General features: G+C 39.1%; 1 protein-coding gene across 1 annotated transcript; it reads left to right on the top strand.

Annotated features, from left to right (window-relative positions):
- The first annotated feature begins 8,118 nt into the window (after positions 1-8,118).
- On the top strand, positions 8,119-44,268 carry TACR3 (tachykinin receptor 3). The gene is made up of 5 exons (XM_084517208.1): positions 8,119-9,031; positions 24,260-24,448; positions 25,804-25,954; positions 40,538-40,734; positions 42,891-44,268. Exons 1-5 carry the CDS (start codon positions 8,580-8,582, stop codon positions 43,198-43,200), a joined length of 1,299 nt encoding a protein of 432 aa, XP_084373334.1. The 5' UTR covers positions 8,119-8,579; the 3' UTR covers positions 43,201-44,268.
- The last annotated feature ends 20,317 nt before the right edge of the window (positions 44,269-64,585 follow it).

Raw genomic sequence — 64,585 nt, 5'->3', positions numbered from 1 at the left:
CCTCCTATATTTGCTATGGAATTTGCAGATACAGCTTTTCTACTTAGTTATCGTATGCTTCCTGCAAAAGCAATTACAAAACTCACTTGACTCTGAATCTTCTATAGCACTTAGAATTTAAAATATTTTGACAAAACTGATAAGAATGAAATATTATCACATGGAAGTTTATACTTTTGTAATTTTTTCCTTATACAACAAAGAAAAGAGTAAGAAACTATCCCTATGCTACCAGAATATGGTCTCATCCAAGCGTACCAATCAGACAGTCCTCTAAAATGATGATGATGATACTATTTTTTTTTAGAAATTCTCTGTAGATAATATTCCAAATCCACGAATTGCCTGTAATGCTGTGCGGAGAATGATTCATGAAAATTCTTTTCTAATGAAGGAAGCAAGTAACATTGAGTATTCTCTTGATACGACAGTGAAAGTAAGATAATAGGGAAACTGCTTGTCAGAGAAGTCTGAAATCTTTATTCGTTTTTTAAAATGAACACCAGTAACACATATTAAAGACTAATTGGTTTAGTAGACATGTTAACATCAGTATTATGTAAGTAGTTTAACTAAGTAGCTCTATCTATGTGTAATGATGTCTTTCTCGCTTTTTTTTCGAAATACTATTTCAAATTATCATGGATTTATGTATTCCCAAAACACAAGAATGAAAGGGCAGCTATAGATACACCTACATACACCACTGTCACAAGTAATCAGAGCCCCACAGCTAGACAACGGAAATCCAAATAACACCTGAAGCCAAGCACTTTGTAGGATCCAAAGATCAGTCTCTCAAATCTAAAGACACACTACTACTTCTTTCATCAACAAAGAGAAAGCTTTCCTTTAGAAAATAATTTGTGAACATATCTTTAACTCAGAATAGTCTCAATGCTGCTTATTGCTAGTTAATCTCCCAGAAATTACTCATCCTGATGCGTGCCGAGTATTACTTTTTTCTAAAAGTAGTTTCAGTGTAGTTGTGCCTCAGTATCATATCCTAGAAGAAAGCTTGTCATTAATCAGTTCTTTAGCTCTGACATCCTGGGCCTGGGCTCACGACCTGAGCAAGACATGACCATGTACGAGCATCGAGGTTTGTAGGGCACCTCCTCACTCATTCCTCCACTCGGGAATTGATGCAAACTGCAGCTGAGTGCAGGCGGTAGAAGAAAACAGCTGTGTGCTTCAGTGTGGCCTCTGATCTGGACAACAGGGGACCAAGAAGACCCTGTGACATGCCGTGATGTCAAGTCCAAATCTTGACAATAAGTAATGCCAGGATAAGCGCTTGGAAACGCACTTAGATCCCCTGCACTCTTGAGCATATTAGATTGTATCGCCCCAACCAACTGGTCATCTTTTCCTAGTGTAGCCGGTAAAAAGGCACAGGGTGTGGGTGGGAAAACAATCTGCACAAAATGAAAATTGAGTTCAAATCAGGAATTAAATGTATTGTTTTTCTTATAAAAATCTCTTGCAAAATTTCCCCAAAGGAAACTACTTGCAATAAAACAAAAAATAGACGAAGACTTAGAAACAAAGAAGTGTGACAAAGCAAGGTCATTGAGTAATTTTGCACATTATCTTTTCAGTTATGTAAATCTCAGAATAGACATGCCTAAGTGGAAGAAAAACTGTGACTAATATTTAGGATAGCACACAATGAAATTAAAAGCCTGATGTTTGAAATGATAAAAGACTTTTTCATACAATGCAAAACTAGACTATGGAGTTCATGAGTCCAAAAATACCACGCAGTGAGAAACTGCAACTGCACTGTTATATCCACAGATACACCAACGAGCAAAGCATTAAGAAAGGATATTAAAAACCATTCTTTAGAATTTCAGCTAGTTTTAAATATTGAACATCCAACTGAGATCTATGTTGTCCTACCCTTTCCTGCTGCAGATTTCTCTTCTTGAAGTGTCTGAAAACAAGGTACAGGCTATCTGAACCTCTGGTTCAACTACAGTGTGAACCCAAATGGCAGGCACAATAACTTTAGCAACAATATGAAAGGGTTCTTCTTGCTTTCCAGTGTTTTGTTTTTTTTAACGTATCTATCACACAGTGGACTTGTAAGGTGACCAAAAAGCATTACTATTTGAATCTAGAAGGAATCCTATACCCATTTAAAATACTACTTTTGTTTATATGTGCAAAGCCTAACGCAATGATCTGATAACACTTCCGCAGTGTTATGATGCTCTTGCTCAAAAGAGGACTGCATAATCCTCTAGGCTCCCATGCAGTTAATAAATGCAGAGCCATTACAGATAGTAAATCATTTATTTGCAAGGTATTTTAAAGAAAGTAGTTCTAACAAAGGCAATGAGGCAAACGCTTCCCAGGGAAATGGCACTGTGAAAAGTATTTCAATTCCTTATCCTTTATGTTGCTTCAAAAGGTATCTTCTGAAGTGAAGAACTCTTTGAAATAACCTAAGCGTCAAGAAATTTATTGGTTGCAGCTATGTGAGAAATGGGATAATGTATTAAGTATGGCATCACGTCTTACAACAGCCAAAAACAACAGAATGCCTCGGATCCACCCTGGGGTCTAATCAAGTCCTCACTTCAAGAACTAATCATGTTAAATTCTAATTATTCCACACTGAGAAAAGGCTGGAATAATTGCTAAAGGCTGACAGGCATTCAACCAAGCTGTTTGCGTTACTTCTACATAACTCTAAGTAATATCCTTTTTCTGAAGGCTCCATATTGGAATTTTCTCAATCTCTTTCAAGTACAAAAATATTGGACAATACTGGGAAAATATCTTTCTTCAATTATTTTGTTAGAATTTTTATGTTTTATGCTAAATTTCAGTCTTGTAAGTCTATGCCTATTCTCACTTAAACATTGTGTGTACCAGAAGCATGTCACACTTCAAAATACAATGCCATAAAAAGTGACTCTAGCAAGCGTGTAGAGTTACAGACAGGAAAGCACTTTTAGTCAATACCTCTTCAGATATGACCCTTCAAACAGAAAACAAAGGTGCTTTGAAAATGAAATTCTTTTGAACAGCTGCCTAGCAGGACAAAGGCCTCTGGAAGATGGTTTTCTACAGTCCTGCTACAGGGAAATGACGTCTGTGCACTGAAGAAGCCTAACAGTTCTCTTACATATGAGGTAAAAAGATAAATTAAAAGGAAAATAAAAGCACCTGGCACAAGCAGTAGCTTTAAAACTATATGCCAAACCTGAAAAAAAACACAGTGACAGCTGATGCAACCCTACTGTACCATACCAGTAATGCCTACCAAAATCTTTTATGAGTTTTGACACAGCTATTCTCTCAATACTTCTTCATACACAAAACATAATTCTAGAAAATGTGATGGTCATTATTTGTTCTAATTATCTTCTATTTGTGTTTAGTTTAAGAGATTGAAAGAGACTGGAAATAGCAGAAAAATCTTCATTACAAGTTGCAGCTGGCATAAATATATCAGAGTGGGGGAAAAAAAGGCAGAAAAAAGAAAACACAAAGAAAACTAAGAGAAGAAAAAGAGAGGAAGAAAAACAAAAAAGAAAGAAAAATCACAAAGCAATGGAAATATCTGGTAGTTTTAAATATGCATTTCAGAGCACCGACTAGACCCATGCACAACACATGTAAGGAATGTTGTAGATTCTCAACCAGGACTGCAAGAAACATAAATCAATAATAAAGTCTACTTTTTGTGACCAATCATTTTTTACAGCAAAAATCCATTTTATACCAAAAATGGTGATCAATAGGACAATTTCCACTGATTCCGATGTGGCCGGTGTGTTCAGGGAGTGGGAGGAGAGGTGTTCTCTTTTCAGCAAAATAACTCTATAAAACAAAGTTTAAGAGTTTCTTTCTAACCATATTAACACTAGAAACTCTCCTACTCTCCGCATTTTTTGGCTACAATTATTAACTGTATTTAACTACCAAGAGCTATCTTTGGGTGACCCAAAACTTCATTTTTTAATTAGTTTATTATTCATCTACCAAGACTATTCACCCAGTTGCAATCCTCAGTCTATGGGGAAAGTTCTCAGTTAGGGAAACCTATCTGCTTCTGTAGAAGTCCTTCACGTAAAAAGAAAAGGTAAAATATAATTCCAATCACTGTAAGAAAGCATGATTTTAATTACTGAGCTAGTAAGTCTGCATGATAATTGGTTGCTTCTTTAGTTCTTTAATATGGAGCAAATACTAGCACAGTCATAACAAATATGACATAGCAGTGAATATCCTTAAATTGCAAAAATTAACCATAACTGAAACTTTGCATGACTGACTGATGAACAGAAGATGTCAAAGGAGCTAAGTCACATCCCAATGAAGAAAAAGTCTTGGACCACCACAGCTTCTGATAAAGGATCATCCCTTCCAGCTGTGGGCTGGAGCAAGCAGTCATAAGGCTAAGTCTAAGAAAGCGAGCAAATTTTAAAACAAAAAACAACTTAGCAATAGCCTTGGTGCTAAATACAAAAGAAAGGAACCCCACAGAATGGGTCTTGTGAAATGAAACTGCTGTAATTTACAATGATGCAGGTTAGCATTCATGCTACATAAGTGTGCCATAAATCCCTGTTTGTGCGCTCCTGCTGATATTCTCTGGCTCTTCCTCATAGTGTACATGTGAATTTAGTAGAAGAGTGACTTCAGATGAAAACTCTGAGCACGCCGTAAGACCTGCAGAAAATGAGATCATAGTCCCATAAATACCAAAGAACAGAAACATTTCTAAATCTACCTTAGAGTCGAAATGCTAAGTCAAGAGCTTAACTTCCACTTTGAGCTCGGTAGAAGAACTTTGGCTGGAACTGTAAAAAAAATAGCATCAAGCTATGTAATGGAAAGGAAGAACCACAGTCACAGCTACTTCCCTGATCACAGTTTGGATGTTTCTTACACTTTGCTGAGTAATTCTGTGAAGCTGGGAATGGGAAGCTACTAACAGGCACGAGTTTAACCACAAGTGACTGTACAAACACAAAGCAGCTATCAGTGGGAGGGCAAAAGAGAGCAGCAAATAGCAGATGATCAGAGAGCAGGCACTCTCAAACTGATTGCAGTATTCCCTAGACAAAAATGAAACATTCCCACTGTGAATATGCATAAGCTGGAGCGGGCAAAACTTAACATAAGAAATCATATACTGAAAACAGTTTTAGAAGTAAATGATAGAATGATAAATGATAGATGATAGATGATAGATGATAAATGATAGAACCTTTACAACTTCTAGATTTTTCTACAGGAGAACAAGCAAAATAAACTCTGATCTTGGTCTTTTGTACTGCTCCTTTACATGAGTTTCACCAGTCAGGCAGGTTTTGCTACACAGAAGTTATTAATACAAATGTTTTCACCAACGCTGCTGTCCAACTTATTTGAGAAGGTGAATACTGATAAGCTTCAGCTGACCAAACCTCAATCGTTACAAATATCGACAAAAAGCACAGCTGACTTCACTGTCCAAGTGAACTTTTCCACCAGGCAAGAGCCAATTGCTGGCTTCCTAATCTATTTTCTTAATCAGTTAAGTTAAATGCTAGTAAGACAGGAGCTAAAGGACAGGTTAACCTACATCTACCTCGGTTGTAGTCTTCTGGATGTAGCAGGAGCTGGTTCTGCTCCAATTGATTGTACCAGGCTGCTCCTCTAGGAGAAGTGTTTAAAAAGTTCCCTACAGGAGGGGAATATTTGCTCAGGGTTCCTCTGAAGAGGAAAACTAAGAGGAATGACACTTTCATTTCTATGCTACAAAGCTGATACTTCTGTTTTCTTATGATTCACATACCACATCGGTGGTCTGGCTGACATTTCGGAAATAGAATACAAAAAGCTTCCAGATTATTATTTTTTTTTTCAACCAAATCTCAAGGAGTCAATTTACCTATAGCTTTTTTTGCTTGTGTAATGAGATGATGACTTGTACTGACTTCTCACACACTGTGAGTAGGAATATACCGAGGAGCAATTTCCCTGGGGCTACTGTAAAGGACGGGGGAAAGATACGTGGAAATGGTCTCTCCAGAATACCAGTATGCAATGGCTAACAATTTTCCAAGGCAGAGTGCTAGAACAATCTTCATTCCTGTGAGAAAAGAGGAACAAAAGATGAGATTGCTGCTCCCAAAGTCATAATATGGACCCTAATTTGCAGCATTAGTGCAGAACTACTGCATATCACACCTTTTTCAGGGGAATCCACCACTGAGACAGAATTTGCTAAGATGAGAGAAATGTAATTAACAGTGGAAGTGTTTGTAAAGGTTGCATTGCAGAACTGCTGAAAGAGAATGAGGGAACAGAGTTTAAGGTCTCACAATGGCCTTATTTTCCCCGTGAGGTACATTGTTCGACATGTGAATGGCTCACACATGACCAGAGTGTAACTCCCTGAACTTCACAGGGCAAATAGTTCAAACGCAGTTCTTTGTGTTTCCACCCAGGGGAAATTGTTTCTGCACGTGCTTTGGTGTGCTGCTCCTGTCTGTTTGCACTCTGCTGCATGCTTGGCAGTACCACGTGCAAGAAATCAGGTCCCCCTGGCCAGCACCCCACTGGTTTTGCTAAGAAAGTGCACCTGAGTTACTCAACTGCTTATTCTCCACTATCTTCCCAAAGACCCCTCTACACAAGTTTTAAGGGCAGAGAAATGTATCTCATAGTTCACTGTGGAGCCAACTTAAAGAGTAGTTCAACCCACTGCAGCGGTACTACAGCCTCTGCTGGCACAATGCTTCTCATCGCGGTATTTCACGAGAACATGGCACAAAGGCTGGTAGGGAAACAGCGTGCAAACTACTATTCCCTCCTTCATACTTACCTCCAGGGAGAGGACGAAGGTTGATGCAGATGGAAGATGTAGGGTGCAATACAGGGAACCGTGGGATTAACTCTAGTGACTTGCCTGTGACAAGGCCATGCTGCGGATGGATAGATCCTAGACGTGCTGTAGCAAAGGGTGGATTTCAGCAGAGCTTCTGAGCTTGGGGTGGGCTGCCACTTGATTGTGTCAGCTGGTGAGACCTCAGAACAATATAGAAGTGTCCATAATAGCAAACATTCAAATTAAAACTGCACTGAAGACATGAGAGTTAAAGTGCGGGCACTACTTCCACTGGGTAAATAAAACAGGGAAGAAGTGGCACGTGGGAATATCTGGATCTTTTATTAAAACAATGAACAAAAAAGGTAGAACGTGTCATTGCTAATAGGGGTACTCAACAGTTTCCACTGCTGTCATAGCTGAAGGCTCTGATGATGACAAGTAGTAGCTCTAAATTGTTGAAGTACGGAGCAGATCAGCACTAAAACACATTTTCTCCCCAAAAGACTGCAGCCTGTTGAGTAGCAAAGATTTGCTAGTTGAAGTCCTTTGCAGTCAACCCTTGCACAAAGTATGCAATCTCTGTGCCAGCTGTTAACATGAAAACTGACTTCTTCGAGGTGAAAATATCAGGTATTACATTTACTCATTTAACTTTTTCTACCAGTATAGAAATTGCTGGACCTAAAAATGCTGTTTGCTCAAAGTGATTACAGAATTACGTGTGAAGTAAGTGCAAGTAAGTAAAAAGAAGTCAAAATATACATTTTTTTTCAAATACACAAAGAAAACAAAACACTATTATTTTACCCATCTTTATGAACATCTATGTTTAGGGCTGCATAATATTTCAACAGTGTCTGATGAATATGCAAACGGGTCTACAGGCACCAACATTAATGTTGTAAGTAAAAGGTAGTCACATTTTAATTTTATAAATGTTTGTGATGGTAATTGCATATTACAGATTGCAAAGTGAAATTGGAGAGCGACAAGATGTATTTCTTTGTCTGAAAGAGGTCACTGTCACAAATCTGTAGTTAGCAGAATGATTACAAGGAAAGCATGCACGAAATGGAAAGACAGTAGCAGAAAAGCAGATCTGGAAAGAGTTTTAATAAAAAGCAGTCTTGATCTTTTGGATATTCAACTAAGCCAACTAATTAGCTTTGCACAGGCAGGGCAAAAAGGCTATTTAAGAAGGATGTGCAATAATGACTTCAAGAAAGGCAATATAAAACACATCTCAGCAGAAAAGAGACAAGAATTCATTTCTCCCCGTGGTGCTTCCCACAGCTCCTGAAAGTGACTGCTGCTGACAGTGAATGAAATAAAAGGGGAGGAGAGAGAACAGAGAGAAAGAGGTGTTAACTTACCAGCCGATGGAGCTTATCGCTCCGCTCCCTTCATGACGCTGGCAACTCCTAAGCCTATAAAACGTGCCTTAGCTCCCAGTCCCCTGCTCCTTCAGCAAAACCAAAAGCAAGAGGTGGCTGTACAGAGGAGGAATGGGACTCTGTTCTACCCAGAGGTAGCTCTCCTGCTTCAGCTAGAGCAGCATCTCTAACAGGCTGACCGGCACAGCCAAAGCTTTTTCTGACAGCTCTCTCCTCCCCAGCACTTGGCTGTGCTGCCTAACTTCTTGTTTCCTTCCTTTCCTCTTATCTTTGGGGGGGATTTCGGAGGGTCGGGGGAGCGGGAGGTGGGAGAGCCGTTCCCTGAAGACAGGAGAGGAACATCCGAGATGACTTCTGTCCCCACAGCCAACTGGAGCCTGAGCAGCAGGGGGAACAGCAGCCTGGGCGATCCCTGGGGACAGGCGCTGGGCGCCCCAGCTGGAAACGCTTCTGCCCCGGCGGCAGCCAACTTCTCCAACCAGTTTGTGCAGCCCTCCTGGCGCATCGCCCTGTGGTCCCTGGCGTACGGCGCCGTGGTGGCGGTGGCCATTTTTGGGAATCTCATCGTCATCTGGATCATCCTGGCTCACAAGCGCATGCGGACGGTGACCAACTACTTCCTGGTGAACCTGGCCTTCTCCGACGCCTCCATGGCTGCTTTCAACACCCTCATCAACTTCATCTACGCGCTGCACAGCGAGTGGTACTTTGGGGAGGCTTACTGTCGCTTCCACAACTTCTTCCCCATCACAGCTGTCTTCGCCAGCATCTACTCCATGACGGCGATTGCCGTGGACAGGTGAGAAAGGAGAGGGAAAGCACAGGGGTGAGAGATTGGGATCAGATCTGCTGCTGAAATAAAAATTCAAAGGTAACAACTAGTGAGTGACGAGAGGCAGAGTCCTCAATGGTTCATGGATTGTGCTCTTCTCCTTCTTCAGGATCTCTCCCTAAAACTGTTTTTCTCTCTGTCTTTGGTCTTTCTCCTTCAGCCTTTCATTTGTTCTACTCTCTTGCTTTCCTTTACAATAAATGCTGCCTCTCTTTGACTCCAGCTGCTCTCTGTGTTCCATCTTCATGTACTAATTCTGTGCCAACAGCCATTGCTCAGGGTTTTGCTTTCCCCACCTGCCAAAAGTCTCTCTCCCCTAGTTGACGCCATCTAATTCATAATGATGAGGAGCTGTAGAGATTGCATGTGAAGGGAGGGAATTTCAAATTTCCCTCCTCTTTGTATTTCTGCATCTGGCAGAGGCATTTGCCTCCTCCTCAGAAACCACTCCAGACTCTGTTTTTAATAGCTCTCCTCTCAGAAAGCTCTGAGCTGCCTGGTTCCTCCTGATTTTAACTAATGAGACCATTTAGGCTGCCATCTGTGCATACCCAGAGGTCTGGTAAGAACATGGATTCAAAGTGCTTGATTTTTTTTTTCTGATTACTTGCGGCAAAGCAGCCTTTGAGACTGTGAAAGAAAACAGGATGGGGAAAAAACTTTACCTTTGCGCTCTTGACAGTAATTGAGTAAGACAGCTGTGGTCTCCATACGGCAAAGGGGAGATAGAGTTGTCAGATTTCCAACAGAGATGCCTTAATGGACCATCTTTCTTACATGTTGTGATTCTCCGCTAGGAAATGGTCCTTTCTTTATGATCATTTTCACACGTGCTGTGCTGGAGGGATAACTTTACACATGCTTCAGAAAACCAATGAATTCCTGAATTCTCATTCTGAAAAACAGACTGTTTGTACTTTGCTTTTAGCAATGCAGTGAAATTACTCACGAATCTCCCTTCCACATACCAAAATCATGTTACGGGTCCTGCATGAAGTGACTTGGCACAGCTGCAGAACTTTCAGGTGACGGTAGTCAAGGTTTTGTGAGGTTCAAGCCATCTTCCAAAACTTCATAACCGTCTTGTTTCCAGGAGCAAAGACTGGGAAATATGTTGCACTTTTCTTGGTGCTGTGCACAGAGACATAATGATTTCCCGTTGGCTGTATTCGTTGCAGATTTTAGGTGGCATTCTCAGCCAGATGCTGAGAATTCCTCTTCTGTAAAGCTGGAAATGCTACTGGAAATGAGATTCGTAGCAGCTCTTCTACCTCTCTGCTCTTGGGATGGGTGAAAACAGGAGGAGATCAGTGCACTTTCCTCCTGCCAATGATGCTTTGTTCCCAAGTGTTACTTTCCACAAATAAAGGAGAAGGCAGTGTAAAGCCAGTGATACTATCTTTACCCAGGCAAAGGTTTCTTCCAATAATCGCCAATTCAGGTTTAACTTAAGATTCTCACCTAGTTTGGGTTTTTCAGAAAGATTACATTTTTTTAGTTGATGCTGAGGATTTAACTGTTACTGCTGGAGCTGTCAGTGTTTTGGCTGAGCCAGGTTACTAGGATATTCTGAGTAAGGGCTTTTCAGTTTTCTGACACAAATATCCATAGAGATGTAGCATGTACCATCCTGAGAGTTCCCAAATACGCTAGGAAACTGGAAATGAAGAAGTTGTTTTGTGTAATACAGTTCCTTGGGACACAGAAAGATGCTTTTCTGGAGTGAGTGAAGAATAGCTCTGCTCCACGCTGACTGTCAGAAGTGCAGTGATCAGATAGCAACACACTGGAACGTTTTCCTTGCTTTATCAGTGCCAAACACTTGATGCTCAGTCGTGACTTAGTTACTGCAGCTACTTCCTCTGATCCATCTTTCGTCTCAATAAATAAATAAAAGAATCACAACTTTCCCCCCCCCACCACAATTTCAAAGCTCACCTGCCCCCATACAGAGACAACTCCAAACATTCCCTCGGGGGAGCTCAGCGAACAATGCCAGGCTGCTTTTAGGCGAGCTCTCTGCAGTAGTAAGGAGCCTCATTTAAGACAAACTTAAAAGCACTCTGACACTCCTTCCCGATTCACACTGCCGTTCCTTTTCCTTTTATACCAAACCACATCTGATGTATTCAGCACCTTTAACCAGTTCCTGGCTAGCTCTCTGCAGAGTCAAGAGGAAAAATTGATGGTCGAAATGAAACTTGAAGAATCTCCTTGGATGTACATTCTGCCCTATTCCATGGCACAGATCTGCTGGGGGATATATTTTAAAACATTGATTCCTATTTGCCTTTTGTAAAAGTTCAGCCAATGCTTTGGACAGGAGACTGCTTTAGTTTTGGCCCAGTAAAGTCATCCTTACATGTTTATATTCATTTGAAAAAATAATACTACTACAAATCAGGGTTAAGCTAGCAAGGGAGCTGAAAGAATGGGATCACATCAGGTGATCTAGCAGTACAAACTGTTAACATCCCAAAATACTGAAAAGTTATGGTTTGCAGCTCATCAAAAAGATTTGCTTTTTTGATCATTTTAGACCATATTAACACTCACAGAGAATGAATGAGTCACTGTGACTTTAGACATTACTGAGCAGAGGTCACAGGCAGCACAATTTTCCTTTCATGCCTGATTCTGTGCATAAGGTTTCTGTAGACGATACTGTCTAAAATGTGTACACCGTGAAATTGCTGGGCTGGCACAGACTTCTGTGGAGCAGGCAGTTCCTACAGTAGGATGTGCCGGGTCTGGTGCTGAGGATGAAAACATCCAAGATTACTATCCTGCCCAATATAAGGCTGCCTGGCCACTGAACACAGACTCAAACGTGTGGGTTTATTCCCATTTCTGACCACCCCTTCTTCGTGGCCTTCTGCTTCTTTTCCAACAGGCTGTTTGCAGTGTACTGCAGAAGTGCCACAGGCAGTTTTAACCAAGGCAGCTCAAGTGTGAGAAGCAGCACAGATTTCACTCTGCACTGCTCCACAGGCAGTCATTTGTTTCTTCTGCTGTCATTCATGCCCAGAGCTGCACAGTGCCACAGTTACATCGCTTCCAGTGGTCACTATAGTTCCTTTAGCTACCTTTTGGGGACAAACTCTTAAAATACTCCTATAATGAACTGAACAGGGGATAAGCCACCTGGATCCATCCATTGAAGACCCGCTGTCCCATTCCTAGTAGCATTCAGCATGCAGAAAGTAGTGGTTCATGTATGCTGGTGTTTCATGTCCAGACCCAAGGCTGTCTCTTTCTAGGACCAGCTCTAAGTATACAGGTCTAGAAAACCTCTGCACATATCTGAGGGCTACAGTGGAGGTTTGGAGATGTAGCAACATAGCATGAAATAGCATACCTTCAGTAGAACAGGAGGTTTTTTCTATGCTTTTTCTTCCCTGTTGTTAGCACATCTACAAAACAACTTCCTCAGGTACTGTTTTCTCAGCAATTCCACTATGGTTTCTGTATTTCATTAAGTTTAACTCTTTGTAAAAGCAACTGCTGTGGAATTAAACAAGGTATTCCAACAGTGACAGTGAGTAGTTGCTGATCCTGTTCGCATCTTACTACTTCTTTTCTTCATAGTGTGTAAACAAACTTTTGAAGAACCATTACTTAGGCATTAGGTATCTTCATAAGCAAAAGTACTTGAAAATAATTATATATAAATATGCCAACAAATCATAAATAAAATATAAATAGTTATATAAATAAAATTACATTTACAATACATTGAAATCCTGCATTACTGCAAAACACCCTGCAAGGCTCACTGCTGCTTAACACAGGTGAACACAGTAGCATCAAAATGGTGTCCTGGTATCAAGGTTGTAAGTAATTATTCTTTACCAATTACTGGGAAAAGAAAAAAGAGAAAACCATGAATTTGGCCTAATCTTTTGAAAGATCAGAGTCTGCCAAATGTTACCCATCTATCCTAGCCCTATGCTCTGAAGAAGTCCTAGACCATTTTTCAGGTCTGCTACTTGGAGAGTCAATGCTCTTACAGTATAATAATGACAAAATAAAGTCCTATGTTAAAGAGAATTCAAGTTTTGTGGACTTTTTTTTTTAATCCCTGAACTTTCCTCACATGTTGTGTTCACATAAACTCCAGAGCTGCTGCAATGTGCTGCCTCAGAGAGCCATTAATAACGGCAGTCCCATAATTAACTTCAAATCAGAAGCTAATCGAAGTAAATCACCATTTTTTAAACTTAATGTACCAAAGTCCCATTAAAATTTCAATAATAATTTCATCTTCTTTGGTCCTTCTGATAGAGCAAAACACACTTTTTCTTGCCCCCCACAGAACTGTGCCTGCAACTATATTTTTAGGAGGAATGAGGCTATTAAAATTAGAACTGAGAGACAGGTACTTTGGCACTCTTATTCCTGGTACTCCAGACTGTTTAAGCAGGACTACACAGCACCATGTGGTTGGCCTGGATAACAGGTTGATATGAGGACATCAAAAAATTACATTTTTTTAAAGTTTGGCAGACTCAAACAAAGAATCAAATCAACAATCAAACAATTTGCAGCAGAAGGAAAATCAGAACCCAAGAGCCATGGGCCCTACTTTCTCTTTCCCAGCACCCCTACGCTCATTTTGCTGAACATGAATCAAAATCAAATCAACCTTTCCTAACAAAATATTGGATAATTGTAGAATCTCTGTGCTTCAGAACATGTTTGAGTCTTGTTATTAGAGTCTCTGCTTCCTTCTGGTTGGCCTTCTCATTTCTTTTTAATAAGCTTCCCTAAGTTCTCACTGTTCCCCCTTTCTACATCAAACACTACTATAGCAGATGGTCTGGGGCCTTTATTGATTCTTCCAAGATGTTAAAAGTGGGCACACTCTAACCACTATTTGAAAACTAATATTTAAGCCAGATTCTAGGCATTGTTTGAGATCATCTCAAGAGCCTCTTGTCTTCTTTGGGCTTCTCCTTGTAGATACTCCATAAAGCAGTCATTAACGTTGTCTAAGCATTTAGTTTACGTCTACACCAAAGTCACTATTATCTTCTACTATTATTGTATGACCTGCCCTCACAGCCTTTCTAATTTCCTTTGGCATTTCCCCATTATTACTGTAAATTATCTGAGTGTATAATCCTAAAGTTTATTTTTTCAGTCACATTTGGGGTTTCAAACTGTAAAATTTTATATTGTTTATAAATACTTCTGTTTTATCTGACTTGATTTTAAACTATATTTAAAATGATGTTTCATTCCTCTTATTGAATGCTCTAATCTCTTTTATGAACCTTTATATTACAGTGCTAGGTTCTTCCTACCAATTTCCTAGTGTATCTATTGAATCAATATCCTTATTCAAAACTTGTCATTCTTGTTTTCCACCTTATTTCTTAGACTTCTAATATATCTACAGAGGTACACATATAAACGGGTCGGTTTTCTGTTTTCCAGTAACATTGCTCAATTACTAATGGTTGTCAGTAATTCCTCTATATAGTCATAGAGTCATTAGGCTTCAGCGCAAGTAATGTGATACGAGCTTGTAATAGAAGACAATTGCAAGCTGTAAGCACATGATTCAGGTTATCAAACAGAACTAGAATTCATCATGTGTACATAGTATCACTCAAATACCACCTAGGCTCTCCAAGCTCTCTAAGTGTATGTTGCCAGAAGGGCTATTGTCACAAAACGGTACCGCAAGCCCCATAAATGAATCTGTTACTGAAATCCTGAAGTAGGCAGCTGGCAGATGGAAAAACGCACGTTCTTTCCAATAGAATACATTTTGGCATCTGGCTCTGAATGAGTTTCTATTCCTGGGATAAATTGTTCAAGGCCTTCACGTGCCTTAAACATTTCAAAACGGATAAACCTGTCAAACTGCACTTGTGCATCTTTGCTGTAGAATAACATCATCTCAATTGGTAGTTAATTGCCTGAATGTCACCTGTCCATGTGCTCAGAAACACCAAAGAATAGGGAAATGCATATGTGAAATAATGACATTAAACGTGTCCAATAGGCTGGATATGGAGTGAACGGGGCACGCCATCATGTTGTGGTCGGAGGGTAGCAGCATCTGCAAAAGACGCATGCCAAAAACATATATGCTAGTATTTGTATTGGTAACTGAGCTCGTACAGGGGCATGGTACCAAGCTTCTTGTGCTTGGCTCACCACTGCACAGAGGAGGCTGAAGAAATGGCAGGGAGAAAACCTGCACTGCCCAGCCAGCTGCCGTCGCCTGCACACAGCTCAGCCCAAACAAACCTGCAGACTGTGGCCTCTCATTCCCCTTCTCTCTGAAAGTCATTCAAAGGAAAGATGTCTCAGAGAATTGATTTCCATGTACAGGGAAGAGAAGAGAGAACTCGCACTGAAAACCAGCTAGAGATGAACATAGGGATGAGAAACAAAGCCCAGATGGGTTTCCTTCCAGGTTTCTTGTGCTTTACAAACTCTTCCCCAGGCAGAACCCCCTTATACCTGAGAACGTTTTCATCTGTAAAGATGGATGAAGGGAGTTTCTATAACCCCACAACGCTGTTTTTTCACATCTGATTGTTATTTAGCTTTACCTGCCTATAACTATATCCTATAACTGTATACAAAATACCATCTGCCTTTCCCCCAAACTAAAGCTTAATACAGCTTTTTGTCCAAACTAATGGATGACTTTATAGTATTGCATCAGCCTTGGTCGTTGAATATCATGAAGAGAAAAATGCAAATACGTGCATACATAAAATACATTTAAAATTATTACTAGTGTATTTCTATTTTTACTATTACTACTTTGCCAGTCAAACAATAGAATTCAAATGGGAAATACCTTCCCCATTCTTCATGTTCCCAGAATGTGTATTTTTAGATGAATCGTGATATTTCTGGATTCCAGTATTTAGGATGCCCTCTAAAAATATTAATTCTCAGAACTAGAGAGAAAAAGTTGAACAGGAGAGCTTTAAGGGGTCAAAAATCAAGAGGTGAAACACAAAGGATTCTGTTTTGAAATGTCATTTGTAAGTACACCACATGACTTGGCACCCTGAAATGATTTTCTTGGTTTGACAATTCTCTCTTTCTTTCTTTCTGAGAAAAGAGGTGAAATGGTTTCGGCAGAATATCCTGATCCAACTGCTACAGGATTCAGACTGTCAAAGACAGGAAAAATAAGCCATTTCTTGCTGTGGTATAAGTTCACGATGATCAAGCAAAAATACAGAACCTTTGGGTTTTTTGTCAAAATTATATGTCGGAGTTATATTTTTGGTAACATACTGAGACAGTTTGGGAATAAATATAGGCACAACAGCTTTCTTCTTGTTTTGCATTGAATAAATATTCTATTTAACAAGCTGCTTTCATATAGTGCAGTGAAAAGATGGAGGTTGATAAGCCAATCTCTGCAGAGATTGCAGCATAATCATATAGAATGGTTTGGGTTGGAAGGAGCCTTAAAAATCATCTAATTCCAGCCCCCAAGCAACATTTACAACAGCAACTAACCCCAAGTCTTCCCGTTCAAGGCAGGAAACATCATCTGACAAGTTCAAACCAGATGTTCAAATGAGAAGTTCATTTTAGACAGTCTCTTAGGCTTAAATACATTTTTAAGCGTCCTTATCCATAGCTTAATGATCTATTGTGGAATATAACCTGAAGCACTTTTCCAAAGATAGTTGAGGGCTTGGTTTTGCTTGGTTTTGTTTTTGTTTGTTTATTTTTCTTTAATATTATTGTCTACATACATGTATTCCTGATTGTTTAGCAAAGAAGAGACAAATTTGTATCATTCACAATATTTGGCCTGGCCAAAATCAAGTTATTTCAAAACAAATGCAGCCTAGCACCCCATAGCAGGACAAGAACCTAAGTATAACTCACAGCTGGATAAACGAGGTTGGTTGTTTTGTATCGCACTCATCTTTACAGTTTTAACATGGATTAAGTCAAAGTTTTAAAATGAACTATCACTGGCCTCTAAATCAATTTTAGGGATGAGAACAGAAATTTCCTAGGGATACATTTTGCTGACTACATAAATAGACCCTGATTTTGATGGGATTTCTCCTTTGGTCTTACCTGCAGAAGTCATCCTAATGTAAAGCAGAAAGTTTCTCATCACAAAAGGTGTTCACACATAGGCAGATAAATGACTGCTGTAACAGGGCTGTGTGTTTTACTGTTGTGAAGTAAGGGTTCTTTTTCATACCTTGCACTGAAATAATTCAATCTTGATTCATAATAAACGACTCATTACCAATCGCTATAGTCAGTTAATGAACCAAGGTGTCAACGATCTTATAATCTGACAGTGTCTGAGCTAACCACAGAGAATGGAATAACCGATCTGTCTCCATATCTGTCCTGGTTATTCATCCTGGCAAGGAGAAAGAAGAAAGCCATTCAGATGGCAGTGTCAGAAATGTAGGCAATAACAGAGCAGGCTGTGGTCTGTGCAGATGGAGCTGTTTTTTCAGACTTTGCATAGAAATTGGTTCTTCGTAGCCCAGGTAGATTGAACTCAAAGAAAAGGAGAAACAGAAGCCCTCCTGTCAGGAGAAGTCCCTTAGTCCATTTTATGAGACAGGCCACAGAAAACTGTTATCCCTTTTCAATGAATATGCACAGCTACAGCATACCTCCCATAAAATCAGTTACACACACAAAAATCACACACAAATGTCAATAACTGAAATGTTCCTCAAGTAGGAAGCACTTTTTAGGAGGGCTCAGCCATACTGAGGAATATCACAGAATCACAGATTGGCTTGGGTTGGAAGGGACCCTAGAGGCACCTCGTTCCAGCCCCCCTGCCACAGGCAGGGATGCCACCCGCTAGATGATGTTGCCCAGGGCCTTGTCCAACCTGGCCTTGAACACTGATCACTTCCACAAGAAAAGATTGAGGACTTGCACTGGTAGGCAGAAATCAATGTAGAAGTTGCAGATTTGTTTTTCGTCAATCAAAAAATGCCTCTAAATTCTCACCGTTCATTCAATCTCCTTTAATCTACTCTACCCACCTTACAGAGACATTTTATAGGACTTTCAAGGACCATGTTTTAAATAAGGGACATGGAATCACAGCAATTTATGTAACTAAGCTTCTTAATTACCAGTTGATTCCAAATGCAATGATAGGAGACAAAGTTTCAGATCAGCTATATTTAGGGAACAACAGCATCTGTGTGTTCATGAAGAGCACTCTGCTATCTGCCATCGACGAGCCACTTATATGCATGCATTATCATTTTCTCTCAGTCTCTTCCTCTGCCAAATCCCCTTTGACAAATTTCCTGTTGCAATCTGGGGCTGAACTCTCCATTGGAGTTTATAAAAACACTGTAAACAGGTGAATCAAATCACTTAAGATGACTAAAGGATTCCAGCTGCATCTCCAGATGGGAATTTGTAGGATCCAGTTTTGAATGCAGCATTTTTTTGTAAGCGTCCAATGTATTTTTGCAACAATTTTCTAAATAATGTGTTAAAAGGGGAAAATGTTCCTGTCTGTATTAACCAATGCATGCAGTTTTACAACAAGCTAAATTAGGATTATTTTTTACCTTCTACTGTCAGGAACATAATACACAAACTTAGGATGATTTTATAGTACTTAAGCAGCTGTCTCTCAGGTTGTTTGCAAACCGTAGCAAGCACACAGCTACGTGACTATACTGTCATTATGAACAGTAATTTAAAGGGTTTACCAATGTTATTCAAATGAGGATTGTTTTATGGTTTCAGAGAAAACAGATTTTTTTGTTTTTGACAAACCTAAGAAACAAGTACCAAATGGTAAGTTGTGGACTTCAGCCAAACTGAGCAGATCTGAAAGAAACTTGATCTTTCATAACCCTAGCAGATAAGAAAACTGTCTTGAAGGGAGGGAGCACTGCAGCAAGCACATCATCATGCGCCAGCCATTACACCTTGCAGCCTGACTGATTTCTTATCAGGTTCAATGGAAGGGCTCTTGGTGACTTCAGCAGTAATTAGCTAGGAACAAAGAGTAACACCAGTCGAAGCTGAAAGAAGAGTGATGTCAGTGAGATATATTGTGATCACAGAAAAATAATAATAATAATCAAGCAGGCTAGTGATGCTAGTGATTAAAGTGCTACCTAAAAATTCTTTAGAGAATGCACCACACAGCGCAGACGTTGAATAATGAGATTCTTGCAAGTGTTGGCTTGAATCTCCACCTGCACATATTTACATTATTAAATTTCTAAATGTGCATAGTCCATTTTATAATTACCTTGCAAGTGTTAGTGTTTATGTTGGATAGGGTAATAATGGTTTTTGCTTATAGTGACAAATGAGCATAATAAGATAATTCTTCTCAGTTGATACATACTTTAGATTCAACTCCCCCTCCCCCTTTACTGTGTGGAACAAACTCTCTGTGGCATTATTACCAGCTCCTTCTGGAGTAAGAAAGCATCAGAAGTCCAATCCTGAAACTGAAGATCTCAGTGAGAGACTGAACAATACAAGTCCAATGACTGCAAAGCAAATGGGCACAGCAACTCACTGCATAATATTTGTGTGGCTACAGAATTCTCCTCCTCTACTCAGAGCCTCCTGGAGTTCTTTGCTCAGCTCTGGGGGCCCAGCACAAGAAGGACATGGATGTCTTAGAGTGAGTCCAGAGTAGGGCCATGAAACAGATCAAAGGGCTGGAGCACCTCTCTGGTGAAAGCAGGCTGAGGGAGCTGGGGCTGTTCAGCCTGGAGAAGAGAAGGCTCCAGGGACACCTCCTAATGGCCTTCCAGTACCTAAAGGGGGCCTTCAGGAAAGCTGGGGAGGGACTCTTTGGCAGGGAGTGGAGTAACAGGACAAGGAGTAATGGCTTTAAACTAAAAAAGTGTAGATTTAGATTAGATATTAGGAAGAAATTCTTCTCTATGAGGGTGGTGAGGCACTGGCACAGGTTGCCCAGAGAAGCTGTGGATGCCCCATCCCTGGAGGTGCTCAAGGCCAGGCTGGATGGGGCTTTGGGCAGCCTGGTCTGGTGGGAGGTGTCCCTGCCCGTGGCAGGGGGTTGGAACAGGTCTTTAAGGTCCCTTCCAACCCAAACCTTTCTATGATTCTGTGAAACACCACAGCAAAAATGAACACAACCAAACTCATATGACAAAAGTTGAACACGTGTAACAATTGCAGCTATGAAGCAATATCTCACTATGTTAATTAAGCAGTTTTGTTTCTAAGAAAAGCCACTCGGGGAACATTAGATACTTAATTGTAATTGTTGGTCTACTAGTAAATTAGAATAAAACAGGTTTGTTGTCAAAGGTTCAGTAACAGAGAGTTGTCAATACTCTCTGGTCACCTAAGCCTGTGCTACACGAAGGCGTTATTGAAGGAATACTCAAGGCTCCTCCACCTCCTTCCCATTTCATTTTGTTTGCTAGAATGACTGACTGCTATGTTTTTGTAATCCATTTTCTGCAAAAGCTAGGCAGTTAGCTCATCACTCAAACTTCATCAACAAAGACAAGCAGAGTGCTTTTCTTCTGATCCCTGTCCTTTGGCTTATCTCGCCCAGATAGCCAACAGCTAAAATTTCTATTAGCACAGCCGCATGAGTCATTTCACACAAACGAGGCAGCACTTTAAAGGGCAGTCACCAGACACAGAGGTATAACAACACAATTTTATCTTAGCCAGAGAGAAGTATTGTTGGTACCGACTGGGAATAAGAATAATATATCTAGGAATAAGAATAATTTGAACGTAATAAACATCTGACAATAGTACATGAAATAGTGTCAGTCTGCAATCTGAAGAAAACTAGCAATTGAAAGGAATGACCCCAGGCTGGGAGGATCTGCCTTAAGAGTCCTACAGGCATATGAAAATGATGACTTGTTTATGGGTTACCACCTACTGCAGGCACAGATGATCAAGCACTTTGGACAGTATAAGGCAACCCACAACTCAAACTAGATCAGTTTGAGAGTCGGGATTCATAACTATGTTATCATTACCAGGCTGGGAGGGAGGAGGGTGGAACTAAGGGGTAGAGGGTAACAATCCAACTGATGCGTATTTTCATGAGATCTGCTACTATTTGAGCATTTAGATGTTTTAAGGTATCAGCATAGTAAATGCTATCGGGGACTGAATGCCACAATGATGGCAGATGTTGGATTTATCATGTGTCTGATGGTTAACCATAAACTGAGGGATATTTTTGCTAAACCACATATCTATCCTATAATTACCTATCTCTCAAGTATGAAATTTTCAAAAAGTAGGAATATCTTGACTAATCAACTAATCAAGTTTGTTTGCCATAGCAGGTAAATACAGGTGCAAAAGATTACTTGCATATTTTTTTATCCAGAGCATTTCTACTATAAATATTAGTGGCTTGTACCTATAGACTTGGGCAAGTCTAACATGTGTAATGTAACAATGAGGACAAATCACAATCACACCTTCCTTTGTTTTAAATGAGTAACTGTAGTAGATCAGAGCTATCATCCAGAAAAAGGATTGATTCAAATCAATGGAAGCTTCTCCACTGATTTCAATGGACTTAAATTCAAAGCCTTCCTAAAAATCTAGCAAACTGTATGAATTTGGTAGTACATAGACCCAAGCACTCACCTACTACTGTAAGAAAGGTTTTCATGATCTAAAGCTGAAGGCAAAGATGAGAACATAAAAAGTAAACGTCATGAATGACTTTGAAAATGTTATGATCTATGAATGGCCAAAGGACAAATATAGACAAGAAAAATAACTAATCACATATAAGTGTCACTTTGGAAGAGGATCTTCTAATTCAACCTTACCTACACTCATTACCTGTGAGCATAAATTGATGTTATAACTTCTAAGCCCCACAGCAACACCTGAAGTCTCAACAATAGAAAAAAATATACAAATACAGTGAGAAAAAGTGATGCTTTTTCACACTCTTCGATACCTTCAGGATACAGTATTGCCATACAATGCTTTTTAATGCGTACATAATTTCCCGTTAAAAAATAAATAAATCTCTGGATCTATCCCACTCCATCTTTATATGAGATAGAAATGTATAGAAAGAATAGATGAAGAATCACAGTACTACTTACTGCAGTTTCTTTAGAAGGTATAAATGACACGAGGAGAGAAGCAGTACTGAAAAGAGGTGAAAATATTTTATCTACACACGTAGGCAGGAACAGGTGTAGTTTGACTTTCTAATTGCCATTAAAACCTGAAACAGACAGGGACAATGACAGTAACCAGGCTTGAAGACTGGAGACCTCCAGTGAAAGCCAAGACAAAGTCACAAACAAGAGGGCCTTTGGGAAATCCCTGATATATTCCAATAATCTTGTCAAAGATGATCAGATAACTTGACACGTACTACGAAAGACAGTAGAAGTATATGGGCCATAATTATTCCCTGGCAGTGAGTTTGTTTCTTCCTGAATCACTATTAATCTCCGTGACTGATGACAAACTGTTGAAACTAATCCAGGCATTCTCCTAGAATTTCGTAAAACTGTCAGTAGTGAAAAATTCAAGCTGGTTTTCATATTCGTCACAATTCGCTGCCTGCCTCAGGTGTTTTCACACTATATGAAAACAAACAAACAAACACGAGGAAACACAGAAAAGAGTTATTTAAAATTTGTTTCCTTTTGACTTGTCCTAGTTTTTTCCTCAGGAGCTTCTTACAACATCACTATTCTAATTCTGATTTCAGAAGCACAGTGTACAATGTAAATGCTCTCAACGACTGCAGAAGGCAGATCTTCAGTCTCCCAAAGAAGCACTGAATACTTCCATGGAAATACGTTCATTTAAATTGCTGATCTGTTACCTCCTACATTCACTCACAAACAGCTCTGCATTCCAATATTGAATAGAAAGATTTTTCTAATATGCCTGGGGAACCCTCTGGCTCGGGAGCAAAGCATAAATGTAAAAACAATTTATTTGTGGTTTTTTTTTGGAAAGCATTAGTGTGTCAGATTAAAAACCACGTAGTTAGTTATTCTGTATGCTCCTTCAGTATACATATATTTATGTGTATGCAGACAGTATCTCCCTAGTTTTACAGAAGTATAAATGTGATTCTGGTTGATACTTGACAGTATTCTAACCAATACTGGAAATAAATTGGGAACTGTTTGTATTTAACTAAAACTATTAATAATTTGGCAGGTCATTATTTGGTCATTGATAAATGAAACGAAATAGAGTGATCAGGGAAGTTGGTTGAAAAGATGTCGATTTAGAGTTGAGTCTAAAAATCAAAGCAGTAGTCATGGAAAGAAAATGTAAAAAGCATGGAGTTTGTGGTACAAAGTATGTAAAATACAAAACCTCTGGGTCTCCTGTGTTCCTTGCACCTATACAGAGATCAAAGGACAGAAAGCAAGATGTGCTTTTCTCTTATTGTCTATCTTGATGTTTTCCTATGACTCTCTTTTAAGCTTTGAAATTGTAATTATTTAGAGTAATATTTTAATTATTTTACATGTGTTCTTCTAAAATTCTTGATATACATGGATTGTCAATACAATCATAGGGCAGCAAGAAGAATGCTATCCCTCCCTAGAACATGGGAACTGAGAAAGCAAATGAGATGTTCTTATGCTTTATGCATATATTTCTCTTGATGCTCTTATTCCTTCTCCACTACCTGAGGCAAAGCTCGTATGATTCCTTTTTACATCAGTGCATGAACCAGCTGCAGCCTGGGGTTCTTTGGCCAGCAACCTGAAGTCAGTCAATGTCTACTGAACAAAATGCATGAGAACTTACCAGGCTCCTGTAGCTACTCGACAGATGACTAATAATCCTGACAGCCTGGCTGTTAATTTTTAATTAGAGATAAATCCTGTATTATGTAGCAGAGTAAGAGAGGATCCAGATGCCTTGTTGCTTTTCAGTCAGGTAGTTCTGAATCCTGCAATAGCAGGATTACTAACTCCTTGAGATATTGTTGTTCTACTAGTATACTCACGGTTGGCCAGGTGTCCCGCAGCTTTCAGAAATTCAGTGAGCCTTTTGTTTCTTCTGGCATTGCCTGCAAGGTAGCTGAACCACCCAAACAGCACAATGCCATCAGAACTCATGGAAGATAAATATCTCTGCTTTTATCCTTCTCCCAGTTCTAAGTTTTAGGTGATTCTAGATGCATGCAAATCTCTGAGGGTTCCTTATTTTTGCTTTCTTTTACAGGTACATGGCCATTATCGATCCCTTGAAACCCAGGCTCTCTGCAACTGCTACCAAGGTGGTCATTGGGAGCATATGGATTTTGGCTTTCCTGTTAGCCTTTCCTCAGTGCCTCTACTCCATAACCAAGGTGATGCCTGGGAGAACTCTTTGCTATGTAGCATGGCCAGGTGGTCCAAAACAGCATTTTACGTAAGCTTTTGTTCCTTTACACTTGTGCATGGTGATATCTACACTTGCAGTGGATGCTACACAGAATAGCTAACAGCATCAGTCATTGAGAGCAGGCCTTCTGAGCTAGGAAGATGGTGCATTTAAGTGATAAGTGGAAAAAAAATATTTATTCTCTTCCACGAGCATTTTCCATTCCATGCTGCAATGTTTACCGTCATTGCCTCGCTTAAAATTACTACTTCCATACAGACAGAGTTGGTCAGAAATGGGGACAGAATTCCCAATTCAAAGCAAGCTCCCAGTTTATCCTAACAGGAAAACAAGCATTTCCAGCCTCTCCTTGTCACAGTCAGATTTTTTTCCTCTGGTTCTTTTTGTGAGAGGTTTGGATCTTCCCACCTTATTCTGTTACGTTATCACAATTACTTATCTCAAACATCAGTTTGAATAAGAAAATTGTAAATCTTGTAATTCACTCCAGTTTCTGAAAGTGTGGAATAACAGCCACTTAAATTGAATATATTCTCTATTTGTCCTTCTGGCAGAATTAGGAATAAGTGGTTATCTAGGCACAGAAACATCATTTGCCCTTTCATGTCCTCATTGGTATTTAAGATGAACTCTGTGTCCAAGGCTGAAAACCTGTGCAACCATACATCATTGAATTTGACCTTTCTTCTTCCTTTGGGCAGGTGAAAGAGGCCCTCATCATATATAATTTGTATCACTGTAGGAGCCATCCACAGGTATTTATCTTTAGGGCAGTAAGGCCACTCTCAGAGACAGCTGGGGATTCTTCACTGATCATTCACTGGAATTTTATGCGAAGATGGCATTTAACATGGACCTAACAGGAGTCAAAAGAAATTACCCTTTTTTACCAATGTTTAAGTCAGCAGAGATGCCGATACCGCACAACAGATACAGCATGTGAAGTACATGTACAGAGGACGCTTATCAGTGTCTTTGTCTAAAACTGGTATTTCAGTATTGGTTTTCTTCTTTCATTTATGGTCAAGCCTAGAGCTCAGAACCCTTAACTTGCCCTTAGGATACTTGACTGTGGAATAAATAAATCAATTCAGCAAGCCATGGACAAAGGTAACTTATTCTGCAGTCAGTAATCATGATTACTATAGAGTCATTCTTAATCTATGCTAGTAGAATCAGAGCTAGAGACCCCAGAAAGCACTTGCATTAAAATGTAACTAAATTTGCAGTGCAATTCAAGACTTTTTCAAAAAGACAGTGAAAGCACCAAGGACTAGCCAATCAATATCAAACATGCTTCGCGTTACAACACCACTTGACTTTTAGCAGCCCATTCCATCAGCTCTGAAAGCACTTATCAGCCTAATGCTTTTTCATTGCAGGTATCATGTCATTGTGATCGTGCTGGTCTACTGTTTCCCACTGCTTGTCATGGGCATCACTTATTCCATAGTGGGAATTACTCTCTGGGGAGGAGAAATACCAGGCGACACATCCGACAAATATCATGAGCAGCTCAAAGCTAAGAGAAAGGTACTGTTCCCTTAAACCTCACTACGTGAATCTTAATAACATCATCTGCAGTTGCGTTGCAAAGTATTCCAGTGTTTTCTTTCAGAAACAAAGTCATTTGAAATAACAGTCGTAAGAGATCTACTTCAATAAAAAAATTAAGTTTGACAAGTTGTCTTCTACGTTGGCTAGTTGTTCTTTTTCTAACTTCACTGTTCCTCATTAAATTAAAACATTGGAATTTTAACTTCATACTCCCTATCTAGTGACAGGTGAGTGTGTCTGATATTTGGAAACGAAGCCCAAATTCTTAGCCTTTATAGACTTAAAATACTGAGTTCTGAACAATGGATTCGCAAACCATTAGCTCAGATTCTCACCCCACTGAAAAAAACAGTGAATATTACTGTAATTTTCAATACATTAAGGACCATGCAGCTTTGAGATGAGTGCTGATCAGCCTGTTCATATTGAATGTTCTAGGTTTTACATAAATACCTATTGGTGAGAAATACACAAAACTTTTTTTCCAGTATTTTTTCTGATAACTTATTTGACTGTAAATATTGCCTAGTCTAACAGGACTGTGGATTGTGGATAATGTGGATAATGACCTGATTATTTCCAATTCACATTTCATGATGTTTCAGAGCTATGAAGGCTTCTTTCTTATATTTTTTTCTTAACTGCACAGGAAAAATATTTTAAAAGCAACAAAATGTAGAGCAAACAATAAGCAAGCCCTTCTGCTTTTTATTTCTAACAATTTTTCATACTACAACACATTTGAATTTTAGGATTTGTAAAAATGTTACCCAAACATGGACCCTAACTTACCAGTGGTGAGCATATTTTCAAATGCCCACTTTGACTCGTGATAACATGAATATATTTGAACCTGTTGTATATGCCACCACACTGCAGCATTAGCAGAATGCAACTTGTTAGGTCCTGGGACAAGAGGAAATTTTCTGTCAATACTGAGGAACACTGATGTTTCCATTTCTTTCAGGACACTGCCAGGAATATGAAAGTGTTTATTTCCAGATACTATATTTGTTGTTATGACAGAGCATATATCAAAGGAAAGATTAGGATTTTCTCATTCATACTTCTTCATACGCATGAGAGACATCCAAAAGGCTCTATACCAAGTTTCAGTTTTCACAATAATAGGCATGTCTAGACATCTTCACTGTATGACACCCAGTGCTTCCCATGACACCAGAAGTGTTATTTATTTTGGACTTCATGTAGCTCTTTTAAGAGGGAAGAGCGTTAGCCTCTCCATAGGAAGCGATTATATTATCGCTACTGTTGTGTTGTAATAGTTCAAATATATTTTGGTATGTGAACTGAGAGGAAATGATGAAAAGTCATCATGGGAAACTAACCAGTATGCTTTGAATATATGCCCCAAGGTTAAACTATTAGACTCATTTCCAGAAATACTGAAAGCATGTCACAAGACCATCATTTTAGTCCTTCACATTATCAATAAAAGTCCAACATTATCATTACAGTTTTTCCCATCCATGTTATCCCTTACCAAAAGTGTATTTTCAAAGTTACAGAATGTCCTTTTCTACAGGACATATGCAGAAATAGTTTTCACAGGTCAATTAACTGTTATTACCAACACTGCCCTTTCACCCATTGAAAAAAAAGGAAGAAAATACTCAGTGGAGGGTGCCTGGGGTCTGATTGTGAAGACCAGCTGAGGGATCATTTTGTATAAGAGATACAGTTTGCAAAAGCAAGTGTGGAAAGCAGTATTAAAAACAGTAACTACTAAAAGCAGTAACTTGGAGAAGCAGAAGATCCCAGAACAGGACTGCTTTTTATCATAAGATGTTTATTATACTTGGTTATTATGTCATATACACTAAAGGTCTCTGAAGACAAAATTTGGCTCTTAATATACGGTATGATATGTCCAATTAGATCACTTGAATAGTTTTAAAACAGCACTCCTTAAGAACTCTAAATATATGCAAGAGAAGAAATCCTTAATTTAAGCATTTTCAGCGTGAGAGTATTGGAATTCATGCCTTCAACCCATGCAACTATGAGATGAAATTATGTGCAGATATATTTTAACTGCATCTCTGACTTCACTGGCAGAGCTCCATGACAGCTCTTCAGTTCCACTGCTGTTCTCTTCAACAGGATTTATGAAATAACTCATATTTGGAAAGATGAATCACAATAGGTCATTCAGGGTGATAAACTAATAGACAAGAATCCAAATAAAGTTATCACTCAGCCAGCCTCTGATAACAAAGCTATGGCTTTTCTTTTATTCAAACACAGAAACCATCTATTTTTCCTCCTGTTTTGTATGCAGATATCTAAGCATATGAAAAGTCTGTACTGGCTGCACTTACTACAGAGAACTATAAAGTAGCAGACTGTATCCTCCATGTTACACAATGATACAGCGCAAACCATGTTTGATTAGGATTGTTTGAAAAGGTATTTGGTGTTAAGACGTTAGTGAACATTTCATGTAAGACCTATTAAAGAAACTGTGTTTGCCAAGAAAAGATTTGAAGGTTGAGGAAATTGTTAATATAGTCACATCACTTTGTCTATGTGACAGTGCAAGGCACCCTGAATTCTTCTGAAAGCAACCACAAAGGATAAAGGACTCAAAGAATTTCATTCTACACAATACAGGTTGGACAACAGAAAGTCATACTTAGGGGGTCAAACATTTCAAATTTTTAGAAATTAAGGATGTGGAATGATAAGATTACTTGAGGAAACATTTTGGGAGGAGCTATTTCACAACAGAAACTGATTATCTACCTTTCATACAATTTGTCAGTTCAGGGCTAGACTAAGTATTACACCAGTGGCTTCAGATCCCAGTCCATTATCAGTTACTTTCTGTCCTAATTCATGCTCCAACATTTGAACCACATTTTTCTTTTCCTCTTCCTCTTCTTTGAGGGATCGGATGTCTCATAGACTGACTCATTTAAGACTGCCTAATGTGAGTCTTTTGAACTTTTAAACATCCACCCACTACATGTGGGGACTTTGCAGACTTTAATCCTTCTTCTTAAAGCTACTGGCACAATATTGACTGATCTTCAGCTACTTTATTCTCCTGTAACTCCCATTTTCAAAAGATAGAGTTATAATTTCAATACTGTTATACATAAAGGAAGTTTATACATGGCTCTTAATGTTGCTATCAGCTTTACTAGGCCGGTGTTCCTCACATTCAAGGCAGACATAGACCTGCCCTCAGATATTGTCTCCCCACTGTTTTTTCTAGCTAACTTTTCATTCCAATCCCTCTCCAGAGTTTACTTAACCTATAAGAGGGAATAATTATGTAGTGTAAATCAAATTAATCACTTACTGTCTTTGTCACAAGATACAGTTCTGATAAAACTTTTCCTGAAAAAACATTTCCCAACAGAAGATACCATTGCTTTGACCCAACAGGAAGATTACAGAAGAACAGAAAACTCTTTTCATTTTAAACCTTACCTTTACATTTCTGCTTCCTTCTGTTAACTTTATGATAATACTTCACTGTGCATCTGTTTTGGCAGTGTTCATGATTCCTCCATACTCATGCCTCCTCTTGTATTCTTTGCTTCTCCTGCCACAGTCAGGCCGAGGCATCACCTCTGCTTCTTACTGCAATGAAGATTGAATAAAAGTCACATTTTCCCAACATCAAAGCTATTTTGTAAATATGCATGTAAATAAGAAAAAATACATTTATGAGTGACTCACACTATTATTACAGAAAGCATTAGAGAGATGGTCAAGTTTACCAGCCTAGCTTTATAAAAAAATTTGCAAAGCTTTATATATATATTTTGACATAAGTAGACATGCCATATCAATTTACGGTCAAATGTATCTATTTAACCAGTTAATATAGTATATTGAACACAGTGGAGGAGAAAATGAAGAAGTGGAAAACTTAAGACTGCCATCTGAAAAGGAAAATATGTTGAAATCAATGTGGAACTGTAGTAATAATGATGTCAGGGGAGTCACAACAGTCACATGTAAATTGAAAAATCACTGAAAATTATTATATGGGAACCTTTTAGCAGATAAACAGGAATAGCCAGGTGAAGTGTTGGAAGGACTACAAATACATGCTACAGAAAGACATCTCAACAATTTTAAAGAATTTTTGGAAACGAATACGTGGAATATTCCCTTTTTTCACAGACTACAGAAGTAAACAACAAACAGGATCTGGACAAATGGTCTCTGTAAGAACCAGTGTGTGGTGTGAGCACTTCACACATAGTCATTCACACAGGTCTCTGTTTTGGGCATGTTCCTCCCCCCTGTTGATCACCATATCCTGAAATGCAAGAACTGAAAGGTGCCCAATGGAACTAGTCAGACAGCAGTCTGAAGCAGGTAAAAGAGAGAGTAATGCGTTTGTACAGAGCTTCTGAGACTCTGTCCTTACAGATGCTATGATCTCAGCAGGTTCAGAAAGGGATTGGTCAAATTAAAAATTAATAAATTCATAGATACAGAAAGAAGGAAGCAGGGACCCACTCTGCTCTAATATAATTCTGGATGCTGGGACAGTATTAGTAAATGGAAGATGGAAAATGGTTCATGGGATCTCCCCAAACAAGCACCTAGGATAACTGACAACTGTCCTATCCAAGAGGGACTGTCTTACGTCCTTATGCTTCTTTTTTAAATAGTAGTACTGCTATTAAAGTTCAGCTGTTGAAGTTCAGCTATTCAGCACATTATTCCTGGCTTCTCACTGAGTTTCAGTGTAACTAAAAAGGCAGATTTCTTTTTTTAACCACATACAAATACATGACATGAAATCATTTTAATATACATTTTTTAATCAGTGGACGAAATAAGAAAAAGAAGTCTAGTTAGAAATAATGATACTTTTGCTGACATTAAATGGCAGCTGACCAGGGCATAATGAAAGAAAGAAGATAAACTGTGTCAGGGTGGTGTAGTTTATTAAGGGGCAGAAAGAAAAAGCAAGATTCAAAGCCCAAAACATTATAAGCACCTACTAAGGCTGACAAAGACGGGAAAAAAAAGGACCATACTCATAATCTAAAGTTTAGTCACCAAAAACAGGTGATGAAAACCTCACACTGTGAATTCACATATCACATGGTAAGTAATTCCGAATTTAAAGATCTTTATTATTAACACACAACCGCTAAGTCTAGACAAACAGACTACTTAGGTACCACCCTATTCATAAAACTTCACAAAGACTGCATTCAACCATAAAAATATATATATTTATGACATTGTGGATCCAAGTAGTTGTCTTGCATGTGACTCCCTATTTCAAACATCATCTTGAAGATCTCCTTTTTTCCTAGACATTTGTTTAGTCTTCCTCAAGGCTGGACAATAATTGTTTTCCCAGGGGACTATACAAAGGCATGGTAAGTTTAATATCTTCCCAGCTAGTTAAGCAATCCATATTCTCCTAGCTTCTCCCAGTATGAGAATCAGCATTCCAGTCTCCAAGAAGTTACGATGTGTGAAACAACCTACCCATCCCATCATGGTGGAATGAGGTGCAGAAATTCAATTTGTTACAAATGCTGTATGCCTCGGGCCAAAAAGAAGTGCCTGTGTAATTTTTATTATTCATCAGCAATCCTCTTCTGTAAATGGGTCTACTCTTTGGCCTTGAAGAGACTGATAATGAACGTAAAATGGAGAAAAACAGAGAGGGGTGTGTTGGAACAGAAATAAGAGAGAGGAGGAAGCTGAAGAATTAAACTCTATTTTATCAGCAGGTGGTCTCACTGATCTAACAGACATAGCACTGTGGCTTACAATGTATGGATTCCTAGATTGCCTAAGTATCTGAAATTTCATATAGCTACAGATAAACTATAATTTATCAGAAATATGGATGCACTATTGGCAGGCACCATGCAGGCCAACGCTTCATGATGGTGTAATGCAAATTCAGAAAGCAAAAAGGCTAACTAATAACAGGTTGGAAGATGATTTACCCAGCTAGCAGCAATTCTAGGCATTCTGCTGCTTTGTTGTAACTCAACAACCAGAAAAAAATAACAATAATTTTTTTAAAATATACTTTTTAATAGTTCCAGTCCTTACATGTAAACGTGCATCTCTTTAGGCAGTTTAAGGTGCGACAAAAGCACCACCTCTTATGTTCATCCACGGCCTTTCTTCTACAAAAAACACAAGCAACTGAACTGAACTAAAAGTTTCTATAGTGATTGCCTCTAAATCTCTCACTGTTTGCATGTTGTGAAACTAGCCTGAATTTATGATTTCCTGCTCCTAAGTCAGTCTCATCTGAATTGAGTCACCGAGTCATACATCTTAGACTTGGGTGTATCTTGGACTTTGGAGTGAAAGTACTCTAAAAACAAAATCAGTTTGTAGATTGTGATTGTGTGTCACTGAGAACATGGCGAGTGTTAAAAATCAGTTTTATCTGCATTTGCCTTTGACATTGGCACATTTTTTTGCTAAAAGAAAAGAAATAAACAACCCAAGAAGAAGGAATTCTCAGGAGCAGTTTCAGATCTAAAGAGCAAGCATAAGCCAAGTGGAATGAACCTGAAATAAAATGGTAATAAAATGGTAAAGGTTGCTTTGTTTCAAGTCCAGTTATGATTTTCCCCTCTAACACCTCTGAAGGTGATGAAAACAGCAGACTGTTCACATGCATTTCACAGCTTAGACCTTTTCATTTATGACGAAGAGACCTCTCTTTCTTACATTTGTATAAACTCTGGTTGTCATCTCTTTCTGCTCCCTTGTACCAGTTTTGTTTTTGCAGCTCTTACTGAGTTTTCATAGTGTTTTCAAGACTAGAAGTAAATTTGAATAGTAATACCTTAAAATATCTTCCATTGTTTTTTGTTTTTTGTCTTTTGTTTTTTGTTTGTTTGTTTGTTTTTTATTCCACATGGGCCTTCTCTCTCCATCCACCCGCTGTTTTAGTTTTCTGTATTGTCTGAATTAAATGCCATGATTTCTCAGAGAGAGAGACCACAGCCAACAAATACGTCTACAGTTTGTGTAAATACACTAAAATTGGTAATTTATTTCCCAGAGGAGGAAGCCATAGAATTATGTGTCATACCAGCATCGTGCTACAGTCTTCTAACCAGATGACTGCCACACGCATTACATAATGGTTATTCCTCTTAGTGACTCAGATGTCATTTTGAGGAACAACACCTCCTGAAATAGTATTTCCAAAATTCTCACCTTCTAAGTCAAAATCTGAAGCAAAAACCTTGCACTGTCAATTTTGGAAAGCCACACATACGACTATACTAAAGAAGAATAGAGGTGGTAAGAACAATAAGGATCTGGAGCAAGACTAGAAATTACAGAGTTAGGCCAATTCCACCAGCAGCACAAACCATGCAGGACTACTCACTCACACCTTAAAAGCCTCAAAAGGTCTTTTACTGCCTCTGAATGTGGCCCATCCAATCTGCAGTCGAGTTACCCGGTAAAATATAATACCCTGTGACCACATGCATAGCCCTGCAGAGAACACAGAGCTCACAGGAAGCCCTTTCCTGGAGGGAAATCAAAACCAAATTAATTTTAGCCTGAGTTTTGAGCCTGTTGAGCTTCCTGGATTGCTGCTCTGCACCTGTGTGGTGAGGAGTCCGGGAGGCCTGACACAGCTCAGTTGTTGAAGCACTGCAGTCCCAAGAGCTGCACACCCAGATCCAGCACTGCATTTACAACTTCTCTCAGTACTGTTCATCACGTGTTGCTGTTCCTTCAAAATAAAACAGAATTTCAGCGCATCTTTTTCTGAGTTAAAGCAGAAGGCTGTGTGATTACTGCCTTAAGACTTGGACCAAACTCCAGCTGCAGCACAAGCTTACTGAGGGAAAGCCAGGCGGAACAGCCCAGGCTCATAACAAACGGTGGCAGGAGCCAAACTGCAGAGAAGCTGCTATCCTCCGAATGGGGTTTTTAGAAGCAGGAGAATATCATAGCCTATAGACAGAGGGGTCCGTGTGCTATGTGTGTTGGCACCTTCACCCAATTCACAAATTCACAAATTGAATCCTTTAACTCAAGCACCTCATGCTTTAGAGGCCTCTGTACTGCAACACTACGTACAACCCATTCAAAGCACCTTCGTGCCATTATTCCTTGTCTGGGGTAGGTGAAAGGAGTTTCTTTGATTTCAGCAGGCTTTGGAGTAGGTTTCCTGGGAAATTGTTTCAGCCACCCTGCCCTGGGTTGGCTTATCCCCAGTTCCACAGGGCTACCCAACCTGCGCATCATGGCCAAGTCGTTGGTACCTTAATGCGAAAATGCCGGTGTGAAAGCAGAAGCAGAAGGTGCTGGCAGGGCAGTGACATTCCTGGTATGTTGTTGCAAGCATAATTGGCCTTTTTACTGACCAAATATTTCCAAAATTTTCTGTTGGAGGCAAATCTACCTCTCCTAATAAATTCATAACCTTGTGCAGTCATTTGTGGAATGATAAAAACAGACTAAGTGCATCAAATGCAAAACATGAACCTCAGATATCACTAAGTTTCTTTTTAACTCCATTTAAATTAAAATAAGATTTGGGGACATTATTAATTTTGGTTGGTTTGTTTCATAGGTGATGATGAACACTTTTGAAAGGGAAACTGCAATAAAATAACTATTTTTTTTTCTGAACAGAGTTTTGACATGTGTTTTAAGTAACTACTCTCCAGGAACAATTTGTTTCATCTTCTTGAAACACAATTTTTGTCCTATCAATAGGAAAGAGAAGAAAAAAGTTTTCTTTAACTATATATTAAATAATATGCATTCTTTCCCTTTATGTTCTATGCCAAAATTATAGAGAGAAATAGTAAACATTAAATGGTTTCTATAAATCACTTATTTAATTCCCCTAAGTGAATGAACTGAGAATAAAGTAATCCGAAAGACTGTAAGCTTTCCATACAACATAAGAGCCTGTGCTAGTATTTTGAAGATAACCAGGGGTATTCATCTTATTTTAGGTACCAGACACCACTTCCATTGACAGGAGCCCTCATAAAGCAGACCAAATATAGGGATGCTTGTGCATAATTAATTAGTGTAATTCAGCATAGCCTCATTTGTTTATTATTGCAATGTTCAGTACAAGGCCTTGTTTCAAAGAGAGAAAATTCACGTGTACCAATCCTTCTGCAGTTTGATATGGAAAATTCAGGTGAGTCCTAGAACAGTGGCAAGGTTCTGGGAGAGCCTTTCGGTGAGGATTAAAGGTCCCAGAGCATTTTCAGAAATGTAGCAGAAAGTAGACTTAAGAACCAACTATTCCTACTGGGAAAACAAACAAAGATACAAATATTTGGTTTCCCCTGCACCAAATTTCATCTCTGCTTGCAGAAACAAAATTGAAGTGTCCCCTGTCACTTGTTCCAGGTCATATTTACAGAAGAAAACTGTGGTAATCCAAGCAATAGTTTGAATTTAAAATGCATAAGCACGAGCCCATTTTTTTTCACTTTTTTCAGCACGAGGTAGATAATCATATTTGGTAACGCCAGCTCCACAGCAGCCACTCTGAGTCATTTTCTCAAGAACATAAACTCCTTCTGCTCCTCCACGCTGAAGGGCAGCACAATGATCCCTGGCCACCTCAGGAATTTTACTCAAACAGTGAAAAATGGGAAGAACTTACCGTGCACCTTCTGAACCGTTCTCTCTGCTCTGTATCCTCTGTGTACTGTACGTGCAGACCTTCAATGCTGTGCCTCAAAAAGGCTCTTTAGCAAATTCATTTAACAGAATTCAGAACTGTTCCCAAGAAAAGTTGAGAGCCATGCAGCATACGTGCAATTAAAAATGGCAGTAGCTAAGACCATCTATGAAAAATGTCAGAATTTCTTTGATTTTGTGGGAAAAAAATAACATTTTAGCATCTGTAAGACAGCAATCTGAGTCAAAGCTACTTCATACAAGAACAGACAATCTTTTTCAACTTTACATCTTAAATAACAAAGCAAGTGATTGTGAATTCGGTCCGCAGCAAGGGATTATGCTAACTGAAATGAAAAGTAGTTGCTTTATTTCAAGAAAGTGAGGAAAAAAAATGGATGGGAAGTCAGAAGAAAATTATTTGTGGAGCACTAGAATTGACATGTGCATTATCTGACTGAAAGACTTCCCTGCACTTTGAAGCTCGCTGATTTTTCTCCTTCTGAATCTGCATCTACTTCAGGTATTAAGAATTTACCCTTTCTAAAAGAGCACAGAAAATACCTGACCTGGTAGAAAATACATGAAAATCCACAGCACCTGTATCTCAGAAAACAGTCCAATCTCTATCCTGAAGCCACTAGTTACCTTTGAATTACTAGCTACTTAATTTTCTTGCAAAAGATGGGTATCTTACTCCAGCTAAGTGTTGTGGAGAAGCAAAGGACATAATGGTGTTGCTTGGTGCTTAGTGCACAAGTGCGACGTATGTCCCCAGGATTGGGAAGAGGATTTACTGTTTGCAAGCTAACACCTAAGGGGAAATTCTTAGCATAATGTTAGCTTGGTGTTTTACATCTTCCAAAAGAGTGCAGAGCAGAAAAAGGCACACATTATGGCTCCCAGAGATTGTCTTGAACTATGTTTAAGTTGTATTCATGGATAAATAATATCCATGAGCGGGTAAATGAAGACATTCTTACATGGTTTGGGTTGTTAAATTCTTGCAAGAGCTGTTGCATCTAATTCAGATTCATTTTTCTACCTATTTTTCATGCAAAATAAACACAGGAGGGAAAAAAAAAAAGTATCTGCTGCTGTTTCTCAGTGTAATAGGATCTGTTAGCTCTTTTTCACTTGTACTGCTTCAGATGTTCCAAAACACAGGCAAAGCCACAAACTCCAACTTCAAAAAACTTACGTCTTCTTTGTTCTTTTAAATACATTTTGTCTCATTACACCCGTTTATTAATGAAATAATGTTTCTAATTTGGAAGGGAAGGATTTAAATGAGCAGGCAACACTGCAAAGAACATAATTTTTCTCTAGACGTAGCTTTCCTTTGACACAGGCAGAAGTAGATCAATATCAGCAGAACATGTCGATGAAAATCAGAATATATAATGCTTTGATTTGCCATCAGATTCCAAATCTAGCCTCAGGACTTCCCTAGAGGTTGCACAACTGCTGAGGGATGCAGTACAAGTAATTTTAACAGAAAGGAGAAGTCCTGGGACAGCAAGATCCCCTCTTTCCTCCAGCCACACTGCCCAGAGTACACAAGGGGAGGTTGAAGAGAGCACCAGGGGACCTGAATGCCGCTGGGACACAGGTTGGAGACACCCATTAGGATCACACATTTCGGTATACCCCATTGTAAAATGGGGGCAGGAGCAGAGCTAGGCTCTAACAAGTGAATTTGGTTGCTTTCTGGTTTGCTTACTTTAGTGATGTTTCCTAATGCACAAAAGCAAACTTCTTATTGAACTCTATGCAATGCAGAACAGGGGAGAAAGCAATTAAAAAAAAAAAAAAAAAAAAAAAGGTCTCTCAGGAAATAGAAAAAGGAGAACGGGCATATTAAAAAGAAATGAAATAAAAGAACTTTGTGTTGCCAGAACCACAGGTCTAAATACTCCAAACAACAGCAACAAAAAGGTACGGCTTTCTTTTATACTCTGCAGTTGAACTTGCAAAGGTTCATTGGAGATTTTTGTAGCTAATCACCACAGCACAAAGACAAACAGGCTTCTGTAGCAAATTCATACTCAGCCCTTTTCATTTACTTTCCTTGTGCCCTAATTAATTGAGCTTAACTGTTTATTGGTAAGTGAAATCAAGGTTTACAGACCTGGAAGGCAGCCCCTGTTCATTGCGCTGACGGCACCAAGAAATGGAGCTTTGCACTGTTTGGAAAGAACAAGGGGATGGACCACAGCTATAAACTGTGAGGTGCAGCCTTGCACCTTCTCTAAAAGAAGAAGTTGGGAATAATCTCCCTCCTTTCAGCTTCCTCTTGTTCTTCTCCAACATTTCTGCCAACCCATAAGCATTCTGAGCCCATGAATGTGCTTTTTGATTTCTCTCATAACTTTTGTGGTTGACTTCAAATTCAGCTGTAACTTGCCTGTGTTTCTAACAATTATATACCACGGATACTGCAGCCTTGCAGCATCTCACTTATCGCCATCTCCTTAGGCAACGTGCCAACGAGTGCATTGCACTATAAATACAAAATAGCAACTTATACTCGACTTTAAAGCCAAGACTTTTCTTAAATGTCCTTTTTTTGCATGAAAAATTAGTACTTTTTCCTTCTAGGAAAAAATACTTTGCACATTAATGAGGAAACCCCACTGCATGTCTTCCCTTAAACATACGTATATCAGCATACCATCACTCAGATCAGCGAAACCCAAATTGAAATAGACTGATCTGAGAGGAAAATGCTCCTTTTTAGGTAATCTTTGTTATTTATTAAGAACAGTTGCAAAACTGAATCGTTCAGAATGTAATGAGCTTTACTGTCCGTCATTTCAGTGACTTGTGTTCACAAATGAAATCAAACCCTAATGGCCACCTCACATCATCTTTTGCTTGTCTAGTTTAACTTTAGAAACTTTAGAATTTGCTTTAGAAAGCTGTGCTTGATGATGACTGAGTATTTAAGCACAAATTTCCAGACAAAAACTTTTTTTTTGTTGTTCTCACTGCTAATCAAGATGAGTGTGATATGTGTTGTTTTGCTTTGTTCGTGTTGTTTTTGCTTTGTTTTGTTGTGTTTTAAGAAAAAGAAGAAAAAAAAAACTGGAGACAAAAATCAGGCCTCAAAAGCTTCCATTTTGTACCTATGATTTTCCGATGGCAAATAATTCTAAGAATAATTTCACATGCACAGCTGGTACTGCAAGGTTTGCTAATTAAATGTGAAGGCAAGTCATTCAATTTTCAGCTGTTCTGAAATTACAGAATTCCTGGACAGCATTGAAGTAATACTAATGACTCCAACCAGACAGAAAAGCACAGCAACAAGCAAAGCGCACCTGGAAATCAGTGGGCAGAGAGCTTAAGGACTGTGGTGAAACTCTGGAGTTAAGTCTTCTACCTGCACAATGTGTGCAAGGCAGAGGTGTAAATCCTTAGCAGAAGAACATGGGAAATCCAAGGGAGTAGAAAAGGAATCTTATTTAATACTGTAAGAATGTGATCTGACTGTATTTTTGTGGCATTGTTTCAGATATAAAATTCAGTTCAGAAATGTCTAATTAGATACCTCCTCACCAAAAATAAAAAAAGGCATCTTTACCTTCACACATAGTCCCACATATATCTGTTTATACATGCCTAGATATAGACATACGGATGCACATTCACAGCAGGTGTATGTGACACTATGTTTTGGTGTGTTGCCTTCCCTTATAATAATACTCATCTTCCTTCTGCAATGATTTACAGTTAACTCTTGAAAAGTGGCTTAGAAGAACCAACTATTAATGTTGTATGAATGGACAAAGGTACCTTTTGTATTTTTAAGCGATGGTCAATATGTATTTATCTGCAATAAGATGCATTCTCGTCTTGTACAATACAATCCCAGCCTGCCGGTAAGCTCATAAATTTGGTGCCAGATGTTAAATGAAAAATTGCTTTGTTTCCAACAAGATGAGAATTAAGGATAGTACCATGACACTCAGACGTAAGATTATTTAACTAAATTAGCTGAAATTTTCTAACAATATTAGTCTAACTTAGGAAATTTCAGGTCTATCTTTTGTTTGTTTGTTTGTTTTCTGGCAAAACTATTAACAGCAGAAAAATCAGCACCTTGTGCAGAGGAATGAACTGTTGATAGCAATCCCTGTTATTCTTCAGTATGCACAGAACAAATGCACAAGCATACGCCCAGCACAGACCCATCATGTCTGGTTTCATTCTACCCCCAAAACGAAAATCTGTTGTGTGACTTCTTGTGTTGGAAATAGTAGCCAGGCTAGCAGTTCACATGGCTGAAGGCAGAAAGAAGTAGTGAAAACTCCACGTGACTCGACTTCTCCTCTTGTGTGCTTAATGGGAGCTGTGGAAGCTAATGGATGTTATGTTGCCTGCAGAAAACAACAAATTAGGAACACCAGCCAAGGAAACTCTTAGCCTCTAAAATTAAAGAGGACGTTGCAGTTGCTCATTTCCTACAACTTCCTAATTGGGAACAAGGAATACACTTGTGGACTGCAACACAAAAATCACCAGGGTCAATAAAGGCCATCGTATGGTGTCCAAATCAGATATTCTAACCTTTTACTAGACACCTAATCATGGAATAAAATTATATTTAGATAGCCAAATGTAAGTAAGCAAACATTTATTGTAAGAATCAGCACAGATATGGTAAAGAAGCTTTTCATATTATTTTAATTAGCAAAAAGAGGTCAATCCAATTAAAAAAAAAATAGAAAAAATAAAATAGAAAAATAGAAAAGTTTAAAAGGAAAATGATACAAAGGCATGCTCATATATGCTGTGACTAACTTCAGTGACCAAATACAAGAATTAATGGGCATTAAATACTAGTCGTATTAAAAATAAATATATATATATATTATTAAACAGCATTATCATTTCCTTTTTCAGGTGGTAAAAATGATGATTGTGGTTGTGCTGACATTTGCCATCTGCTGGCTGCCCTACCACACTTACTTCATAGTTACTGGGATCTATCAGCAATTAAATCGGTGGAAATACATTCAGCAAATCTATTTGGCCAGTTTTTGGCTTGCCATGAGCTCTACCATGTACAACCCCATTATCTACTGCTGCCTTAATAAGAGGTAAGAGCTAGTTATGAATCAGAGGGTGTGCATGTTTTCAGTGAGAAAGTAAATGGTTTAAATGTGATAAAAGACAATTTTTTCACTTGAATACTTTTCAATGAAGAAAAAAAAATCCTTTAGGTTTGTACTTGACATGAACGCAAAGAACCAAATGCACATCTCCAGCAAATACTTTGGTCAACTTAAAATTTCAGAATAAAATTCAGTATTCAGAGACCAACCCTTCCCGTTTCCAATTGCAAAATTTGACATCTATAGAATTGTCCTATGTTTTGGCTTGAAAAAAACATTGCAAAGTAAGGAATTAATGGCAGTTATTAGTGATATACAGTGCAATCTGTTTGTTCACTAACTGTAGCCATAATTTTATTTTGCAATACTGGAAGGATATAACAAAATACTATTTACTGTGTATTTTAAACCTAGCCATTATATTTCTACTAATTTCTGAGGTCATGTTTTTTATGGCAGCGACAGAAGATGTTACTCATTAAAGAAATTAACACTGATCATGTGGCTTAAGTATATTTTGACACTCATACACTGCAACATTAAACATCTGGATTCTTTAATGGAAATCAACAGAAATATTCCTAATTTTGAAGCTCATTAAAGGTCACCTGGTTCAGAATTCAATCCAATAATGACATAATGGTGAGAGTTTTCTTATAATCAAGTTTCATATTGAAATCAAGAAGCCTGAGTGTCTGCTTCCTTTTCACATAGCAGGATAATACAGCCTGTTGCTGGGAGTCAGGACAATTCACACAATATTGTTACCTCTGCTGGATCTGGTATCAGACGGGGTTATAATAGCCCAGCCTCATCTTCCAGGCTAATTAGGATATTACTTATGTATCTAAATAGAGATAACATTATTTCAAGAGGAAGAAAAACCAAGCCCTGAACGAGGAAGAACATAGAAAATGAGATGAAAAAATAATACAGTCTAAAGATGCTTGGGTTTTACATCTTCCTACACTAAGCTTCTTTCCATTAGAGGCTCTTGCTTTATTGTTCTACTTTTTCTATATTTAGACTGCCTCTAAACAGAGGAACGCTGAACAGGAAGCTACGTGGTCATTTGTCATCATACAGCATCTCTGTGGCAAAATATGAAAGAAGAATAGTTTTTAATCCGTTCAACGTATTTATTAGCCTCTAAAAACCGAGCAGGAAAGGTAGTTAGTTCAGTGAGATCAGTCAGCTGTCACTGAAAAATTTATCCGAGATTTTCTCTCTGGTCATCAATGCTCCAAAAAGTTACAGACACAATAAGCAACATTGCTGCATCGTTGCAACAAAACCCACAGCAGCAAGAGAAACGAGGAAGCCTGCTAAGTTTGAGGTCAAGGTGAAAAGATGCTCTTTTTCAGGTTACAAGAAATATACAGTGAATTGTTTTTCTAATAAATTTCATTTCTATGCTGCAAAGGCATACACACACACAAAAAAAATAATAATAGTCCTTATATTGAACCCTCAAGTTATAAATTAAACTAATAAAAAGTACCCATTTATGAGTATTGCAAGCACTAGCGTGCCAAAGCCCCCAAATTCTTTGCTGTTCATATATTGCTCACATTCAGTACTCAGTTTTCTAGGATCTTTATTGTGAACGGTTTTCCAAATATTTTGTTTGAATAACTATTAGGCATTACATCACTCCCATTCCAGTGTTTCTGACAGAGAGGGAAACAGCAGGGATATTGGAATCTGGAAGCTGGGGTGCTAGTTAAGAAAAAAGGATGCTACAAAGTTTCTGCTGAAAGAAGACTAAAACATAGATGCAGGTTTCATCACAAGTCAAATCACAGCAATTTCTGTGAAGGCGGTGCTAGGAAAGCTGGCATTTATTTATTTGTATATTTATTTTTAGACATGGGCAAGTGAAGGGAAAATGAGTATTAGGAAAATATCCATGTTACAAAGCAGGGAAAGTAGATAAAAAAAAAATCAGAACTAGAAACAAGCTGTTACCACTGTCATTTTTCCCCTACTCAGAAGACTTCAGCCAAGCAAACTCTGACTGCCTTGCCCACGAACAGCATCAGGGGCAAGGTAATGAGCTAGGTCCTCGTGTTAAGCCAGCTCTGTGCGTGTTTTCAGGGGAAGGCTTGTGGCTGGCTCTCACCAGGTATCTTTCTCTCCAGGTTCCGAGCTGGCTTCAAACGAGCTTTCCGCTGGTGCCCCTTCATCGAGGTGTCCAGCCACGACGAGCTGGAGCTCAAGGCGGCCAGGTTTCACCCCACCCGGCAAAGCAGCCTCTACGCCGTGTCCCGAATGGAGTCCAGCATGACCGTAGTGCTCGATGACGGGGAGAGCTCCCACGCCAGCCGCAAGAAGAAGGCGGCTCTGAGGGATGTGAGTTTCAATGGCTGCTCGCGGAGGAACTCCAAGACCATCTCCGCAGCCTCGAGTTTCCTCAGCTCCCCGCACACATCAGCAGATGATTATTCCTAAAGCATTTCAGGGTGACGCTTGCTGGAAGGGCAGCGCTGGATGGGCGAGAGGCAACGCTCTCCCACCTCGGATCTAGATATTGTATCACCAGAAAAGTCACAATTCAGCTGACGAAGCCTAGCTACAAATATCGTGAGACTTTTAGGCATCACTTTGGACAGAAAGAAGAACTTGAAGACACGTATTCATCAGTCCAAAAGCACAGTCACAGCTTATACACAGCATTGTTTGCAATCTAAACATTATCTGAAACAAGCCAATAGCGTAAAAAAACATTTTTTCAGCTGTGTCTGACCTGTGGCATTTCTGTTTCATTTACTGCAATATAACAGCCTCCTTCACTTGCTGAAGTTGAATTGTGTGAGGTTTTCTACTGAGTGCATTGATTTGACAGTAACAAAGTTATGTAAGACCTAATTTAAACTTTTTTCTTTACAATGAAGATGTAATAAACCCCAAACCTATTCAATTGTTTTATAATTTAGCCTCACCCCCATGCAAATGGACAAGATGAAGTTCATATGAACGAAGTTCAGCTCTGTCTAACAATATATATTTTTTTTTTCAAATATATGTGAAATGTTTTGCTTTGTTTTTCAAAGGAAGAAGAAAATCTCTAAGGCTATGTTGAATTCTGCATAAGTTCCTGTCTTACTGAACGTTAGATTCTGATCAAACACATACTTCCAGGAGGATGTATTGCTTAGGTCAATGTCCCATAGCTTTCTATCTTAGTGCCAAGGGTAAGATCTTCCTCCAGCGACCCTAACAGGAGCTTTGGGATGTACAAAGGTCAGAAAAGGTTGGAAAGGCGAGAAATTCCCCCGAAAGACTTTAAACTGAATGTTCAGCTAACAGATTAAAAATAAATAAATAAACTGTGGCCATGAACTGTCTTCTCTGCAGTAGATGTGGTGTTTCACCGACTCACCTCCACCAGGAATTTAGGGGGTGACTGACCATGGCTGTTGCAAACAAAGCTGAACTTAACCCAAAGCAGACCAGAGGGAGGCCTCTATTTTAGATCAGTGGCTGCATTAGTCGGGTGGATCGACTGGCTTCATCACTTCACGGGTCAGCTGTTGGTGCGAATATTTGATTTCAGTGAATCAAAACTTCAGTGTGGATGAATGTCTTCCTGAATCAGCCAGACCAGCAGGGTGGGAGTTGGTACGGGCCAAGCTGAGCTGGCTTCAACCCACATGCATATCCCTTCCCAGCAACTACGGATGCCCAGCATCGTGGTGGTGAGCATATTATAGAGAGCAGTCACTGGAGTCATGTTTGTATTGTGATTTACCTGTACAGTGCAATTCCTATATTCTGCTGAGTGTAACTTGTACTCGTCTTATAGCCTATCAAATATCCTCAGACACATACATTTGGTATTAAACAGTAAACCCTCACATACAGAATAACTGAAAGAACCCGGTCATAGAGCAGTCTGCTCTGATACATGAAGTGCAGCACAATTCCAGAGTCTCACTTTTCCTATCCAAGACCTGATCTAAAATCCACTGAAGCAAAAAAATCTGTTCATTAATGGCTCTCCTGACTGTTCATTACAAAGAAAATGAAAGAAAGAAAGAAAGAAAGAAAGAAAGAAAGAAAGAAAGAAAGAAAGAAAGAAAGAAAGAAAGAAGCCACAACTCCATTATCAATTTTCCCTCATGCCATATTTGCACACCCACCTTATTTTCAAAAAAAAAAAAAAAAAAAAAAAAAGGCAACAGTAAATATTATGCAGTACCTATGTTAGTCATTGTTATTTATTTTTTTCCCTGAAACACTCTATTTTAAGGACATAAAATCTTCGCAGGTGTTTACAATCTCAGCTGAGGAGGTTCAGGACCCCCCCACACAAAAATGAGCGTAAGCATATTAACCTGGCAGTGATATATTACCTGCACATGTCATGAAGTCTTCTGGCTGCTTACACACAACTTTTAAGCAACATATGTACAGAAAATTTGTAGTTGTTAAATAAACTGTCTTTTCTAAATGTGGCTATTATAAAATCAGCGTTGATAAAATCTGTCTATGAATGTAAGTTTGAACGCTATGACTGCAGTGATCTTAATTTGTGTACAAAACATCATACTCATTACTTTAATGATCCTTGATTGATATATATTGAGGCAGAAATGGCAGCTTCCTCACACCTGTCTTTTTTATTTATTTATTTATTTATTTTTTAAACAAGTGGAGCAGTCTCACCATTACTAAGTGTTTTAGGATATGATCTGTTGAATAAGTAATCTCTTGATAATCTCACTATACGTTGGCGGGGTGGGGATGTCCAAACCCAGCCTCAGCATTCCTGCAGCTCTCCTCTAAGTTACACGTTACTCCTGTACACAACAAATGAAGGAATCTGTGCTCACCATCACAGCATTTTTCGTAACAAAACATTGCAATGACACATGGTGCTAACCCAGATCTCAGCCCAGTCTCAAAAACCATAAAGGATTACACAGATAATCCTGTAGCACAGCAAAAACTGGGACCTACAGGCTGCATTTTAATGACCGTTTCTGAACAGATATTTTCAGCAAGTGTCAAGAGCATCAGAAAGGTTCTTCTCATCTCAAAGATCTTCTACGACATTAGTCTTTCTCATGCAAAACAGTTCTTACTGCATCATCCCAAGCTCCTTCTGGAGTCTGCCTCTAAAATATTTGTCTGGTGAGAAAATTTCGCTGGCACCTGACCTGCCCTTTGCAGGGAAGCTCCCCTGCTATGGGACAGGTTCCACTTTTTCATCTCCAGAAGCGTTATCTTCAGTATCACTTTTCTCTGTCATTCCTTTGACATTGACTACGCTTGTGCTTAAAAGCTAAACATGACTACATTTAAACACAAATCTTGAAACCTCATTTCAAGAAAAGAGATTTATTGTGTCTTTGTCTCAAGTCCTGCATATAAAAGCATGATGTTGAGAGGAAAACTGAGCTCAAAGTATGCTCTGGGTACTCGTACAGGATGCATTCGGGAGATTGCAGCCAGTAACTGCTTGGCAGGAATCCCTTGACAGCTGCCCTCCCAGACCACTTCAGTTTTATTACCGATATTAGGATGCACTGGCAGAACTGGACGCATGAGCTATTTGCAGCATAGTTATATTTCATAGCTCTGTCTGCTGAGGAAGCTCATTGACCACTACTAATACACATTTTCCAAAATGCTATAGCAGGGGAACTGGCATAGAGAAAGGGACCAAAACTCAAGTTTCAAAAGCTGTCATTTTCAAGTCCAGATAAGAACGTTCCTATATGTTTAGAACACGGATATTTCGCCTTTACTACTGGTGATTTTCAGTGGCAGCAGTGAACAAGAACCTCTTATTTCACTGACATAAATGTCAAAACCTGACCAACTCATCTCTGCGTGAAGTATGCATTTATTTCAATATTTCTGAAGTTGCAACAGCTCAGGTAAAAATTTAAATCCGCTGTACTATTTTGTTCAATTCAAGATGAGATGTACATGTAGAGCCCCAATTACTACATGCTGTTTATTAATGAATACCTCCACACATTGCTGTGGAAGAGGCAGGAGATTGCCTAGGATACACCACTGTTTACAAACGTTGAGCGAGCTCCTGGTATTAATAAACGCCTTCAGTTCAATTCAAGCCTTTTCCTGTTCACGAGGATTTAAGTGATTCTCTTTTCATTATTCAAAATGATTTGTTGAGTCCAGTCAAGGATAATTCTTTATCAGCCCATGAGCAGTTGCTGTGGGTATTTAAATTCAGATTGTTTCAGATGGGCTCATACATCACATGGTGTATGGTTACTGCCTAAGGGGACTGCTCTGTATATGGTACGCCAGCCTCTCTCCTACCTGTAACGCTGAAGCATGCATATCAGGTCACAGCTGGAACCAGAATCCCCACAGCAAATGGTTACTTCTATGGATACCTAACCTGCCTGTTAGGAGTGCTCTGTAACAGCCTCCAGAATCGTTATTTCCAAGAGTTTCCCAGCACTAAGGTTTTCACTGCAGTACTGGTGATGTAAAATAGCAGGGACACCAACACCAGTCACCTGGACACGCTGCAGTAGTCCAAAACCTCTCTTCATAGCTTGCTAGGCATGCAGTCCTCCTCCTACTAGTAGGATGTAAAGACACCTCAGAGCTAGCAGCAGACGAGCTTAGGTACAAGAGATGGTGCAGACATGCTAACACCAAGCTCTGTGAGGGCTAAAATTTACCTCACAATTACCGAACTAATAGATTATTCCGGGTAAACTTGTCCACGCTGCCAAGGCCAGACCATCTCCAGTATGCAGATCCACACACACACGGTTCATGTAGCTACCTCCACGTTACAAAGCAGTTATTTTCCCAGTGTATACTAAGAAAATGCCCGTGTAACCATCTGCCATGCTCTCAAACACTTCCAGCACCCCTCCCTAGTACCATTTTAGCAAACGTCTCTCACACCACACCTACTCACAGACTTCTCCCTCAGTGAAATCCTTCCTCTTTCACCGCCTCCAGGTCATCCTGAGCTCAGTAAGGTTCGTATGAAGAGGATCACAGCAGTGTGGTCGCCAGGTGAATGTCACAAGCCGAAAATAACAAGTGAAACCTTCAAACTCTCCTTTTCAAACACAGCTGAATAGCTTCTTGGCTGAACAACTTGAATAACCAGGGAAAGCTTTGGGTATAGTTATATCCAATTACTGTGAACTTCTGTCCCATAAAATAGACATTTCTCCTCACGGCAGGCTTTTATATCTCTTTTTCCACCAGATCTTTTGGTTCCTCAGTAGTTTACCCATATTAACCTAAGGTCCCTGTTCCTATCCCCTTTTTGTCTGCTCCTGGGGCGAAAACAGTGGGCACTGAGGGGGCTGCCTCTTCTTTGAGGTAACCTCCATTTCCTACAGAGCTCAACCTCACGTAGTGTGGTCAGAGTGCTCTGCCTTCTGGCAACGTGGGGTGGTCTCAGGAGATTTTTCCCCCATCACAAATGAGCTCAGCACTCAAAATAATGGGTCTGGTGTCACCGGTCAAACACCCTCTTAGCACTTCCTCGCAAGCATCACGGAAAGATAGAACAGCCTTAGCCAAAGAAACTACAGAGGAGCCAGAGGATGCTGTTATTAAGGTAAATGGTTTTAAACAGATATCCCATGTAAGTTTAGTTTTACAGCTTGGTGATCTATTACGCAATGTCATGGACTAATCGCACTAGCACCTTCTGTACCTTGTACAGAAATCCAAAAATACTGTCAAACAGCTAAGGTATATGTACATGGAGTTTGACTCTTTGGCCCTGAAAGGTTGAAAACAAGTTGGGTAGAAATTATCCATAATGATGTCCATCCATAACTTCTTTGGAAAACAACGTCTGCCACTCAAAGTAACCAAATACATGGTAAAATAATTCAAAATCAATAATTCTCTCTTCCAGTATAAAAGGTTGACAGTTGGTAACACTTGTTTCATAATTAGGTAAACAGCACAGAAAATTATTCACTGAGTATCAACTGAAGAGATTATTTCGTTGAACTGTATCTCACCCTTGGAAAAATCTGGAGAAAACAAAAGCAACTGAATAGAAATTCATTTCCCTGACAAAATCCTATCTGAGTATGCCAGACATCTAACACAACTGTCCATATCCAGAGCCCAGATTTAGCAGTTATAAATAAATTAGACTGATAAGCAGAATTTGTCAGCTCAGAGTTCCACTAATATTTTTGCAAATAAGGAAAAACAATTGCCCTAGCTCTCATGAGTTGTGCTGTTATTTGAATGCTGAATTCACAAAGCACAGAATGCTCTGAATTTCAGCACACATTATCATATGTCTGCAAGTTCATATCTGAAGCATCTTTCCTTGTCTGTATTGTATAATAAACCACCCAGGATGATCGTTAAAAAAAAAATAAATAGTTCAAACAGCTTAGAAACAACAGCCTGCAAGTATTTTAGCATACAGCAAACATTTTCAAACTAAATGTGTTTTAAAAATAAAATAGCATGAACAATTGAAGAAAAAAAAAATCTTACCAAACAAATCCAAGAGCCTATAAAGGGTTCTAATGCATTTCTGCTACGTCTCATTTAAGGTAGATCAACTTTAAACAGCCTGAGCACCCGTGGCCTCTATTCTCACGTATAGGGTTGGCTGATGAGGAACTTAACTTTAATCAAGTGTCTGTAGCAAAGCTGTCTGTCCTACTCAGCTAACACGATTATGTTGTGCCAGTTTCTGCAGAAAGCAGCATGTCAGGAAGAGATCTGGCTAACTTACGTACCTGGCCAGCTCCCACTCCCAGATGAAATTATGTCACCCAGTACGCTGGCGGGATCTGCTGGAAGTCTGCTCATTACAGCTCCATGCAAGGTGGAAACAGCTCAGGAGGATTAAACTAATTTGCCTACACTTGGATTAAACTAATTAACCTACCTATATGCACCCAGTTATTGTTTTCCTTTCAGAAGCTTGCTGTAAGTACATGCCAAAAGTGATGAGCCTTAGAGTAGAGATTACCCAGCTACTAGAGGCTATACAAGAACTAGTGGAAACACCAAAAGAAATCATAATTTCTTCCCTTTCTGAGGATATGCCCATAAGCACGAATGGAAAGCCTGAGTTGTGAAGGTCTTAATACAGTGAAATCCAGCAAATGAAATGGCACTTATGGTCCACAACAAAAGTTATGATTAAACTGTTAGATTTACATTTAAAATTTATACAGTATCATTTATAATTTAAATTATAAATTTATCGGAAACATACATAAACATATAAATTACATAAATATATTTACTATATGTATTTACATAAAGAAATTTATATCATTTATATTTCTCCTATTCCAAAGGAGATGGTAAAACTCCACACTCCTCCTACCCACCTCCCATCTTCCTGCCATAACAAAATCTTTGGGCCCCCTACTCCAGTTCCTACACACTAAAGTCTGGCCCCAAGAGCAGGAGGCAGCTGTGATGCAAACCATCCAGCTTCCCACACAGCTGAGCCTCTACAAGCTCTGACACAGGCAGCTCTCATCTCAGCGTGGACCTAGAGAGCTGAACAAGGCAGGAGAAGAGGGTCCTAACCCCTTTTCACCAAGCAACTCCATTTGCCTTAGCTGTCACAGTGGTACACCAGGATATGTGTTACACAGAAGCTGGTTGAAAGAGAATAGATAAGGGGCATGCCAGGAAAGAAGGATCTTGAACAAAATCTATGAAATAGAAGATCTATTCATGGAAAAGGACTTGAAATCTCCCAATGCACCTCGGCCTCTGAACCGCAGCTCCAGGGCCCGTTCACAGAGCTGAGATCCTTGCAAGAATTTTCAAGGTACAATAAACACACAGTGAATTAAGAAAGGAGATGCTGGACAACCAAATAGTTAAATGCTGATACTCTCTTCCCTCTCCCACTGGCAGATGACTGCTGCAATGGAAAACCATGGGGACGTGTCAGAGGTTGGTATGAATGAGGAAAAAGTGTGCTAATCGCTCCATTTTCATGTACGGCTTTGAAGGGATCTAGGTCACTGTTTTCCTAATCAATGTAATATGATCTTCAGCCCCAAATGCATGTTCCTATTCTACTGGATAAATTTGGCTTGGGGATTAATTGCTACAGAAGAGCCTTAATTCTTTCCAGGCCTCTGAGGAGGAGATAAAGGAGCTTGCAGGTCATGCACCAGAGTACCCAGGAGCCCTTGGCTTTAGGGGTAATTGAGTACAGAAATTGAATTATTTTCTTCTTGCTCAGGCTGCCATGTGTTTCTGGGTATATTAGGACAGGTTCTTGAGGTTTTAATTGACAAAGCACTGTTGATATTACTTTTGTCTTTCCCATCACTGCCAGAGCCATTAGGAATTAAAGTCGAACACTGATTTAACTTGCTGAGGAGGCGCAGCACACGGCATAGCTGTTAACTCTGCAAGGCTACTGCCTGGAGATGAGGGTAGAGCTAAAGGAAAGGGAACGGACTAGAGTAAGAACCTATTCTTTGCCTGCCAGCCATGGATTTGAAATTTTGGAAGGAGCTGCCTCTGGCAAACAATGGAGAGATGTGTACTGAGGTTGGGGAACACTGCTGTGTGCGCATCACACACGTGCCTGATGCCCATTCATGAAGCCTTTTTTTTTTTTTTGATGCTCTATAGCATCCCTATAGATCCTTCGTGAATAGGAAGCTTCTTCTGTCCTCTCTTCTATGTTTACTTTCAATCACACTGAAGATGAAGGCCCAGAATTTTGCCATCAATGCTGGGATTAGCTTTTACACACCAGCTAATCCCCGAACAAGTGGCATCGCTACCCTGAGAGCAGCTGACACTTCTTACACTGTAGTGTAAGAAAGTGATGAAATTCAATCCCTTGCCAACATCTGAATTTTCCTGTTTTTCTCCAGTAGATCAAATTGTGTTAGAGCCATCCATTTTGTGTTTCTGTCCTTATAATGTAAATTCCACCTGCTCCCCACTTTTTTTTTTTTCCTCCTTTCTCGCTCTTCTCAATGGCTCTCAGATGAAGACTGTATTTGTAAGGCAGCCTGAAAATGGCCCTACTGAATTAGTGACCTCCATAAGAAGAGTGTTTTACAGTTAGGCTGCTATAACTGAGAAATATTAGTCTCCAGCTCTTCCTCCACCTCTGTAAGAAACTGCAGATGGGCATGAGATAACTGGGCCCTGTTCGTGATCTTAACAATGAGATTTGCAGGAGATGCTTTGGTGCTCAATAATCAAAAAGAAAAAAAAAAGTTATTTGTTGCAGAGCAACAAAACAGCAGCTGGTGATTGCAGTCATACAAAAGTACATTGCACCCTTAAACAATTAATATAAATGTCTTAAATGGGACTTTTTGTTATTTCAAAGACTTTTAAGAAAAAGAAAAAAAGTGGGGAAAGAGGTAGAAAAAGATAGGAAAAAAAGGGTATTAATCTTGCTTATCCTGAGAGAAAGCATTCACTCCCTAAGCTATAGAAATCATTACGTGTACATTTTTAAAGCTCAGCATTTTCCTCAATGAGCACACCATAAAAGCTTTTACTGGAAATAGGCAGAAAAAAAAATGGCCTTTTAACTTGTCTTCCTACAAATTCCAATAAAGCTTCCCCCTCCCACCCCCTCAGTCATTTGTGGCCTAATACTATCAAAGTACAAACCTGTCTGCATCCTTCTAATATGGAAAACCAACAGGAACCCCCAAAATGCTTAACAGAGATGCTTCTTTTTATATATCAAACTGTGTGCCTGCAAAAGGCACTGGGAAAACAAAACACTGAAAACTGTATTAGGAAATTCATGTTTCACCTCAGAGATGGCAGCGTGAGAAAAGAAATATTATTTTATAATCATAATATATAAACATGGTACTTATTTCTCTTCCACATAAGTTCTTGGCATGGAGCAAGACCTACTGTGCTGCACGCTTCACATGCAGCAGAAAAAAGTGTATGATACAAGAAATGACAGCCAGAAAACAGGTTAGCTAATAAAATTAATCACCCTGATTGGAGAAGGCTTTCAAAATGTCACCTGGTTATCCCAGGGGGGAAAGGCACAATTCCTCTTCTCCTCTTGCAAGGTTAACATTGAATTCACAAGATGATCTGCAAGTGGGGTCCAAATACTGTACACTGTTCAGCTGCATGCAAGAAAGTTAATTAAATTATTCAGGGTTTGCTCTTACATAACTGAGCACATCTGCTCCTCAACAGAAATTATACGGATATTTTCATTACAGAATTTCATTTGTATTCATTCAGGTACAAACAAGCGAGCATAACACATTATTTTTCTTAGCTTTGCTCCTAAGGCACTCATTTACACAGAAACTGAATATTTGTTAAAATTATATAGCTATAGTTGACAGAAGATTTTCTGAAAGAGAACAAAAAAGATTAAACATGAAAGCATTGCTAGCTTCCAGTTGTTACTGAGAGTTTAGGTATTTCCTCTAAACTATTTAAATAATTTAATCTGCTGAATGCAAGAGGAAAGGCTTTTCTGATTCGCAACAGTTGCTGTTTGCAGAGAAATCTCAGAATTATTAGAAATGTAACAGTCTGTTCTCTAAACCTTGTGACATTTTAGAAATACAATGTGCATTACAGGTGGAATTGAATACTCACCTCCGGACACTTCTTGTTGAAGGCTGCTTAAAACTTTTTCAAGTTACAGGTTTATGGAAGTCTTTCTAAACTATTTAGTAGTCAGTTCCAAAGAAATAAATTTGATATGTTTGCCTTGCAGCTTTATGGCTTTCAGGCATTCCCATACCATTCCAAATGTACAGCTATGGATTTGAATACATTACTGACTTAACGCATATGTACTAAAAAACAGGCATCCAAGATGCTGTAAATACAAAAAGTTACCAAACAAAATGGCACAGTAAAAAAAAAAAAAATGCACACGTAATGATATTCTGACGTCTGTTAAAACAGGTTCCAGATCTTTTTATGAGTAATTTTTGGCAAAGAACATGCCTGATGAACCTGGCTTTATTTTCAATCTGCTATTTTGAGTGAGCAATGCGGTAAAAGAGACACAAGTCTTAGCTTATTCAGACACTATACTCAGCAAGTTATGCCCCTTTTTACCATCTTTTGTTCTAAATCTTCCCGTTAGGCTTTAAAATTTCAGGATAAAAACAAGTTTCTTCTAAGCATGACTAAAACCAGATTAAAAAGATTGGAAGGTGTTTTTTTCAGGTTTAGTACAAAGGGAATCCAATCTCAGCTGGGCCTGCAGGACTCATTTTAACACAAATAAGACTAAAATGCAGTAAACGTGACCTCAGATTTGTCCATTAACCATGATTCTTTGTCAAACGACTTCTATTGACAACTCTTATTATTTCATTCGCCTCTGTGACCAAAGACTACTCCAGTCCTCATCAAACCGAAGTGGAAAACCCTATTCATTTCCTTTGACTCTGCAATAGCTCTTGCCTGAGCAATTCCATGCCAGCTTTCACTATCTGAAATTCCACCTGATTTGCCCGAATGAGCAGTTCATATAGTACACATTAGATCCAAGACAGACGTGTGGTGGGAAATAAATGCTTCAGAGTAACTTGCACGGCAACAACACACACACCTGGCTGTAGGACCCTGGGTGGTGTCACGGCCTTGCAGTGGCTCCACGCCATTTGAAAGGCAGCGTTAAATGTCATTTTTTCTTTTTCAATCTGTAAATGATTTATTTCAGTTATTTAGACTTACTTCCATCTAAGCCCTTGATCCAGTCTGGCTTTTGACGGTTTATGCTCGATGATCTCTGTTGATGCAGTATTTAAACTGCGAGAACAATTTTGTCTTTGTTTCATCCTGCCTAAGTCCCTTAGAACTACTGGCTTTTAATGCATTTGTTTACCTTATTGACAGGGATCTTTCTCAAGTGATTTTTGTTCTACAGCTAACTGATGTCTGTTCAGCGCATACTAATGCTAGCATCACGCACAGGAATCCTGACGGTAAGGCAATACAGCCACAACCCTTATATTGCAAAAATACAATTTCTGCTTCCTAGCTGCATAAAAGCAAGCGCAGGTAATAGGCAGAATCGCTGAGACAAACTCATCCAAAAAGCTGAATGTACCAACACCCAAGAGATCTGCTTTTCTACTTATCCTACAAGATATTCACTAGCAGTGCTCTGTAACCGGTCTACAGTGTTCAGTCCGGGATGTCACTTGACACGATCAAAAAGACACAGAGCTTCTCAAAATACCCCTGATACCACAGCTTGCAGAGGAGGACAGTTTAATGGGTTGAATGATGTGGACCTACCACAGCTGAACTTGAACAGAAATCCTCTCCGTCACAGTTGGCACTCATTAGCACCTCCTCAGCTGAGAAACCAAGGGCTGAAACAACAGGTCTAAAACAAAACGTCATCTCCCCTTCTGTATTTGAGTCACCCAGTTCACACCACGGAAGGGCTTCTCACACTGCAGAAGAGCTTCATTCTTTGAAGTGTTGAGAAGCTCTGATTCCTGTTAAAGTCAAGGGAGGTGCTTGTAAAGTAGTTGAGCATCTTGCCAAGTCATTCAACACTACCCACCCGAGATCTTAAAGGGGTATAAACTGTGACATTATGAAAAAAAAAGAGAAGAAAAGGAAACCACGTCAGATCAGTCTATTTTTTGTCCATGGAGATATTTTCCAAATGCACCAGAATGAAGCTATTACTTTGGTGACTTGCATACAGACTGGAGGAGAGCCACAACATACTTGCCTTAACCTCTGTGAAACAGGCCTCAGATGCATGTGTCAGAAAATGGATTCAAGGAACCTTTGCTTATTTTTATCCACTCAATTGCTCCTCTGCAAAAGTCTCTAAATGGAAAGCCTAAAATACAGCTCGCCCGAACAACCATCGTTTAACTGGAACATGCAGTTTTAGAGGAGGGAAAGAAAGCGACTACGCTTGATAGAGCAACTAGCACCTCACCGAGAGGGAGAGACGACCTACCCAACGTGACAGACTGGAAGAGGACTCCTGTCTGAAAGAAGGGAGCCTTCTCCATTTGCCTCATCAGACAGCCATGAAAGCCTCCTGAAAATAAAGTATATCATTCTAGAGACAGCCAGGGAAATTGATTTAACTTAATTAAATATTCATTGAACGCCAGTGCTCAGATTGCTCATAAAGATGAATGCTGTTAGCTTTCCTGGGACAGAAAGGATGAGCTTCTGAAACACTGGATTATTATTTTTGAAGCAACACTTTGGGGCCATTAAGAAAATCAGTAATTTCAATTTAATTAGGAGAGTGAGAATTAGACCAACTTCGAAAGGAACACTGTGTGCAGGGAAGCCTGCACTAGGATGAACAGCAAGGGGGTTGACTAAGCTGGAAAAAAATCACATTGATTTTTGCATAACCAGGTACTAAATAATAACATCTGAGATACGCTTAGTATGTATATTTTTTTTAATTAATGGAAAAGTGTTCCTCTTACTCACTGCATTTGAGTGAAACATCATGCATGTATTTCATTTGCTACGTTCTTTTGATTTCCACAGTATCTTTATAAAACAAGCTGTATACCCAGTAACCTAAATAGTTTTCAGGAAGTTTTTGTACAGTTCTACACCTTAGCCCAGCCAGTAATCATGACTAACTTCACAAGTACATATTTCCATCAGATATAACCCTGCACAATGCATCGTAAGAACAGGCTGCAAATCTGCATGTTGGTTTTATTTCAATGAGGAATTCATCCCAGCTTTCTCTCACAAGACCACAGATAGAAAAGAAACAAAAAACCCATGATGTCCCATACCTGTGCCTGTACCTAAAGGCATTTGAGCAGCTCACCAAACAATGCCACCTTTAAAAATCAGAAACTTTTAAGTACATATATCTGAAACCATTATATCGCAGAAGACAAGGCAGAAAGCTATCTGCACCTAAACCTGAAACGCAGAGAAGCCGAACAGCATGATGCACATTTTCGGAGCAACTCGGGTACTGAAAGGGATGAATCACAGGCACAAAAGAGAAAAGCTCTCAAACAATAGTATCACTGAAAATTACTCTGGGGAAGGTATCTTGCAAAATGCACACACACCGTCACTACAAGAACAAGTAGTACAGCAATCAGTCACTTCCCTTATGTATCAAGAGGTATTAGTTAACATCCCTGTATCTGGGACATATTTCTCAGTCTAATGAGCATCAGAGAAAGCTACTTGTTCAAACTCACCTATTCTCTTGTGATTGCTAGTGTTCACGCTTCAGGCCAGGGCATCATTTCACAACTAAACAAAGACCAAATAATTTCTCTTCACAGAATATTATGCACCAGAACACCTGACAGTTACAAGGCAACCAAAAGAACACAAAACGTGCGGATCAAATCACGAGGAAGGTTAGAAAAGCACAAAATGACCGCGAGGAATTGCAGAGATTTAGACCTTTCCATGTTTTCAAGAAAGCTTTAACTCAAAATGTAGTTACACATGTATATTAAGCATATTCCTGTACGGGTATTTGGTCACACAAGTAGGTTCTCCAAGACATAATCCAGTGGTTAGATACCTAACTACAGGAACACCTACCTTCCTCCTGATGTAACAACAATCTTTGGCCTCAGTAAATCAAGGACAAAAGTTAAGATCAATTTATTAAAGGCAATACCTTTCCCCTTAAAAGCTGGTGCAGTATATGGAGTCTTAATGTTCTTAGTTAAAATGACCCCACTCAGACGAATTGCAAAGCCTCACGAGCTTTGGACCACAAAGTTCAGAGGCACCCGTTAAAAGTTTTGGTTTTGTTGCACCAAGCAAAACTACCTTCCTGTAGCATTTGATTCAAGTAGTTACAGGGAACATCAGGGCGCGGAGACTTCTTCGGAAGCAGACATTACTTTCACAGCCATGACTAAGTCAAAGAATACAGGATGAAATAAAAACAAAAATAATAATAATAAAAAAAAACCTTGTCTGATTCACAGAGCAAATGGAAATACAGGTCTCGTAGATGAGGTGGAGTGCCATATGCTGCCCTTTGCGGCTGCTTGTTTAGCCTCTGCACCTCAATTGATCTGCCTGCCAAAGTCGCACTGACACACACCAGTGGAAAGGACACGTGGGCAGGGTCTCTGGCAATAACAGGTTCTGGCTCTACCTGCAGTGCATTACAAATGACCACTGCCAGGTATCTACCATGGAAACGTGTCCGTATCAGGTCATAAATAATCAGAAAAATGAATAAATGAGCAGTCTTCTTAGATTTGATTCTGTCCAACTCTTCTTGATTGGTTCGCTTTTTTCCTTTTTTCTTGCCATGTATGCTACAAACAAAACCAAAAGGTAACGAGGACTTTTCTCACACTATATCAAAACAAGTAAAGTAATTGATTTATGAATATAAGTAATTATAGACCCTCTAACTCCCCCATTCTATATCTATTGCTTTACTTAAAAATAATAAAAAAAATAATAATAAATAAAAATAAAAGGCTATTTCTTACAACCTGTTTTGTAATATTTTTTCAAAAATCAGAGTAAACACCATCTCCTGCATTTGCCTTTGGAAATTTTCCACGCCCGGTGAATCTGTTTGTCAGACAATGTTTTCTATTAGTTAAAATTTTGCCTCTTTTCTCACTTTGTAGTTGGAAAGACCTCTACCCTCCCCAATTGCTTTGCCAAACAGCAAATCACCACGTGTCTCTGAGACCTTGCTTGTCTCCACCAACTGGGTTGAAGAAAGAAAAGGAGCAGCGGAGCATGAGGAATTCTGTGCACTGCTCTTCTGCAGCGTGACTCAGGAAAATGGACAGGAACGGGTGCCCAAACACACTGCACCTTCCTAGGGGTCTCAAGACAGTGAGCCAAACACTGATGCTCTCTCCCCAACTTTAACGTCCACAGTTTGTGGCGTACTCAGTTTTGCAGCCTTTTCAGCCTGAAGTTTTATGAGGAGAGAGCCTGGTGTTTCACAAATTTTGAGGGAAGTGGAGCTGTCTCTTGGTTTTTAAATGCTTAAGAACTCATAGAGTGGCACAAGTTGTGCAGACCTTGGGAAGTCTTGCAGGTATATTAAACCAAATATTGATTAATTTCAGTTTCTAACAAACCTCAAGGTTTTGATTCCTACAGCAAACACACCCATGTAATTGGTTATTTTCTAAAAAGCTGAGGACCATGCCCTTGCAAACAGAAATAAACTGTGTTCAGTGATGATTTTTTTTTTAAATAATCAAACATGTCATGGATAATTATATATGTCAGCAAGCCATTCTCATTATTTTGCAACAGGTGAGCCAAACGTTAGTAGATTTGACAGTGGTTTACTCATTGAGATGTCTTTAATTGTCAACATGATAGATTTCAAGCTGTCATTGATGATTGCTAACGTGTTGTCATTCAGAAATCAGCATTAGGCACTGAACTCCAAAGTAAGTCCTGCTGTTCAGTGATTACCACCTCCAGAAAACTTCTATTTTCAGATATTGACTTGCCATCAGTGTAACATAACTTGCAGCAACTGAAAGCTCGAGTCCCTAATCTCATTAATTCATAGACAGAGGCTACAGTAAACACACACTATCATAAAAAATAACTAAAACATCATAATCCAGGACTGTCACTCTGTTGTGATTTACAAGCTTGAAATAAATCAGCTGTGACCCACGCTGTGCAATGCAGCAAGGCTGTGAGATGAAACAGTGCACCATAAGGATTGGAGAACAAAATGGGAACAAAGCCCATGCCCCCATATCCAACACACGTAATGGGGAGGCTGCTGTGATAATACAGTACAGCAGTAGCCAGGGGAAGAATTCATGTCACAAACATTTTGATGTTTGGGTTTAACAAAATAACCTGCATTCGGAAAGTAATGAGAAGTCTTCCCTCATCATGAGGGAACAGTCTCGTGGTCTATGCTTTTGGCTGGATACACATGATATTCCTTTATGATCTGGCTTTAGCAAACAGAAACATAAAATCACCTTCCAGTTTTACGGCCCTAGCTGAGAGCACTACTTGAGCCACTGCTTCTGTTTCCTTCTTTTTCGTTCGGGTGCTTGTAAAACATTGGTGACTTTATGTGGTATTACTTAACAGAAGACACTGTCTGTCTCCAAGAAAACTGTCTCCATGTCTGTTGGAGATGCACAGAGTACAAATTCTAGATAAAGTGTATCTTCCCATCAGAATGTCTGCACATTTCTGTGCATACCGTCTGCACTGAGGCCAGTACACTGCTTCTCTCCGGAGACTTGGTAGATAAAAAGAGGCTGAACATCTCTTCATTGTAGGCTAGATAGTGGCAGTAAGCCATCTGGTGCCCAAATGCTGTTCAGAAGCTGCCAGAAATTGTCTCATGAATGGTGAGCACTTGCTCACTTCTTTAAAGAAGTTTCTACTGTCTCCTGTGGTGAAGACTTGTCCACTCACACCTGTGTATGATGAAAAACCACAGACAGAAAGCTTACGTGTTCCTTCAGCTACATATAAAGTGGCTTCTGTCCAGAAACTTCCATGAAATCTATTGCAAGAAGAATGCCCCTTCCTCCTGGGGGAACTTAAATCCATTAGGAAGCGAGGAAAACTCCTCCCTGTTTAGGCACAGACAACTCCACCAAGTCACGTGCAAATGCATACTCTATTTTTAGTGCTACTGTTGAGTAACATTAAAGTGCTGTGTACCACAGGGAATGAAACCGTCCGTTCTGTCCAGCCTTCAGGCTTCCACACGTCCAGCTTCGTACTGTAGCCAACCTAACAGCTGGCAACAAGTGCACTTGGGATCTCCTTCCACATGAAAATCAGTGAGCATCTGCAGTATAAAGAATCACTTGTGAGGTCTTAAAAAAAAATCAGCTACCTGCAGATTCCCAGACTGCTGAGGAAATACAGCAGAAACATTTCTGGAGAAGAAATTAAAGACGAAAGTCAAAATTGATAAAAAGAAAGAAAAAGTTAACTAATCTGCATATAACCATATTCATATATATGAAATGAGAGATGCTTTTCTCATGGACTGCAGAATCATTCACTAGTAGAAAATTATTCTATTATAATTTTGTTCCCTTTTCCATAAAAGTTCTGATCTGATGTCAATGTTTCCCACCGCATCAAGCAGCTGCCTCTCCCTAATAGAAATTTCACTGCTTGTTTATAATAAAAAAGCCATCCACGTCCCAAAGATACCAAAAAATATTAATGATCTTTCTAGTCACTGCCAAAAAATTCAATGCAGCTTACATACACATCTAGGTTGGTGGTTTTTTTTTTGTTGTTGTTTAAGATTCATATGAGGATTTTCAGCCTTTTCCTAACTTAGATGAATACACAGTCCAGTTTGCAAGCTGAGATTGCCTTTCCTCCACGCAGGGTTTTAACAAGAATCTCCTTACTCTTTAATAATAGTTGTTTATCTAGCTCTCACCCACTCAAACAAAAAAAGAATATTTGTGAAATCGTTAATTTTAAAAGGGCAACATTTTACATGTTCCTATTCCTCACGTCGCAGAAAGCCGTACTGTTCTATCATTCTGAAAAAAGTAAGCATTAATAAAGACACAAAATTTAAACACCTGCCTACATACACACAAAGTATTAATTCATGTTCAGTTATTTTTCCCCATTCATTGAAGAAGTTTTCTTCTTACAGTGGGACATGAGCCAGTAAAAATGAAGACAATTCCTTCTCCATTGAATTTCTGTCAAAAGCAATGAGCTAGCCAAGAAATATTTTTGGTAAAATAATCCTGTGTTGTTTTTTTTATGATTCCGATCATAATCGGATGGCATCACCTAACTATAATAAACAGAGCAGCAGGCTAGCATAATAGATTGAAGCATATTCAGCAGTAGTAATGATTCTTTTTCAAGACCAATTTATCATACTTCAAGTACCATCTCTCATGTTAATTTTACCCCCCCATTTTTCCCATGTATGAACAGAGATTCCTTCATATTGCAATTCCAAAGATCAGTTTTTCTAACCATTTCAGATTACAGTTGATCAAGTGTCTGTCTATTGGCTGCTCTCCTTAGTTATCTCAGTTTCTGTGATACCTTTTTAACATGAAATCAGAGCCTATCTTTGTTGTGAAAAGGCTTTCCCTTCCCTCCTCAGCCCCAGAAGAGAAGGATCTTTAACTTTCTTTCATCTTTCCCTTGTTATTTGATTCTTTTATCCTCAAACTAGAATCTTTGGATCTTTCTTAAACACCTCTACCACCTCCTTCCACTTTTTTTTTTTTTTTTTTTGCTTAGCTGGTGTAACTGCAGAGTGCTATCCCACCCTGGCTACTGGGGAGAGGTTTTACTATTAATAGCAAAACCCATAACCGTAATGCTGTCAGGAGGAACTAGATAGCATATTCAGAGCTAAATCAGCACATTTCTTCAAAGCACTGAATTGTATTGTGTTGACATGCATTCAGTTGTATTTTATGCAGTACTTAGGACAGAAGAATGTATCTCTAGACTAAAAATGAACAAAATTCCAGTTTAGTATTCTGCATGGCAACTCTTTCCTAAAGAATCTGGATTCATTAACCCCTGTTAAAAAACACCTCATTACCTTTTGTTTTAGTCAGGCCTTTCAATGGCTATTCTTCATGCATCTGTTCACTTGATTAGGGCTGACTTGCATCAAAAAAACTTTACTTGGACATTAAGACAAACCTATGTCATTGCCACAATGTATTGCCTTTAAATCTTTACTATCAGCTATCTTGAATGTGCCTTACTGTTAATAGTAAACAAATTACCTGAATAATGAGGAGTTCAAAGCATAGCTATGCCAGCAGGAAAAGGTGTAAAGCTGATGGATATGATAGCAGTATCTTGGCAATTTTGACTCTGAATGTGGAGCAGCTGTATAGAGCAGGACTCGGTAAGTAATAACAATAGCAGTAACAACAGAGCACAACTGTGAAATTATGTAACTGTGCTAAAGGAGGAAGAAATACTCTGATCTACAAAAAAATGAGAAGCTGAGTCCTACTGAATGCATGGCATCTGAATGAAAGAGGCTGGGGAGGACACAAAGGGAATTCTATTCAACTCTCAGCTTGAAGGACGATTTGAGCAAACTACTCACTGTGCTTTGTGAAGAAGTCAGTATTTCCCTATCTCGCCAGAGAGTGTGTGCATGTGTGGAGACGTTTGTCGGAAGCATTTTCCCAAGCTTTGCAAAGCGCTGGGAAGAGCCAAGAAATGTGTAAGGCCTGAGTGAGGGCAGGAGTCAATCAGCCTCTCAGAAACACCAGAAGCTCTGTAGCTTGAACAAGTTCTCAGCAGCTGACTTCGTTATTTGTCTTTGATATAACTCTTCTCTCATTGCTCCTTGTGTAACACAGGAACAAGCCCAGGACTTAAGTCTCACTCCTGATTAAAAGAATTTTAACTGAAAGTTGTTTAGGCCAGTTTGAGTCATTTAATAAGGATGAAGCACAGACAGCACAAGGCAAAACTGCCAGCACTGTACACCTTGCTGCAAAGATTATTACTAAAATTGTGATGAAAGAGGCAAGCTTTGCATGTTATGAAATGGGTGTTTAGAACTACATGGTCAGTACTTATTCAAACTAGTAAAATCTTTATTCTTCAGGATATAAAAATATCACCTTTAATACCTGTGAAAATCACTAAAGCTCTCTAATTTTATAATTATGGATTTTCGTTTTAGTACACACTCATTTTTCTTTTTTAGCATCCATACCTTACATAGCCTACCTCCAAAAAACAGTATGAGACTAGAGAGACAGAAATTTTTGTTGAAATGTTGCTGCATCTCATACCAAAGTTTGTTATTTTTTGTTTTAATATGTATATAAAGTATTGATTATTTTTGCAACAGGCACTCTGAATGCACTATCACCCAGTCATCACTTTTCTTATGCAAGATGTCATTAAACATTCTGATTTCTGTGTTGCAACCTTGATAATTAGGTTTAGAACTGTTTTTTATATAAATTGAACAAAACTCAGATGTAAAGAATAAATAATACTTACTTTTATCTACTGCTTCTACCTGAAATAACCATCGCCACCTGAGATTGGCCTGATCACAATCACTGTATGTACCTTCCACCATAAGTTAAAGAAAAGGACTTGAATAAAACACTTTGTAAGATTTGATTCACACTCTGCTTTCATTTTTGGGCACCTGAAACTATAGTATTAAAGCAGAGGTCTTCTGTGCCATAACAGCTTCTTCTAGCTTTTGCTTAAATACATGGTTATGTTTCTACTTTAATCACATTTTGAAAATTAACTCCCAAGCAAATGAAGGGTGCTTTCTATGTATTGTAAGTGACATGATCCCTGAAAAAGGTACTTGAGTTCTCTTACCTGGAACAGCCCAGTTTAGAGACAAGCTCCTTAAAAATCATCCTTTCTGTATTATACTATAAAACCATAGGAATTCTGCTGCAGGACCAATGAAGATATTTTATCTCGCAAAGCCCAAAGAACCATTATAATTAACATGAAAATAATCCTTAAAAATGCCTTTTACTAACTGGTATTGAACTTGCATAATCAGTATCTTCCTAACTATGCTGAATCCAACAGTGAATCGCAGCCTCCAAAGAGCCAGTAGATGTGGAGACTCTCTTCTATACAAATACTGCCTTCAAAACTCATACAAAGGCATGCATGAAAGTTGTGAGTAAATGGCATTTTCTGAGGAAAAGGAACTCATTCTCATCCTTGGAAATTTAAAAAACTTCAATACAGAAACATTTTACAGTGCTGAGAGCACTTCCAACTTCAGTTTTTACCATAAAGTTAGAAAATACTTCTAAGATTTCCCTACATCTCAGCATCTGTTATCATTGGTCTCTCCTCAAAAACGTCTTTAGTTCATTTTGGCACAGAAAATCCAACAAACAGTCTTGAGACAAGACTAATT

This window comes from Aythya ferina (assembly GCF_964211825.1).
Source record: "Aythya ferina genome assembly, chromosome: 4".
NCBI classification, from domain to species: domain Eukaryota; kingdom Metazoa; phylum Chordata; class Aves; order Anseriformes; family Anatidae; genus Aythya; species Aythya ferina.
The sequence above is the reverse complement of the archived record's forward strand: the minus strand, read 5'-3'. Positions and strand labels throughout refer to the sequence as shown.

Bases quoted from the DNA above. Each gene is read 5' to 3' on its own strand.
- TACR3 (XM_084517208.1), top strand. From the start codon at position 8,580: ATGACTTCTGTCCCCACAGCCAACTGGAGCCTGAGCAGCAGGGGGAAC. The intron at 24,449-25,803 runs GTAAGCTTTTGT...TTTTCATTGCAG, and splicing joins GGTCCAAAACAGCATTTTAC to GTATCATGTCATTGTGATCG. The intron at 40,735-42,890 runs GTAAGAGCTAGT...CTTTCTCTCCAG, and splicing joins TACTGCTGCCTTAATAAGAG to GTTCCGAGCTGGCTTCAAAC.